This window comes from Mus caroli, chromosome 7 (assembly GCF_900094665.2).
Source record: "Mus caroli chromosome 7, CAROLI_EIJ_v1.1, whole genome shotgun sequence".
NCBI classification, from domain to species: domain Eukaryota; kingdom Metazoa; phylum Chordata; class Mammalia; order Rodentia; family Muridae; genus Mus; species Mus caroli.
The window spans coordinates 147,062,458-147,124,743 of record NC_034576.1 but is presented as its reverse complement, the minus strand read 5'-3'; the positions used below and the strand labels follow the sequence as shown (position 1 = coordinate 147,124,743).

At 50.2% G+C, this 62,286-nt stretch overlaps 3 protein-coding genes across 9 annotated transcripts; 1 reads left to right on the top strand and 2 right to left on the bottom strand.

Moving 5' to 3' along the window:
* Positions 1-7,102: 7,102 nt before the first annotated feature.
* Ccnd1 (cyclin D1) lies at positions 7,103-17,166 on the top strand. 2 transcript variants are annotated; one of them, XM_021167264.2, is made up of 5 exons: positions 7,103-7,532; positions 8,916-9,131; positions 9,569-9,728; positions 12,915-13,063; positions 14,316-17,166. In XM_021167264.2, exons 1-5 carry the CDS (start codon positions 7,335-7,337, stop codon positions 14,478-14,480), a joined length of 888 nt encoding a protein of 295 aa, XP_021022923.1. In that variant the 5' UTR covers positions 7,103-7,334; the 3' UTR covers positions 14,481-17,166. The 2 variants fall into 2 exon arrangements, with proteins under 2 accessions (XP_021022923.1, XP_021022922.1); XM_021167263.2 differs by lacking the exon at positions 14,316-17,166 and having other exon boundaries at positions 12,915-13,288.
* On the bottom strand, positions 16,410-32,789 carry Lto1 (LTO1 maturation factor of ABCE1). 6 transcript variants are annotated; one of them, XR_003837172.1, is made up of 6 exons: positions 32,557-32,743; positions 31,354-31,459; positions 30,205-30,275; positions 28,566-28,683; positions 28,178-28,297; positions 26,888-26,924 (listed from the first exon to the last, which is right to left on the bottom strand). XR_003837172.1 is itself a non-coding variant. In XM_021167265.2 (5 exons), the coding sequence occupies exons 1-5, from the start codon at positions 32,646-32,648 to the stop codon at positions 28,229-28,231; spliced, it is 456 nt and encodes a 151-aa protein (XP_021022924.1). In that variant the 5' UTR covers positions 32,649-32,743; the 3' UTR covers positions 28,162-28,228. The 6 variants fall into 6 exon arrangements, 4 of the variants coding, with proteins under 4 accessions (XP_021022926.1, XP_021022924.1, XP_021022925.1 ...); XR_003837171.1 differs by having other exon boundaries at positions 26,901-27,696; XM_021167265.2 differs by lacking the exon at positions 26,888-26,924 and having other exon boundaries at positions 28,162-28,297.
* Positions 32,790-46,977: 14,188 nt separating this feature from the next.
* Positions 46,978-51,380, bottom strand: Fgf19 (fibroblast growth factor 19). The gene is made up of 3 exons (XM_021169139.1): positions 50,980-51,380; positions 50,692-50,795; positions 46,978-48,275 (listed from the first exon to the last, which is right to left on the bottom strand). Exons 1-3 carry the CDS (start codon positions 51,230-51,232, stop codon positions 47,976-47,978), a joined length of 657 nt encoding a protein of 218 aa, XP_021024798.1. The 5' UTR covers positions 51,233-51,380; the 3' UTR covers positions 46,978-47,975.
* Between the last annotated feature and the right edge of the window lie 10,906 nt (positions 51,381-62,286).

The following is a 62,286-nucleotide window of genomic DNA, read 5'->3' as shown; positions in this document are numbered from 1 at the left end:
TGTGTGTGTGTGTGTGTGTGTGTGTGTGTGTGTTTGGGGTGCTAACCTGTGTCTGTGCATGCATGCACAGTGTCTGAGAAAGAGGGTCCAAGATGCTGGCCACTGTAGGCCATGTTATTGTTCGCATGGGACAGGCCTAGAAGAAGAGCTGCAAAAGAGCCTTGTACCCACCTCCTCCAGTGAGACCCACCCCAGTCTGCTCTCACAGTTAATCTCTTCCTCTCTCACCTTGAAGCCTGTCTGGAAATTTGCTGTTGGGTAGATTGTAGGCTTGGCCTCAGCTGGTCCACTAAAAGCAGGAGGTGAGGGCCCAGGCGTGAGGAAGCATTGGGGAGGCAGATCCCAGGCCTAAGTTTGTTGGAGACACATTCTCCAGGACACAAATAGCTGACATGCTGTTACCAGATTGTCACCCCAGTACCTGCAAAGTGGGAGAACCAGAATCAGGTGTTCAAGGCCAGCCTCTCAAAAAACAAAACTGAAGTAAGTACATCAACTCTACTCTGCCTTTTAAGAGTTAAAAGGGGCCTGGAGAGGTGACTCAGCAGTTAAGAGCACTGGCTGTTCATCCAGAAGAACCTAGGCTCAATTCCCAGCACCCATAAGGCAGCTCACAACTGTTCATGACTTCAGTTCCATAATTCCAGGGGATTTGGCATGTTCACACAAACATACATGTAGGCAAAACAGCAATGCACATAAAAAATAAATAAATCATAAAACAAACAACAAAGAGTTAAAAGGACAGGAACAAGAGAAGGTTCATGTGGCTTTTTTCAGGTTTTCTTTTCCCCAATTTAAAAGTTTCTTCTGTGGTTTACATCTCACACCCATAAAGAGCTCAGAAGTCAACAAAGCGAGGAGGCTTGATTCATCATGAAGTCATTTCAAAATTTCTTTCTGAATATAAATCAAAATAGTTAATTAATTCCACATACCACAGGAAGTACACTACAGCCTTCAAATTCACTCTGCTTAACAGCAAACTCGTGAACGAATGCACAGAACAGACCCCAGTCACCCACCAGCACTGTGCTAAATGTCCTATGCACATTACCTGAATTATTCCTGGCCATGGCCTGGTAGAGGAAAGCATCTCACTGCCCAGCAGAAATGGGGGCAGCTTTGCCCACAGCCTCTCCAACGCCAGAGAGCACAGCTCTGTACGTTGCTTCCTGTAGTTAGAGAAATGTTTTCCAACTTCCTGGCATCCTGAAAAGAAGTGGCTTGCCTTAAAGTGACTTTTCTTTTTCCTTTTCACAGACAGTGCAGGCTAGCCTCCTGTGCCAGTGCCCTTAGTCCTAGGATGACAGGAATGTGCTACCTCATCTAGTTCTGGTAGTACATGGATTTTCTCTGTGTGTGTATGTGTGTGTGAGAGAGAGAGAGCGTGTGTGTTTGTGTACCTGTTCTTTCTTGTGTATGTGTGTACCTGCTCTTTCTTGTGTGCACATATGTGCACCTGTTCTTTCCTCTGTGTGTATGTACCTGCTCTTTCTTGGGTGTGTGTGTGTATGTCCCCCTGCTTCTGCCTTACAAGGGCTAGTATCTCAAGCAATGAGTTGGTGGAGTTACAGATGCCTGTGTCCAGCTCTCTATGGATTGTCAAGCTGCTAACCTACTCCTCAGCACACCGGTTTCCTGCCCTGTCAAATGCCTGCGATGACAGCATCCACCTGGTAAGCTGGAAGGTGGGAACCTGCTCCTCCATCTCACCTGAGAGGGAATGATTTCCTTAGATAGGCTGCAGCTGGAACTCACCTGATCTAGAAGTACACTGGGGGCACACAGGAGCCACGGAGCCCCTAAGGTCCACCAGCAGCTTCTGCCCTATCCCTGCTGGCAAAGGGGCCATCTGTCAAAGGAGGGGTTGAAAGATGGCCCAAAAGAGGTCTCCTCAAATCTCTGACCCCTACAGGACTCTGATGTTAAAAATAGATTCTCAGTAGGCCTGTCCTGGCTTCATTTCTTCTGCTGTGATAAAATGTCATGGCAAAAAAAAAAAAAAAAAAAAAAAAAGCAGCTTAGGGAGAAAGGGCTTATTCTGACTCGGAACTCCAGGTTTCCAGTCCATTACTACATGAAAGGCAGTGTGGCAGGAACTTGAAGCACATGGTCACATCATATCCTCCCAGAGCAGTGAGATATGAATCCAGGGGTGGGGGGACTGGAATGATGGCTCAGTGGTTAAGAGCACTGGCTACTCTTCCAGAGGATGCTGATTAAAACTGTAACTCCAGTTCCAGGGGATCTGACACCCTCACACAGACATACTTTAAATAGACATATACGTGGGCAAACACCAATGTACATAAAATAAAAATAAATAAATTATAATAAATAAATAGGTGCTCAGTTACTTTTCCCACCCTTAATCAGTCCAAGACCCAAGCCTAGGCAATGTGCCACCCACTCCCACACTGGGTCCTCCCACATCAGCTAAGACAGCCAAGACACTACCCATAGCTGTACCCATAGGGCTTCTTGAGACTCTCTAGCTACGTGAATTGAAGTTGTGTCAAGTTGACAACTGAAACTAACTATTACAGTGCTTAACTACTCCCTGATGAACAGGATGTGGCAGAGGCAGGCATCCCATTGGTTAATGCCAGAAGTGGACTGGCATCCCTCTATGGACTGAATTTTTACCTTTAATTTATATTTATTTGCTTGTTTGTTTATTAGTATTTGTATCTATGTGCATGTGTGAGTGCGGCTTCCCTCAGAGTCCAGAAGAATGTGTAGAATCCCTCTGGAGCTGGAGTTGGGGGCTGCCCAGTATGGGTGGTGGAAATCAAACCCGGCCCTCTGGAAAATCAGCAAGTACTCTGACCCGTTAAATCATCTACCTAACCTCACCCTTGCTCATGTTTTAAAAATAGTTATAGTGGCCGGGCGGTGGTGGTGCACGCCTTTGACCCCAGCACTTGGGAGGCAGAGGCAGGAGGATTTCTGAGTTCGAGGTCAGCCTGGTCTACAAAGTAAGTTCCAGGACAGCCAGCAGGGCTATACAGAGAAACCCTGTCTCGAAAAACCAAAAATAAATAAAATAATTATAGTGGGTTTTTGGACATTTCTCTGTATGCTAAGCACCCTCCCTGAGGTCTTCCAGGATGGTCTTCCTGACAAGAGGACCGTGGCCTGACCCACACTGATTTGAAATAATGATGAAAATTCAACTTTCAGAAGCAAAGGCTGTGGTTCCTCTCTGGCTTCTACCACAGTCAGTAACCAGTCTAGTTCCTTATAGAGTCAATCAGTCACCTTAGTACACATTCCAGCGGAGCCAAGACAGTATAATGCTCCTTATAAACATGGAAGGGCAGTTCCTATCCAGCAAGTCACTACGGGCTCGGCGCCTCTACTGAAGCGCATGCTCAACCACAGCTCACCTCGGGGAGCGTCCTCAGGCTCTTGCGAGCTACTGCTGCGCGTCGCGTCCAAGGTTTACGGTAAGCGCGGCGCGCAGGACGACCACGTGGCGGCGAAACACCGGCCGGCGGGAATGCGCGGAATGCGCGGTGCGGCCTCGCGCGCTCCCCCTGCCGTGACCCCGGAGTTCCGGGCGCGCGTTTGTGGGACCGCGGAGGCTAGAGCCATGGGTCCGCCCGCGCGTCCAAGCCACCAAGCACCATAGGGAGCAGGGACCCCATGGAGGGCTCAGCACGTGAGGCTAGACGACCTTTTCCAGAACCTGGGGCTAGGTTTGCCTTCCCTGTTTGGGCCCCGTCACAGCGGTGTCCAGAGATCTGGAACCCGCTTAGTCCCCATTCTAAAGCCCCCACTGATCTGGATTAAGAATGGAGATGCCTGGTTTTGCAGGGAAGCAGGTCAAAAGGGGCTCTGCGCCCTGACCGCCCTTCGGAGTGCTGAGGGACCAGTGCCAGGGGCTAAAAGCCCCCAGTTCCCGCAGCTGCGCCCTGGGATCGCAGGAGGGTTCGCTCACCACGATTGAGCCACGTGGTCCTGCCTAGCCACGGGTGGCTCACTTTGGCCCGAGTGCCCGCTCCCCACCATTTAGTCTGGGAAGGGCCGAGGGCCAGAGGCCAAAAGTCCATAAATCCCAAAAGGACTCTAGGGTTCTTCAGGGCACCTGTGATGCGTTCAGAAAGCTGGAGACCGACCAGACATCCCTCCCTCAAATTGCATCTCTACCCTTGGGGGGTCCCTGGAGCCAGGCTTGCCGCTCCAGAGCTCATTCCACGGCGCGCGTCTATTTGCTCTGGGTGGTGGGAATTAGGGAGTGAAACTTATTTGGGACTGAAACTTATTTCCACGCTTGGGAAGATAGGATGCGATTGTCCCAGGTGTGTACAGGGGATGAGCTGAGCATGTACACACCTTAGCCGAAAGGTGCCTGGTATCCGCTCAGGGTAACCGAGGCGGAGCAGCCGTGTAGCACGTGGGCTGCCACGCGCGCCCCAAAACGCCTTCTGGGTGAGGAGAGGGAAGCCGTAATGCCTCCGGAACCTTGGGGCCCATATTCGGAAGTGTTTTCTCTGGGCGACTTGAAGGCTAAATTAACAATGGCTAACTGGAGCAGAAACAGCCAAGTCCTTTCAAGTTGCCGCCAGGTATGCGGTTGCAGGTGACCCCACCTAGGTGCGTCCGCTCCTCTCCAGGAGGGGCTACAGCCAGAGGCTCAGTATTGCCGCCCAGCCCCGCACCCCTAACCCGAGCCCCGCGCTTAGTCGCGAGGGTTCCTCAATGAACGCGCTCCCTCCCACCTCTCAATGAAGTTTTCACAGCCAGGGATAGTGGCAAACGCAAGACTAAATCTCCGCTCTCTTTGGAACCTTGGCTCGAGTCAGGTGGGGGTAGGGGTAGGGTTCGAGGAGGCAGGAAATCCGAAAGGGGATTAAAGTTACTTTGAGATTTTCTTTCCAAATAACGTGGTTCCCTCTCGGTTGGGCAAGTGGCCTTTTGTCTCCAAAAGGTCACTGACAAATAAGCGCAGAACACTTTAAGTAAGCCCAGAGCGGACAGTTCCTGCCACGAGATTTTTTTTTTTTAAAGCCAATGTAAAGTTAAAATTGCAAAAGAAAGTGAGTGTTTGTGTTTAAGTTACTATTCGCTGGAAAATAAAAATCCAAGCTCTTTCTCTGAGATTCCTAAAGCAGTTGTCTCGGAAAGAACTCAGAATTGCAGCCCACCTCCCGGGCTCGGGATTCGGACAAGCAGGGTTTCCAGGATGGGGGATGGGCGCTCCCCGCCCGGTCCCAAATTCCTGCGCCTCCCCCACGGGTTCCTGGACGGCTCTACACGCTCGCCAACCGGACTTGCACTTTTGCTCCTGTCCCTGAGCGCAGAGCTCAACGAAGTTCCTCGTGGAGATCTGCCCGGTCCGCCTAGTAACAGCGCTGAGTCCGGATTGGCTCATGCTAATTTCAGTTTTCTGGTCTTTCCCGCGGTGGCGGTGGTGGGGGGTGGCTGCGGGTCGCTAGCTCGTGCTGCAGGGTGGGCGAGCCCCTTTATGCCCCGCTGCCCTTGGTGGCGCACCCTGGCTAGGCTAGCCTGCTCAGCTCGCAGGCACTCAGCCGCGGGTGATAGCGCGCAGCCCCATAAATCATGCTTACTGCCGCCCGGTAGGGATTTTATGAATGAAAAGGCAGCCTGGCCGCCCTCGTGCTTAGGCTAAGGCTCCCAGGCTTGGCGGGCCCTGTGGCCAGAGCAAGTGTGGGCGCTCTGCCCGGGCCACCCACCACCTTCGGAGCTACAGTGGAATCACTGTCCCGAAGGGTCCGGACTTTAGGGACCCCGATGTCGGGGGAGGGGGAGCGGAAGGAATGAGCTCGGAAGGTGAGGGGTTTGCGTCTTGCGTGCCGCCTAGACGCCGTGCGCTCCTTTACCAGTTTCTTCTGGGACACGAAGAAAAGTATTCTGGGGGAAATATGTGTGAATAGTTCGCCTAGCTTGAAGTCGGGTATTGTGAAAACGTTTCCAAAACTAGGGAACTAAATAATGTTCGAAGGTGGTGGAACCGCTTTATTCTAAAAATATTTTATTTGAATATAAATTATAAACTTAGGAGTCCATTCAGTTAACCGCGACCATCTATAGATTCTCTTTAAATATCACCTTATCGGCTCACAAATTTATCTTGATTCTCACCAGCCGCACCCCCCCACACACACACTCAAGACTGCAATTCTAAAGGTGGAGAAACGCCACCACCTACCACCCCACCCCACCCCCCAACAAAGCAAATCAAGAAGCTTCCGGTGGTCTGGTTCCTGGAAGGGCGACTAATAACTTACAGCGATTTACTTTTCTTAATTAAAAAATAAATTAGGAAGGAGCCTATCGAATCTCAACCTTTTCTTCAAAGGTTTATTTTTCTTGGGCAAACCGCCTGCAGTGGAGGAGGGGGATACTGGGGGACCCTGGCTAGGATAAACCGGTCACTGTATGAAGACAAATCTCAGATCCCACCCCACCCCCCAGCGAGGAGGAATAGATGAAGGAAATAATGGCCACCATCTTGAGCTGTTGCTGGAATTTTCGGGATTTTATTTTATTTTTGAGCGAGCGCATGCTAGGCTGGGGATCCTTTAAAGTTCAGATACCCCTCTGGCCCTTTGCAACTACCCCAGTGCGCCAGGATGAAGCCTGCACGAGAGCTTAGGGCTTGTCTGGCATCTTCGGGTGTTACCCAGTTCCTGAATTTTACACGTGTTGATGAAATTGAAAGACGGGGACGCTGGGATTTCTAAGCAATGGGTCCGCCTGTGGGTGCCCTCGTGGCGTCCTCGGAAACGCACCCATTCTCCCGGCTTAAGAACAGGGTGTCCTTGCACCCCCAGGCTCCCCTTCCATACATTCTTCCTTGGCTTGCGTGTGGCCTGGCCTCCCTCCTTGCTGTCCTCCTGTCCAGAGCCGCCACTACCCCACCTCCACAGGTCTCGGAGGACCCTCTTAGGGAAAGAAGCCCCCCTCCCCCTTGCCCTTGCCCCGCTCTTTCCCAGTTTGGAGAGAAGCAGTCCGAGCGATTTGCATATCTACGAAGGCTGAGGGGGAAGGGTTTGGGCTTGTACCCCCTCCCCCCTGCTCACTGCTCCGGAGCCCCGTCCCCCTGCGCCCGCCTCGGCCCACCCCCTCCCCCTTTTCTCTGCCCGGCTTTGATCTCTGCTTAACAACAGTAACGTCACACGGACTACAGGGGAGTTTTGTTGAAGTTGCAAAGTCCTGCAGCCTCCAGAGGGCTGTCGGCGCAGTAGCAGAGAGCTACAGACTCCGCGCGCTCCAGAGACCGGCAGTACAGCGCGAGGCAGCGCGCGTCAGCAGCAGCCACCGGAGCCCAACCGAGACCACAGCCCTCCCCAGACGGCCGCGCCATGGAACACCAGCTCTTGTGCTGCGAAGTGGATACCATCCGCCGCGCGTACCCTGACACCAATCTCCTCAACGACCGGGTGCTTCGAGCCATGCTCAAGACGGAGGAGACCTGTGCGCCCTCCGTATCTTACTTCAAGTGCGTGCAGAAGGAGATTGTGCCATCCATGCGGAAAATCGTGGCCACCTGGATGCTGGAGGTGAGAGACTTTACAGGCTGCTAGCTTGGGACCCCCTGGCAACTTGTTGCTATCACCGACATCTTCTCTTCCCTTCCGTCACGGAGTTTTCCCGGTGCGTTGCTAGGACTCGGGATTCACAAAATAAATAGATACTTCGGGTCTTTTTGAACGAGGAAGGTTTGGGAGTTGGGAAGATGGGAATTCCTTTTCCTGGTGGGGGGCAGTCGGGGAGGGGTGCCTTCGAGGGAGGACGGTGTCAGCGACACCACAGAGGGTGCAGGCTGAGCTTCTGTGGCCCTCGCTTGTGCCCCATTCCTGCAGCGCCTCGGCGGGGGCCGCCCCTGCGCGTTTCGCCAGCTAAGGGGGGGAGGGGGCATAAATTTGATTTTTAAATTAATATCCATGGACACGTATGCAAGGGCCGCTCGTGCCAATATTATGCGCCATCTTTGCTCCTTTATTGCAAAGCAAAAGTGTTTATTAATAATTGGGGGCAGGGCGGGGAGCAGCAGTAGGGGCGCTGGGACAGGCACGAGGGGCCTCGTGGCGGCCGGTAATCACTAAATAGGACAGTGTGAGGAATATTTGGGGTGGGGGATTCTTTGTTCAAACAGCGAACCTGGGTACCCCGCACACGCTGCCTGGCCCAGAGAAAACGCCAGGCTGCAAGGTCGCGTGGACCCCTAGTCAATGAGACTGACTGTTGTCCGTGCGGTTCTGGATTTGGAGGAACCTGTCTAGGTTAAACGGGGGGCGGAGGGGGACAAAAGCACATTTTCAGATGTTTAGCAGGAGACTCAGGGGTCCCAAAATATTTTAAAATAGTTTTTAAAGTGAGGCATAATGCCCTTGCAGAGGCAAACAGCGCCTGCACCCAGCAAAAGGGGGGGCCCCCGGAGTTTGAGTTGCTGGAGCTCACCCCCCAATGTCTACTGAGCTCCTGACCCTTGGCTTGGATCAAGGGTCGTCCGATGGTTATTTTCAGGTTGTTTTTAGGCACCTAGTTATTTTTTAAATATTTTAAAATATTTTTTGAAAAGATGACGTCTGGGAAATGCAGCGCGGCGGCCTGGGACGCCACCTTTGTGTCTCGCGTGCGCTCGAGCGGCGCCCAGCCCCCGGCGCCCCGCCAGCCCCGCCGTGGGGTTCTCTGGCTTGTGGCCTCCTAATTTCAACAGGGGACCGAGGTCTCCGTGGCCACCACTGCTTCGACCGGCCCCGCCATCTGCCCAAAAACTTTCCCTTTCAGTTTCAGGGTGGGTGGGCACTGGGAACCCGCGGAGCAGGAGCGCATCCCAGGGAGTTGGCCACCGGAATCCCTCTCTGTGCAATCTAGGAAAAGGGTATGGGGTCATATCGAGCGATGCCCCCCTCCCACGTTGACGGTCCGGGTCCCCGCAGGTCTGCGAGGAGCAGAAGTGCGAAGAGGAGGTCTTCCCGCTGGCCATGAACTACCTGGACCGATTCCTGTCCCTGGAGCCCCTGAAGAAGAGCCGCCTACAGCTGCTGGGGGCCACCTGCATGTTCGTGGCCTCTAAGATGAAGGAGACCATTCCCCTGACTGCCGAGAAGTTGTGCATCTACACTGACAACTCTATCCGGCCCGAGGAGCTGCTGGTAACCACATAACCCACCACCCGCAATCCCTCTTTAGCTGCTCCACCCCTGGGTGGTGGGAGCTGCAAATGGCAGGAGATTCAGCCATCCATGGACAGATCTCCTGCCCCACGAAAGGCACCCGCACCGAACAACGCCGAAGTGGCAGTGAGCAGAATGCCAACCCATTCTACCTCTGTGCCCTCCCTCTTTCCATGCTGGACTCCCCACCATGTCTGCGGTAAAACCACTCTGAAATGTGGGCGGTGTGCGCCCCCTAGCGACGCGCAGGCCACGGCGCTGGCGGTGGGAGATTCTTTTTGTCTGCAGCTGTCCCCTTAGTATTTCTACAGGCATATTTTGTTGTTTACCTGTATGGGGTCCCGGGTTGGCCCCACTCTTTAGACCTTCTCGAATCAGCCTGCCTTCCTTTTGACCGTGTTCCTCATTCTCTGCAGCAAATGGAACTGCTGCTGGTGAACAAGCTCAAGTGGAACCTGGCCGCCATGACTCCCCACGATTTCATCGAACACTTCCTCTCCAAAATGCCAGAGGCGGATGAGAACAAGCAGACCATCCGCAAGCATGCACAGACCTTTGTGGCCCTCTGTGCCACAGGTAAGGCTCCACCCCCATTCTTCCCAGGAAGATTGGGCTCCTTGCCACCACCACCCTGGGCTTAAGGCCTCTTTCCTTGCTATCTATTCTGAGCCCAGGGTGCAGATAGCTTGTTGGAGAGATAGATGATACTGGGTGGCACCTTCTCTTGGCTAGTATCTTGGAGACCTAACAGAATGACACAGCTTCCCTGTGCCGACCTTTCCACTGCCAGGAAGTGGTACGGCCACGGCATGCTTTCTGAAGAGGTTTTTGCCTCTTCTCCTAGGCTTCCTGCCTTGCCTGTGTTCTCAAGGAGCCCGAGCTATAGAGCGCACACACACACACACACACACACACACACACACACCAGCTTCTCCCAGGCTGAGCCACCTGCTAGGGGTTCCTACACAGATGGGACAAATGGTCCAGCCTCAGCCCCACGAGCTACATACAGTACAGCCCCAGAGCAGGAACTTAAAGAGGCCCCACCAGGGGTACTGCAGGCCAGTACCTTTTGGCTGAGTCCTGGGAGGGCTGGCTGGAAACAGAGAAACAAGAACCTCCCTATGACTACTCCAAGGGACCCTCCCTGGCCCCAGACCCCAGGTAGATAGGCTAACATAAGTCACGGTAGACAGCCATGCAGGAACCCACACACATAGACAATCCTGCTACTTCTGAGTGGTTTCAGTACTACTTCTGACAGCTGCTCCTCACCTCTAACTGAGAACCCTGTCCAGGAGGCTTAGCAATATTGAGGGGGTCTGGTGTACTCCCACCTGTTGAGGAACCCTTCCTCTGTGGCCCTGATCAGACCTTAGTTGTTATAGCTATTTAGCCTGTGATGTCAGAGGGGCCTTGTAGAGTATCTCCCCCCCAACCTCCACCTCACCCCTGCTGTCTCAGTGACATCTTCTCATGTCTGACAGCCCCATAGCTGGTGTCTCTAAGCTGCTGGTGTGAGAATTTGGGGGTTCTAGCTTGCTAACTACCTGCCGAGAATGCTGGGCCCGCCCCAGGGGTACCAAACAAGGGGGTGGCAGATGGGAGTAGCAAGGCCATCGGTAGGCTGGAAGGATCTAAGGGGTGGGGGTGGCCCTGCTGGCAGTCAGGGAGGCAGCTGGCTGGGGTTCCTCTGAGGAGAGCGGAGCCTTTGGAAGCTCCAGGCAGCCTTTTATGGAGCTGAAAGTGCCTTCAGAGAGGCAGCAGAGTTTCCTAGAGATAACTTGGGGATGGAGAGGCACAACCTCCCCCAGGATAGTTCTGGCAGTAGTGTGCCCCTCCCGGGACCCCTAGATGCCAGCAGAGTAATCAGTAAGTACTATATCTGGGTACGGCTGGACTCAGCGCTTCCAGCTCTCCTTACAGCCTTTGTCTATGATGGGGTTCAGTAAGAGCCTCTGGAATACAGGTGGGGGTAAAGAACAGCTTGGTGACCTGCGGTAGGCCACTGTTCTATGGTCTGGAGCATTTGTTTCTCTGTAGGAGCAACCAGCTCCTTTATCACACAGGAACCACTTTGGGAAGAGGCCAGTGTGACATCACGGTGAATGGAAAGATGCTGACATCAAGGCCAGGAGATCTGTCATCTGTGTGGCAGGGGTTCCCCCTATAGGAGATGGGAAGGCATAACTTCCCTTCCGCACCCCACCCCCACCCCCCAGGCCTGGATTCCTGACTGTGGGCAATGTGCTAGCTAGGGTTGGGGTTGTTAACACAGGTGGCCAGAGCGCTGTGTGAATGGATACAGACAGTGGGAAACTGAACTTAATGAAGTATGTAGGTGTCAGACATGCCACTGAGACAGGGTACACCTATGCTATCAGCAACCAGTGTGAAGACACAGGTGTTAGTAGCTAGGGATCCTTATAGGACATAACGGATCTTGCTACTGCCCGTGGGAGGCTCTGGAAGGGGGTGGGGATTCCCAGTCCAACTGCTGGCTGGAGTCTCACTCCCTGTAAAAGGGCTGTTTGTGATTTGAACTTGACTCCATAGCAAGGTTTTGGTTCACTGGACTCACTAGCATGAACTGTCCTTGGTGCCACCTGGAGGTATTGTTCGTCTGCTGGGTCCCTTTAACAGCCAAAGCTGTATGTTCTCTCAGGGTGGTCCCCAGAGGGCCACCTCGCTACAGCAACTCTCTGCCTTCCTGATTCCCATTCCTTCCAGCCTCCTTGATCCCAGGCTGTGGGTGACACACAAAATGGTTGATGGGAGCTGACATCTGTTCATTCTTGTGTCCTCCTCTGGTCTAGAAGCCCTGATTTGCAGGCCAAGTGACCAGCTGTCCCTGTCACTATTTCTTTGTTGGACGTGACAGGGAAGCAGTTTTCGGACTCATCTTTGGTGGGGTTATGCGGAGAGGCATTCCATCGGTGTGACACACAACTGCAGGATGCTTAGTTCAGTGGACCTGAGAGGCGTGGAGTTGGTGACCCCAGATGAAGTCCTAAAATGACATCCTACTTCCCAGTTGGGACATGTGCATATGAGAGTCCCTAAGACTCCAGGGCCCCTCATGAGGGACCCTGGCCTGGAGATCTGAGGTGGCTATTCCCAGCTCCCTCTGAGGCTATTCCTACTGGGTTTTCCTGGACTGAGGATACATGTCTTCTCCAACCTGGATCAGTGAACCAGTAAGGGGAACTCCCTCCTGTGGAGTCTAGCCTGGCCTCTGAGGAACCTGTCATCTCTACAGCTTTCTCCTGTGTCTGAGATGTGTCTCTAGTCCTTGGGGTGCTGCCAGGCCGACTCTGGAAGAGACAGAGATCTTCCTTGCCTCCCACCTCAGCCGCTCAAATACTGGGATGCAGATGTGAAAGCACCACACCTTCATAGGTTCCATCCTCTTAGGGCGACATAGCCGACCCCTCCTTGATGTTTGCTGGAAGTGCTGGGGATTGAACCCGGTGTGTATGCCAGGCGGGCTCAGCCACTCAGCTTTTTAAAGTTTGAGCCAAGGCCTCATTAACAGGTAGCGTCAAGGCTCTGGCCTGGACACCCTAATCCTCCGATGTGCTGGGGTCTAGAGATGCAGCACTGTGTGCACCTAGCACCACTTAGGTGTCTCCAAGGGAGCTAGAGTTGATGCGGGCGTCCATCGGAAGGGCTAGAGGACTGGCCCTGAGGCTGTGGGTGGGAGCTGAATCATAGGCCTGTCTCTGTACCTGTTCACAGCCACCTCTGTCCCTCTCGCTGCAGATGTGAAGTTCATTTCCAACCCACCCTCCATGGTAGCTGCTGGGAGCGTGGTGGCTGCGATGCAAGGCCTGAACCTGGGCAGCCCCAACAACTTCCTCTCCTGCTACCGCACAACGCACTTTCTTTCCAGAGTCATCAAGTGTGACCCGGTGAGTAAGTCTCATCAAAGGAGACTACAGCTGGCAAGGGCCTGGGAACCTTGGTGGGCAGTGCCAAGGCACTGTGTGACTGGGCTGGAGCTGAGAGGTGCCAAATCTGGGTCCCCACGAGCCTCTTCCCAGAGTCATGGGTCCCAAAGGCATAGAGGGCTGTGGTGTTGTGACAGTGCCCCTGCAATGTGTATGGGTAGTGGCATGTGAAGCCCGGTCTGGCCCAGCCAGCATAGGACCATATCTCCCTCAGTGCAGACGTTGGGGATTGAATCCACAAAGGACTCCGGTATAGACCTACACATTCTAGAACTTTCTTTGTGTGAGGGACGGGTTTGCATCAGGCAGACTGTGCTACGTCTAAGTAACTGTACCTTTCTGCCGAGGAGTACGGCTGATCATGCTTGGGGCTCTGGCCGTGAATGTTTCCTCAAGGGCATCGCAAGTTGGCATAGACAGGCAAAAGTCCAGTTCTGGCTTGAACTTCAGTTGGGGGTTCACAATGGAGGTCAGAGTCACTGGCATGTGGAAGGCTTCCGGGTGTGACAGCTGTTCTGCCCTGCCTGGCATCAGCCACAGGGACACCCCGAGCCACATTCCTACATATCTCAATTGTAGAACATGCAGCCCCCTTCCCCTAAGTGTCTGGGGCTCCTGAGAACTGAGAATAGGGTGTGTGCCCACAGGTTGGAGCCCACAGGCTTCAGAGAGGGAAGGGTGTCTGGGTCCATACCAGGCTACCTGAGCCTCGCTTTCTCCATCTGTGAAATGGGGCCATTGCCCTGCCACCCTCTAGCCATGGTGTTCATCAAACAAAAGGGGAACAATACACAAGTTCTGAATGTGGGGGCTTCCCAGGTGTTCCCCAGGAATCCTCCTGGCTTCAGGAATATAGACAGTGCCCTAGCTTCAGCCTGCCTAGGCAGGGCTTCAGTTCATGAGTCTCATTCCTGGGCAAATGCTTTCCAGACCCTACCTGTGCTGGAGCTGGCCTCTCTCAGAGGCCACCCAAGGCAAAAAGTTATGAGAGAGATAGATGCTCCTTGTGGGGAAGTTCAGGGTACAGCCTGGGAGGAGGAACCTAGAGAGTAGCAGTACCTTTCTAGTCTCTGGCAGCTCTCACTGGATTTGGGGGTGGCTTGGGGAGTTTCCTCAAGCCTTGCCCTTAGCAAAGCCTGCCTCGCAGGTCAAGGCCCTGGCCACCGGCCTCTGGCTAAACAAGGACCCCCTCCATCTCCGCCCGCCTCTCCAGGACTGCCTCCGTGCCTGCCAGGAACAGATTGAAGCCCTTCTGGAGTCAAGCCTGCGCCAGGCCCAGCAGAACGTCGACCCCAAGGCCACTGAGGAGGAGGGGGAAGTGGAGGAAGAGGCTGGTCTGGCCTGCACACCCACCGACGTGCGAGATGTGGACATCTGAGGGCCACCGGGCAGGCGGGAGCCACCAAATAGTGGCACCCGCGAAGAGGAAGGAGCCAGCCCGGGTGCTCCTGACGACGTCCCCCTTGGGGACGTGTTGTTACCAGAAGGGGAAGTTTTGTTCTCTTTGTTGGTTGTTTTTCCTTAATCTTTCTCCTTTCTATCTGATTTAAGCAAAAGAGAAAAAAATATCTGAAAGCTGTCTTAAAGAGAGAGAGAGAGAGAGATAGAATCTGCATCACCCTGAGAGTAGGGAGACAGGGGGTGCTACAAAAATAGAATTCTGTACCCCAGTAATCAACTAGTTTTCTATTAATGTGCTTGTCTGTTCTAAGAGTAGGATTAACACAGGGGAAGTCTTGAGAAGGAGTTTTGATTCTTTTATGTGTTTAAAAAAAAAGCTTAAGAAACATTGCTTTAAAAAGGAAGGAAAAAATACAGCAAACCATTGTTAAAGTAGAAGAGTTTTTAGGTAGAGAAATGTACTCTGCTTTGCTGAAAAGGCACAGCTTAGGCCCTCAGCCTCACTCCCTGGCTTGCTCGGTGCCTACAGCCCTGTTACCTGATACCTGTGCTTTATCCCAGGGGTGGGCAGACCTCTTAACCTTATTGATGGTCAGTGCGACCTCTAGTGGTCTCATGGTGTGTGGCACACCCCCCCCCCTCCCCAGGGCTCAGCTTAATGTGCCCTCTCCCCCCAACAACCTGCAGGTTCACAGCGCCAGCCACACAGCGGTAGGGATGAAATAGTGACATAATATATTCTATTTTTGTAACCTTCCTATTTTGTAGCTCTGTTTAGAGAGATGCTGGTTTTTGCCTGAAGGCCCTGCAGCCCGCTCACATCAGGTTAAACCCACAGCTTTTCTTTTGTGTGTGGTTTGTTTTGTTGTGTTTTCTTTCTCCATGTTCCAAAACCATTCCATTTCAAAGCACTTTTGGTCAGCTAGCTGGAGGCAGTGTTGCTGGTGTGTGTGTTGGGGGGAGGGATTCTAATGGAATGGTTGGGGGATGTCCACACACGCATTCAGATGGCTGTACAACAGGTGTGTAGGGCTGGTAGTATGAGGTGCTTGGGAAGTTTTGTTGGGTCAAGAAGAGAGAACTCTGTTCTTGCACCACCGGGATCTGTCCTGCAAAATTGAAGGGATCCTTTGGTGCCAGCTGGTGTTTGGAAGTAGGAACCATGATGGCATTACCTGGACAAGGAGATTGGGGATGACTCTTAAGTCTCACACAGGAGGCTTTTAAACACTAAAATGTCTAATTTATACTTAAGGCTACAGAAGAGTATTTATGGGAAAGGCTGCCCATGACCAGTGTGACTCAAAGCAATGTGATCTCCCTCGATTCAAACACACACCTCTGCCCTGCTGGCGAAGGTTTAGAGCCATGTCTGAGAGATTGGTCTTTTATTGGGCAATGGGGGGGAGGGGGAGTCCTCAAAAAAAAAAAAACCCCACAAAGACAGAGATTTGGTCTGCTTGACTTTCCCAACCCAATTGGCCCCATTGGAGAGCCATCCAAACTGAGGAAAATTAGGGGACTCCAAAAGAGTTTCGTTCTGGCCCATTCTTGCCGTTGCCCCCAAGTTAACAACAGTAGGTAATTTGCACACCTCTGGCTCTGTGCCTTTCTATTAGGACTTTTTGATGGAAGGTGGAGAGCGGGAGGCTTAAGAGGGGATGTGAGGGGAGAGGTGAGGGTGGGACCACATGGGACAGGCCACGGCTCCTCTCATGGCGCTGCTACCGATGACTCCCAGGATCCCAGGCATTCAGAACCAGATTCTCATTGCTTTGTATCTTTCACGTTGTTTTCGCTGCTATTGGAGGGTCAGTTTTGTTTTGTTTTTTTACAATGTCATAGACTGCCATGTTCAAGTTTTAATTTCCTCATAGAGTGTATTTACAGATGCCCTTTTTTGTACTTTTTTTTTTAATTGTGATCAATTTTGGCTTAATGTGATTACCGCTGTATTCCAAAAAAAAAAAACAGGTTCCTGTTCACAATACCTCATGTATCACCTAGCCATGCACGAGCCTGGCAGGCAGGTGGGCGGTCTGCCTCCAGGGATCCTGGGACCCTGATGGCGATCATCCTGTCATGCTGGGCCCTTCATTTGATCTGAGACATAGCATCACAGCAGTCAGGGCACCTGGATTGTTCTGTTATCGATATTGTTACTTGTAGCGGCCTGTTGTGCATGCCACCATGCTGCTGGCCCGGAGGGATTTGCCCTGAGTCTCCGGTGCATCATTTAATCTGTTAGGTTCTAGTGTTCCGTCTTGTTTTGTGTTAATTACAGCATTGTGCTAATGTAAAGACTCTGCCTTTGCGAAGCCAGCTGCAGTGCTGTAGGCCCCCAAGTTCCCTAGCAAGCTGCCAAACCAAAACGGGCACCACCAGCTCAGCTGAGGCATCCCAGCCAGGCAGGACCCTTGAGGGCCGCTGTGTCCATGGTGATGGGGTGAGGTTTTGGCCAAAAGGCCAAAGGCTGGTGGTGAGTCCACGGAGTCTGCCCTGTGACATTGAAAGGCTTTGAGGGGCTCTGGCTGGTGGCCAGGTTGGCTTTTTGTATTTCTGGTTGACACACCATGGCGCTTCCCAGCACAGACATGTGACCAGCATGGTCCAGGAAAAAAAAAGACAAAAAAAATCTAGAAAATAAAATTGGTAAAATCTCAGCTCACTGTTGTCTGTGTTTTCTGGGAACAGGAGTGGGGTAATGCCACAGCCATGTTGGGTGGCATCTCTGCCCTGGCACCAACCCGGGATTCCCAAGGGGAAGGGTGTGTGCAAGTGGCAGCCAAGAGCAGAGTGGGAGCCTCTGGCGTCAGGGAGGCCAGCGGCGGCCACTGATCAGAAGCCGCTCTGGACCCATCGCTGCCAGCTCACCCTCCTGCTTATTTGCAGATGGAAGATCAACAGAACCCGCGTTCACTGCCCCTTGTCTGGCGCAAATGGGTGTTTGCTCTGGGTAAATCACTGTTTCTTAGGTGCTGCCAAGCGCCCAGAGAGCCATGCTTAGTGTTAGGGCCAAGAACCAAGGTGGCCTTTCACACAGTTCTGCAGACCTGAGTGGCCTAGCAAGACTCCTGTGATGTCTTCTGGGTGGCAGTTACTCATGACTAGTATTGTTTCCAAACCCTGTGGGGACAGGTGGCTTTAGACATCATTTTCTACAAGGTGGCTTTTGGGTCTCAGCTTGGCTGTTTTGGTGCCTGGTGGGCCCCTGCCCTTCTAGAAGGTTGAGGGTGTAGATGACGCCTGGTCTGAGTGGTGCCACCCAATAATGAAAGCAGAAAGAGATGGACGGAGGGAAGCCCACAGTGACCTCGCTAGGCGACCTACTCAATGAGAGTGTATGGGAACACCAGAGCCAGAGGTGGCTTATGAAGACACAGTCCTCATCTTGTACCAAATTGTCTGATGGCAGGATCCAGAAGGTATTTTGTCAGCCCAGCTCCATATAAGCATCCGAGCCGGGTCCACAGTCACATGGCATCCAGGAGAATGGGCATGGGGCCGTCAGCATTCCAGGAAATGGCCAAAGGGCATTGGGGTGGAAGAGTGCTTTCCCTCTTGGTTCTTAGAAGCCCTAGGGAGCGAGCTTATCGTGTCCATGTAGGCTGACTTGAGGAAATCCGCTGGGGTGCAGCAGCCGGGCAGCAAGTGCAGGAGAGTGGTGCTAGGAATGCAGACACAAATAGCAAGGGGCTGAGCATCCACTCATGAAGGCTGCTGCTGATGCTGCAGCTGCTGCTTTCCACCACTGCCTATCAAGCGTGCTCGTGGAAGGACGCCCAGCTGGAATGGGCAAGAATCACCATCAACTGCACAGGGCTCACACATGGTGCCGTCTCTTAACGGTGCAATTGGCTTGGCTTGTCATCCAGTGGTCTGTGATGCCCAGCTGTTGCTGATATCCAAGCCTCTTTTCTTGGTTTTAGCAGTGAAACCCCAGATACCACTGGCCACTCCAGGCTCCAACCCTCAAGTTTAACTGGTAACACTGGAGGCTAGATCCTCTGCTGGGGTGTATAGATACTCCTGTTCTTAGGGTGATGGTAAAATAGCTTTTTGAGGGCCCTCAGAGATAAGGACTCAGGGAGCCAGCACACCCAACTGTCTCCTCTCAGAAGCTCAATGGCTGGTTCTCTCTCTGCCTCTACCAGCTCCATGGTCCCCTGCCCTGTGTCCTGGCCAGGCTCTCCTTTTGCAGGCGGCTCCCATCCTGCTGAGCCATCCCACCTCTCTCAGCCAAGCCAAGCTGTTGAACCTGCCTGGCCTCTCTGAGCCTCAGCTCCCTGAACTGGAAAGATTGCCCCTGGCTCCCCATTCTGTGTGCCCCACTGCCTGGACCTGCTCCAGCCTTCCTGTTTATCCTACAGGACTCACAGTGAATGTGGCCCCTGTGGAGCATGTGGAGCATGACATTGCATGGGTGACTCTGTGTGGCCTCTCCCCTCCTGACTCCACATCCTAGAACTAAGTGTGAGGAAGTTAGCCTGTTGTCCACGGGTCAGCTCAACTGCTGCACTTTGTCCCAGAAAGCAGGCCAACTTCACCAACCCTACAGAAGATCTGGGCCCACAAAATGCCAGCAGTGGGAGCTGAGGACTCCAAGGGGTGGGACAGAGGCAGAAGAGTAGGACTGTGTGTTCTCCCTGCAGTGCCCCAGAGCCCTGGCCACAACGTCCCAGGAGACAGTCAATGTGGGTTGGGCTGGAGGACTGGACCTAGCCTCTGTGTTTGGTGGCAAGGCTATGCAGGCCACATAAGGCCAGTGCTGGGAGCTGGCACTGCCAGGTGTGCTTGCCAGGTAAACCTGTACTTGAGCTGATAAAGCAGTCTGTTGAGTGTGTGGGGTGGGGTGCATAGGTAACATGAGGCGGGCATGTTGTATAGAAGAGCCCCACGTAGGCACAGCACAGTGCTGGTGGGATGCAGTACCCCTAGCTCTGAGCTGATCTGGCCTCTCTTACTCAGGGATGTCATCCCAGAAATGTCTTTGATCAAACAGTTGTGCAAGAAGACAAAGCAAGCACAGGACCTCCAATCCTTTCCCAGCCCCTTGGCTTGCAGGCTCTACAGCCTAGCCCCACACCACAGGGCCAGCAGACAATAGCCTGGGGTGGTGGGGGTGGTGGGCAGGCAGCTCAGGGATGCAAGCCTTGAGGCCCACATCTGGGGACACTGTTACTCAGGGGACACAAGGAAGGTAGAGAGAATACAGAATGCTCTACTGAAGAGGCTTCACCGGGACTAGAGTGTGGCATCCATTTAGCCTTTGAATTGTCCCCAAGAGACAACTGAAGCAGCCTATATCAGCTGGGAGCCACTTTAAAACTGTGATGCCCCACTCTTGGGGCCATCTGTGTGTGTGGCCAGTTCAAGGCTCAGGGCATCCTTACTATACTTGTTCTGTTCTAAGTGGCTAGGCCAAGTTCCTAAGACCCGGGCCTTTTTGGACGCCTGCCTTAGTGCCTTTCCCTCTCACTGGGATAAATTCTAGACAAATGTAATTTAAGCGGGGAAAGGAGTATCTGGTTCCCAGGTGAAGGTCCATCATAAGGGAAGGCATGGCAACACGAGCCTGAGGCGGCAGCTCACACTGCATCCACATGGGAGAGAGACAAGCACCAATGCTCAGCTCGCTCTCTCCTTTTTATATAGCCCGGGCCCCCAGACCATGGGATGATGCCGCACACACTTAGATATTCCCATCTCAATTAACCTAGGCAAGGTAATCCTTTAGGGGGCTGAAGGCTAGCTCCATAGTTAAGAGCATTGTGTGCCCTTCCAGAAGACCCAGGTTTGGTTCCCAGCAGCCACCTGGCAGCTCACAACCATCTTTAACACCAGGCCAGGGAATCTGACACCTTCTTCAAAGCTTTATAGGTATATGCACAGTACACAGACATATATGCAGGTAAAACATGTGTAGTGGCTATTCCTGGTTGTCAACTTGACTATATCTGGAATGAACTATAATCCAGAATTGGAAGGCTCACCAGTGATCCTAATCTGGAAGCTGGAAGATACAAGTTTCTGACCTGGATCTTGGCATGGAGATCTTGAGGCATAGTGGCTATGGATTCCAGAAGATTAAGACAAGGAGATCTCAGAGTTCAAGGTCATCCGGGATTAAAGATGTGTGGCACACACCTTTAATCTGGGCTACTACACCTTCTGTTGGAGACCTACATAAGGACATTGGAAGAAGGAAGCATCTCTCTCTCTCTCTCTCTCTCTCTCTCTCTCTCTCTCTCTCCTTTGCCTGTCTGCAGTGTGGGACTAAGTAACTGCTAGATCCTTGGACTTCCATTCACAGCTGCTACTGATCATTGCTGGGAATTAGACTGTAGACTGTAAGTCATCAATAAATTCCTTTACTATATAGAGACTACCCATAAATTCTGTGACTCTAGAGAACCCTGACTAATACAACATGCATACACATAAAATTAAAATGTGCCAGACAGTGGTGGCACATGCCTTTAATCCCAGCACTTGGGAGGAAGAGGCAGGTGGATTTCTGAGTTTGAGGCCAGCCTGGTCAACAGAGTGAGTTCCAGGACAGCCAGGGCTACACAGAGAAACCCTGTCTTGAAAAACCAAAAAAATAAAAATTAAAAAAAAATAAGTAAGTAAATAAAATTAAATTAAAATGTTTAAAAAGAAGAAATCTTGGCTGAATATTCTACAGTTTTTTAAGAGTTTGTCAAACATGTTGATGTTACAATGGCCAATGATGACAGTAGCCCCTCACATAAATACATAGTACAGAGGGCAAAAGTATGCACAGGGCCAGTTCAGAAATTGCTGGAAAATTCTGTCCTGACCCTAAGACAAGTTTCACTGAACAATTTTTTTATGAAAATGGTCAATTTTTAAAATCAGACATTCTAATATAATACAAACCATAGCTATACTAATTTGACACCTGTTGAGGCCTGTGAGCACAACACATAAAGACTTGGCTTGCCATAAGGAACCCATCATGCCTCTGTGAGAGCAGAGAGCTGTGTATAAGATGGATGGACGCTGTACTTCTTACAATGCTGGTCTGGTTTGAGGGGGTTTCATTCGGGTGCTGTGTGTTGGTGCACATGGAATGACCTCATGCAGTACAGAGCACAGAACCGAGACTGCACTGAAGTCTTGGGATACAATATGGGTGAGTGTCTAGAAGCACCCTTAGATTTGATTACGCATTTAATGTACTTCATTTTCAGACAGGACCTCACTATGTAGCTTTGGGTGGCCTGGCTGAGTAGACCAGGCTGGCCTGAAATTCCAGAGGATGCATCTGCCTCTGCCTCCTGGGTGCTTGGAATCAAGGTATGCGTGCCACCAGGCCCAGTAAATTTAATTTTTTCAAATTAATTTTTTCTCATGTTTAGAAATCTTTTCCTGGGTTTTGTTGTTGTTTGTTTGTTTGTTTGTGACTCCTACATTGGGTTTTTGTGACTCCCAGAATTGGGATCCACAGTTTAAGAAACTGGGCACTAAATTACCCCTGCCTTATGCAAAGCCCACAAGGACAATCTGGAGAGACTGCTTATGTGAGCCAGTTTGCTCTTCCAGGGCACACTGTGTGTATCCCAGAGCTGCAAATGACCACAGCAACCTGAAGAGACTGCTGGACCATCAGCTCTTCCCAGTAGCAGGCAAGGTTGGTCAGCCCATACAAAGACTGATGCAGAGGAAGTGTGGGCAGGTCTCTAGCAGATCCCTCCTGGTCATTCCTGTACAGTCATGATAGCTAAGTCAGCCTCGTGGTCTCTAAAGTGACACTCCTGTCACCTCCAGCAGAGGCATTGGAGACTAAGGAAGCCATGGTTAGACCCTCAAGGAACAACCTGTAGTGCCTGGCTGGGTCTGGATTGTGTGTCTAGCTCCTTTACTCTGCAAATGGAGGACTGACAACTCTTGACAAGAAGAAGAAGCTGGTGTCAGTATCCTGGGACAGCCCTGATAAATGATAAGGACACAGTTTAAACAGCAGGAGCTGACTCTGTTCAGGGAGCTAAAGGGTAAAACTGTGTATGCTGGGCCACTTCATTTCTGGGGGTTCCTGGCAAGCCTTAATGTTACTCATCTGGGCCTCCCTCTATTTGCAGGCTGTCTTGGGTCTGTACGTTGTAGCTTCTCATGACCTCCTCCTCAGGGTCCACTACTACTCACCTTAAACAATGCCAGTTCCAGCCTTTCAAGCTGAAACCAAGTGTAAAAGGCCCAGCCATGCTTGAGCAGGCCTTCCCTACACAAGTTCAACCACAAGCAAACTTCTGAGTAAACTGGGTGGCTAGGACCCTTCCAGAGCAGACGTAGCAGCAGGCCTCTGAGCTTGAGAGCAGGTTCCAAAGCTCTTGGTATCAAGGGTCCGCACCCACTGGCAACAGTAAGGAACCTTCTGGGAGAATGGACAAGCACTTCAAGTCTTCAATCCTGCAGACACTTGGTCTTTAGGCACTGATGCACCCTCTCCAATAGAGGATTAAAGGACCCATCATCCATGAAGCATGGGGACGGGCACTCCAGCCCTGCAACCCAAGAGTGGCCAGGGTCTTGTGGAAAGCGCCTCTGGGAAGCTGACCACAGAAAGGCAAGGAGTGACTTCCCTTCTTAGAATATTAACCTGAGGAAATGTGACTAACTAACTTCTAGGAAATGTGAGCAAAGCCCTATTTACCCCAGATGGGGCTCCAGTGACAGACCAAAGTATACTTCTGCTACAGCCCAATTTGGTGAACCAATGAGTTTCTAAGTGGTTAGTTAGTTATAGGAGTGTGGGAGACACCCCAAACAGCTACAGATAATGATCTTGTGGGAGTTAAAAAAAGGGTCCCCACCTCCAGTATACTCCTGAATCCCCTAAGATCTCTGCTGCTGGGGACAACCAGGTGAAGTAGTGGCTGGACTCCCAGGGTCCTCCCTGCCTTCTCCCGATCTATCACCCCCCTTACCATGACCATACATGTGGTTATCTCTGTGACTAGTTGCCACAGCAACCCACCCTACATCATCGTAAGATGGTGGTAGAGTGAACTGAACTTCAACACAGAGCCACAGGATGCTGACCTTTGAGACAGGTTCCTGGTTGCCAGGGCTCTGGGGTCCCATGCCTCATTTTCTCTGTCAGCCCTGTGACTTCAGTTTCCTGAGATACACAGCAATTTCCAGCTCTGCTCATAAAGCTGGGAGCCACTAAGGTCAGTGGGGCAATCTTTCTAGTCAGCACACTTTGGTTATCTCCAAGTGGAACCTCAAAGCAAACATGGGAGTCTCCCTCCCAGAAAGTCTCCCTGCCACCTCCTCAGGTAACTGAGTGCTCCCCTACCTCTGGGCTCCCAGAAGGTGGCAGCCATTATCAGAGAGCCCACACGGGGTCTGGAGCATCTGATAGCCCTTCAACACTGCTCCTTCTCTATACTATAAATCCATGCTTTCCTGGACCTGCTAGATTCAAGACATGCCATAGGTTCAAATGAGCAAGAAACCAGGCTGGAGCAGCAGGCACAACTCTCACCTCCCTGTGCTTTGTCCCGACTGGAATTGGCCCTTTACTGTGACCTCCTGCAGTCTCTCCAACAGCCCACGTTGCTGACTACAGTCTGGTACATGTAGACTTAGTGGTATGGGGAAGTCAGGGCTTAGCAAACAGAACTGCGGCCCCTTCTTCCAGTTTCTTCATCTCACTACCATGCAGAGGAAGAAAAGATTTGGGGTAAATACAAAATAAGGAGGGAGTCAGAGTTTCTGGGTGTTTGGTCTCACTCGTCTCAACACAACTATCCTACAAACATCACCACCAGCAGGGCTGGGAGATGGAGAGGTGGTAAAGAGTGCTTGATGATGCTCTTGAAGAGGACCCAGCTTCAGTCCTGACCACCATATGACAGCTCACAAGCACATGGAACTCCAGTTCTAAGGGATCTGATGCCCTCTTCAGACCTCTGAAGCCCCGTGAGGTAGAAGCGAAAAACCTCATATGCATAAAATACAATTATATTAACAGATACAATTATATTAACAGGCTCGGGTATCCTGGAACTCAAGACCAGGCAGACCTTGAACTCAAGAGATCCACCTGCCTCTGCCTCCCAAGTGCTGGGATTAAAGGTGTGTACCACCACTTGGCAATTATCTTTATATTTTAAAAACTCCTTACTAAGCGGTGGTGGCGCATGCCTTTAATCCCAGCACTTGAGAGGCAGAGGCAGGCGAATTTCTGAGTTCAAGGCCAGCCTGGTCTACAGAGTGAGTTCCAGGACAGCCAGGGCTACCCAGACAAACCCTGTCTCGAAAAACCAACAAAACAAAACTCCTCACTAACACTAGCTTTATACAGAACTTCAATCTGTATTTAGCTCCAGGCTACAATTGGTCCCGAAGTCACAGTTAGGGATTACATAGTGTCTCTTCAGGCCTGAAGTCCTCTCTCTGTGTTTAGTTACTTTTCTGTGTGACAAAAAAAAAAAAAAAGAAAGAAAAGAAAAGAAAAGAAAAGAAAAGAAAAGAAAAGAAAAGAAAAGAAAAGAAAAGAAAAGAAAAGAAAAAAGGCAATTTGTGGGATGAAGGGGTTTATTCTGTCCAGTTTATAGGGTGGCAATCATTATGGTGGGAGGCACGACAGAAGGAGCCTGAAACAGATGCTCACATCGCATCCACGGCCGGTGAATACTGTTGCTCAGCTCACTTTCTCCTTTCTCTTCAGTCCAGGATCCCACTTCATGGGACACAGCACATTCAAGGTGGGTCTTCCCTTCTCAGTTAAGCCTCCCTGAGAAGACCCTCCCAGGCACACCCAGAAGTATCTACAAGGTGATTCTAAATCGTCTCAAGGTGACTATCAAGCAGGCAGCAAGCTGAGCAGAAAGACTTGGGGAAAGCCAGCCCAGAAACCTCTGCCTCAGACCTCCAGCATGTGACAAGTGATTGCTCATAAGGGATGACATCTAAGCTAGAGTCACAGGAAGGTCACTCTGCCAGCCAGAACAGGGTGGGATGAGTGATAGAAAACAGACCAGTAGTGGAGACACATAGCCTACAAGACATGGTCTGAGAAGGCAGGGGATTGGCCAGCAGCTCAGTGATTATCAAGGACACAGGTTCCACTGGTACCTGACTCTGCCACCCTCAGCGACAGCTTGGCCACAACTCCCACAGTTGTCTATGGCAGTCCAAGTAACACCTTCATGGGACAGCATCCAAAAGCACAGCATTCTTCTGACGACCTATGCCCTCCCCTTCACAGCAGGTGTGACCGTCTCAGTGGTGGGAGGAGGGGCATGCCCACGTGGCAGAATGGTACTGCAGTCTGTCTAAACTGTGATCCAGAAGGCCTTTTGGGGTGACCAAAGCATTCTGGGGACTTGATGGGGACTTTGAGAAAGGGTCAAGTGGGCAGAGGTCAAGGCTTGTAAAGGAACATGGAAGGTTATCAGGCTGTGGTGATGCTGATGGGTGGGAGATCTGACACCTGATGTACACAAGGTGAGGGGATAGGAGGTAAAGATGAAGGGAGAAGAGAGGGGAAGAGACAAGAGAGGAACTAGCAACTGATTGATACCTGTAGTGAATGTGACAGGCACAGTAGACCCATATCTGTGAACCTACATCTTGACACGCACCATCTTGGCACTGAAGGACTGCCGCAGCTGTCAGTAGAAATGATCCCAGACAGACTATTGCTTTAAAATACACTATTTATTCATTTTTCCGAATATAATAGGAAAGAAAAATATGGTGGTAACAGCAGCTCAGTTCTCACACTGAAGAGTCCCTGATCCTGGGAGCATCTGGGAGAGTGGTGCTGAATACCTGAGAGGTAGCCGCCAGGCTCAGGAGGCCAGGTGCATGGTGCCCCAAGCCTCAGGCTCGAGCCCTAGCCCTCCCACTGGCTTGGCTGGGCTGATGGAAGGAGGGAACAGCTCCAGCTGCACAAAGGTCCCCCTGCTCTACCAAGATGCTGTAAAATGATGTTAAAAATGGTGTCCTAGGGCCACAGGCCTAAGATCCCAGCACTTGGGAGACTGAAGCAGGAGGATCACCCTTTGTAGACAAGTTAGACTATATAGTGACTGTCTGTAAAAGAAAATTAAAATCAAAAAGGACCCAAAACTCCAAGTGGCATGCATCCATGGTGATCCTGTCATGGAACTGAAATACAGACATCCAGGGTACAATGGGGTCACCCAAAGGAGGGCTTATCAACACATGCTGTCATGTGTGCCATACCTGTGACATGTGTACAAGGTAGGCCCAGCTCTTCCTTCCAGCCTTATGCTGCCAAAAAGAAGACTCAGAGCCAGGTGTGGTTGCACACGCCTTTAATCCTAGCACTCAGGAATCAGAAGCAGGCGGATTTCTGAGTTGGAGGCCAGCATGGTCTACAGAGTGAGTTCCAGGACAGCCAGGGCTATACAGAGAAACCCTGTCTCGAAAAACCAAAAAAAAAAGATTCAGACTCAAAACATATTTACAAATCCTTTGGACATACAGCTAGGCTCTGTTCTGACTAGATTATAACTGAAGATAACCCATTTATTTTAACCTGCATTCTGCCAGCTGGCTGGTTACCTGTGCTCAGGTACCATGTGTCCATCTCCTCACATCCTCCCTGGTAGATCTCCCACCTGGCTCTATCCCAGAATGCTTTCTCTCTCCTAGATGTTCTGCCTATTTCCTGCCTAAGCCATAGGCCATAGGCTTTTTAATTCACAGGTGAGGCATCCATACAACACAAAGATATTCTCTCTACGAAATGCCTGAGAGTACTGCGCCCACTCCTGCCAGCTCATCTTATACCTGCCTGTAAATACCATGTCAGACACACAAGCTGTTGCTAAAGGAAGTACAGTGTCACCAGGCAAGCCCTACACATTCACAGTGGCGGCCACCACTTAGTCCTGCTTTGGTTTCCAATAGTTCCCCTAATGCCACTTTTTGTTTGTTTGGTTTTGAATTCACTCTGTAGACTAGGCTGACCTCAAACTCAGAGATCTGCCTACCATCTCTTGAGCACTGGGATTAAAGGCGTGCACCAGCAGCACCCAGCTCCATTGCCACTCCTTAATGTATAGAGCTCACCCCACACCTGTTAGGAGCAGCATGAAGGCCCTGCTTCAGCTTCCTCCCTTGTCTCGTCACCCTTGTCTTCTCAGCTGGGCATCCAGAGGCAAACCAAGTCCAGTGGAGCCTGAGTCCTGGGCAGATAGCAGGAATCAGGTCCTCCAGTGGTGTTGGCAATGACAGCACATGCTGGAGGTAGAGGCACCATGTGGTACTTCAGGGCATGGACCTGGGGTGGGGGCCAGCTCTGCCACCAGGCCCTTAGACTTAGATGGGTCTATTTCATCACTTCTAAGCCAGAAGGTATCCACATCTGGGGCTGCCAGAGGGATGGAGTGAAACAAGGAGGCCCAAGCATGGCCAGCAGAGGCTCAGCAGGCAGCAAAGACCCTGTCGAGGCTTCCCATGACCCATTTCACATCAGCCTGCCTCTGTGAGTCCCACCCTCAGGGTAACCCTAACCAGGGCCACTCACTCTGGCCAGTGACAAGCGGTCTTTTGAGTGTGTTGCCCCTGTGCAGAAGGCAGGGTGGTCAGGTAAGCCACCTAGGCAGAGACTCAGGGAAGAGGCCAAGCTGGTCCTCCCACAGAACAATGGATTCCTCTCAGGCTTGCCTTTAATCACTGTGACACTTAATGTGCAGACATCTGCTCTTCTGTGGGTCCTCAAAACGCAAGTCCAGAGCCTCCCGGAGTCACCTTGAAGTCCGGCTGCACGTTGAGCAGTGAGCACAGCTGAAAGTACCCAAGAGCCCGTGCCTTACACCTCCTGCACTTCTGCTCAGCTTTCCCTATCCCAGCACAAGCCCAAAGACTATGTCGCCTTAATGTCCCCAACCCACTTTCAGTCATTCTACAAGGGGCAGGGAAACAAGTTCCTCTGGGTCTATACCTGGGCTCACATTGCCCAACACAACCATCACATGAACCCTAGGGTCCGTGCCAACCTGGCCTTCAAAGCCCCCTCAAGCATACCCCATAGACAGAGGCTAAAGACACAAACCTGCCTGAACTTCCCTCTGATTCTGTCCAGGTCTTCATGGAGCTTCTCATAAGTGGGATCATCATAGGGAAAATCCTGCAGCAGCGCAATCAGAGCCTCCACCACCTTCATCTTCCTGCTGAGATGCATGGGGGCAGGGCTGTCACCCAGGAGACTCAAGGCCCCACACCACTGCATCTTCAGGGCATCAGGCAGACCAAGCACATCTCCCTGTTCTAGGCAGGGCTAGCCACCACCTGCTGCAGAGCAACCCTCACTAATGGCTCTTCCTCCACCTAGGGGGAGCTCTACAGAAAGGATGGCAGCCAGGCCCAGCTGTGACTGCCACCCAGTGGTAGCATGAACAGCTAACATGAATCTTGGGGTCCAGGCTGCCCAATCACTCTTAAGGTACCCAAGTTAAGTTCCCTTGCCTGTTAGCTGCTCACACTAAAGAAACCAGAGAGCCAGGCATGAAGGTACACGCCTTTAATCCCAGTGCTTGGGAGACAGGGACAGGAGGATCTCTTTAAATCTGAGGCCAGTCTGGTCTACAGAATGAGTTCCAGGACATCCAGGATTGGTGTGAGGGTCATGCAGGGAGGAAACCCCAGAACCCACAGCTGATCACAAACACCTTGCTTTTACTTTTGAATATGGCATGGGTCCCAGACACTGTAAGAGTGTCAAATAAGAGGGTGAGTCCCAGGGCAGGGAGCTGCCATCCTCCCAGCCTGGTGTGCTAGCACCCTTCTCCATGCCCTCCTGTGCCAGGCCAGCCCAGCAGGGGTAGGAAAACTGCACCATGCCAGCCTAACCACCCTAAGCCTGTGCATACAAGAACAATACACCTTTCACCTCAGGGGCTCTCCCAGCCTCAGGAAGCAGGCATACGGGGCAGCTCACAGGGCCAGGGTAGGCAGAGCACAGTAAGGCAAGGTACCAAAGGCAACACCTCTCAAAGAGTAGTAATACTCCCTAGGGGCTGAGTGTGCCAAAAAGGACACTTCTGATTGAAGTGTGCCTGCCTGTGGTAGTGTATGTCTGTAAGCCCAAAACACAGGAGTGGCTCTGAGTTAGAGGCCAGTCTGAGCCACAGTGTGAGCCCATCTCAAAAAAAAAAAAAAAAAAGACTACATTCTAGTTGATATACCACAGACAAAGTCAGCATTTCTTTGTTTTTCTTTTTCTTTTTTTTTTTTCCCTGCTGTTCTGGAACTGGCCATGTAGACCAGGCTATCCTTGAACTCAGAGATCTGCCTCTCTCTGCTATGATTAAAGACATGCAGCACCAACCACCCTTGGCAAAGCCAGCATTTCTGAGGCCTCATTCCACTGACACTATTGCAGTCTGTGTATCAGAAGCCCAGGTGAGAAAAATAGCAAGGTAGGATCACTCTGACACTACCTGAGGTGTGACATCATCCAGTGCTCATCGAGTACCTATGAGGTGCCTGGCACATTTTGTTTATTATTCTTTGAATAACAACCGTCCATGTGGCCATTATAACTTTCTGTGTGTCACAGCTGAGATTTAGAACTGATAATGCACGATAACTGTGCACACATGAGGACACTCAAGAGTTCCTCCTGGCCATTGCACAGACAGTTTGCTGATGAAAGGCTGAGAGGAAAGAGAGATAGGGAGCCCCAGCCTTACCTGTCTTTTTCACCAGTGCCACTGTGTAGGAGACACTTCCATGCAAGAGCAAAACCCCGGTAGCATCCAATCTGTGAATTGAAAAGCAGCCCAGAGTGAAGGCGGTAAGCACTCAGCCACACAACACCAACTGCCAAGATCTCAAAGCACAGGGCTTGGCAGAGGGCTACCACACTGCTCCTTCAGCCATTCTGGAAGCTGTATGTTTAGGGCAATGGAAACTGTATGCAGAAAGCCCCAGTAGGGCAGCCAGGCACCATGCTAACATCGGGAATGCCTCCTCTATATACATACTGTAGCTGGCGCCCAGTCCTCGTCCAGGGTCTGTGTATAAACTACAGAGGAAAGCAGAGTGCTCAGCTTCTCAGTCTAGTTTCTGAGACTGGCTAGAAAAAGCAATGCCACTGTGCCTTGCTCTCACAGGCTACTTGCTTTGCAGTGTCATGAGGACACCTGAGCAGAGGATATCAATTAGATGGTGTGCTATCTTAGGGATAGATCCCTGGCCCAGCCAGACCTTCGGATTAGACTGGAGCCCTTCTGACACATGGCTTCTTACCTGCTGACCCTAGGTACTGTGTGACATAACCAAAGATTGTTGCTTCAGAGACCCATAGATCTGTAGGGACCTGCTTTGTGGCATCAGGTATCTGACACTATCATGACCTCCTCTGCCAGTCAGGGTCAGGGATCTGGAAGAGGGAGCTAAGCAAGGACAAAGACAAGGGAAGAAAAACTGTGGAGCCTATGGGATGTCACTGTGAACATGGCACACATCTGGGTGAGGCCTGAACTGGCTAAAGACATGAGACAGCGCTGTGCTACTCCATAACCAACTTTGGTGACTCTGTGCTAAGGATTTTCTGTCTGGGCAATGAATCCACACCAAAGGCCTTGTAATGGGGAAGAGGCGAGATGTTGTGAGGAAAAGGTTCAATGCCTTTGCTCTTCTCCTCAAGGCACTGTTTCAAAGCCACGGCCTTATGCATGCTGGTGCATGCTCTGCTGTTGAGCCACTTCCCCAGCCTGGTTTTTGGAGACAGGATCTCACTATCTAGCTGAGGCTTGCCTAGAGTTCCCTGTTGGGATGACAGGTAAGGGCCACCACATTCATCTATGAAGTCATTTCTAGGCGGCCCTCTCACTTACCTCAGACCCAATCTTGGCTCCATGTACCATGCCATACTGCTTTCCTTCAACGATCCCCAAGCTACTGCCTTCTTCATAGCCTTCCTGATATCCCTCCCCATGGAATCTGTAATAAAGAAACACATGTCATCAGGCAAGATACCTCTTCCTGCCTTGTATTATCCAGATCCCACTGGACCCTGCAGTCTGGGTAGTAGGAAAAGCTTAAAACTCAAGTGACAGAATACAGCTTCTAGGTCTAGCTCTTCTACGCCCTGGCCCATTATTGTGCCCATTACTCACGTTTTTTGAGGCAGGACCTCACTGTGCAGTCAAGGCTGACCTCCAATTCAAGCAGCCCTGCCTCCAGCTCTTGAATGCTGAGATTACAGGTGTGTGCCACCATCTCCAAGAGAAGCCCTGATACATATGGGCTGCATTCTGTGGCAAACACTCTACTAACTGAACTACAGCCCCAACCCCTAAAAGGCAGGTTATCATCTGTAACTGTAGGTAGGCTACACGGATGACTACCAAACCCAGCCGAGCACCAGAACCCACAAGGAAAATGTACAGATACAAACTCAAGCAAGCTTGGAACACACTAGGAATCTACTTTTGAAAATGTAGGTGAGAGCGTAGGTGCAGCTGAGCCTACATGCCATCATAACTCATCCTGTTTGTTTCCAAAACACTCCAAGCACCCAGGACTCCTCACACCTCTGTAGAGGTACAGAAAATGTCCCCAAGATCCAGACAGTATGCCACCACTGGGATGCTCTGGGTAGGTGGGTATTATTGTGTCTAAGAGTTCAACCCTCAAACTGGCAATAAATTGCTGCCGGCGCTGTTGAAGGAATGTTCTGGAAGCCCCCATGTGAGTCAGTGAACAGCTCCCCATTTGGGGGCGTGGGCATCTGCCAGGACCCTACTCCCTAAACCGAGCCTGAGCAATAACCGGGGAGGTACCCAACCCACAATGAGCAGCCGGCCTGGAGAGGCCAAGATGACCTGGGCCACCGTCCCGCCCAGGCGTTCCCTGGGGACTTTTCAGGATCCAAAGGGGCCTGCCCGACATATTCATCAGCAGACCCATGAATACCGCCGTATGTGCGGCAATTAAAGGACAAGAAAAAGTGGCAGCTCGCAGATGGCGAAGGCGGGTATCCCCGAGGACTGCCCAGCAGCTGTCGGGGCGGGGCGGAGCCGGGTCTCTCTGCCCACCTCTCATCCGCCATCACGACGGCGTCAAATATGTCCTGCTCCACGGCCATGGCGGTGTCTCGGCTCTCCCCCGGCCCTCGCATTCCTTTCATTCTGTGTAGTAATCGCCAACAGGCGAGACGCGACCACAAACACCCGGATTGTCAGAATGAAGAAGCCACTTCCGTGTATGCCGCGCGGAGCAGGGCGGGTAAGGACGGCAAGCTAAAGAAGCCAAAAAAAAAAAAAAAAAATCCCACTACGCATGCGTAGATGCTACATGGGCGGGGCTAGCCCGAGGGAAGCCTTGCTCCTCCTCCTTGGTACCTCTCGCTCCGTGGTGGATGGGGCGGGTCCCGTCGCTTGGGGCACGTCGTCTGGGTCGCGCGCGGTGTCCAGACGAACCCTGCTTTTATTTTCAAAATCCAAACAGATGGGACCGAATTCACAAACGTAGGTCTTAAAGAAATGAGAAAAGTTACCAAAGATCTGGCACAGGGGCGTTCCCAGGAAATGGAGGAAGGGCCCTAGGGGCAGGCTTCAAGGAGGAGGGAGGAGTATCCGGCATCCTCTGCTGTCACCCGACTGTCAATCACCGCATCTGTACACTGTACCGGACCCTCCCTGAGGGCTGGAAACGATTTGATACTGCGATATCCTAAAGGGCAGATAATAAATATTGCCCCCAGACATGAAAAATGTCCTTGGGGGGGCGGGAATGAAAAAGGTTGTGTGTGCCAGTTACCTTGTTTTTTTTTGGTCTTTTTGTTATTTTGTCTTTTTTTTTTTTTTTTTTTTTTTTTTTTTTTTTTTTTTTTTTTTTCCAGAGCGGAGGACCGAACCCAGGGCCTTGCGCTTGCTAGGCAAGCGCTCTACCACTGAGCTAAATCCCCAACCCCGAACGTTAGCTCTTGCTGCCAGTATTTAAAGCAAAACTGAAGTATTTCATACACAGTCAAGTATCAGGTGGTACCGAAGGGCTGGCCGGCAGGAGGAGCCACTTTGTCCAAGCGCTCCAATCTCACAGGCACCCACTCTTCAAACAGCGGAAATTGAAGTTAGTTTTCTCATCATTTCCATCAGAGATACCTTCCAAAGTATAGTTTTAAAGAGTATTCCAAAGTACAGTAAGTTCCTTAGGCGACAATTGCTAACAAGTTAATCAGCTCCTGTATAAAAGAGACCAGAGATACAACAATATAATTGATGGAGGGCTGAATAAGTGAACACACCATGCGAACACACACACACAAAACAACTCCATAACTCCATGGGATTCTACCTCCACTTCGGAATTTTATCTGTGCAAATGAATCCTTAACTATAACAAAATGCTTTTTGAAAATGAGAACTAATGTGTCAGACAGAAGAGAGAAGTTTGAGTCTTGTGATGAACATGATGGCATGTTGACTGGAGAAGAGATAAGCCTGGGGAACAGCCTATAATGTCTCGTAGGTGTAAAACTTCCGTGATAAAAATAAAATCACAAACTTCAGGGAGGATAGAGCAGTGAGCACTCGCTATGATGGGCAAGTATGGTTTCTCAGGAAAATAAAGTGAGTCCCTCACACGCTGCTCACGCTGCTCACACTGCTCATCAGAAGAGTCCACACTAAGTAAAGAGTTAACCACAAAAGAAAAAGGAGGCCAGGTGCGGTGGCAGAGGTCTTCTTTTAATCCCAGCACTTCAGAGGCAGAGGCAGGCAGATTTCTGAGTTCAAGGCCAGCCTAGTTTACAGAGTAAGTTCCAGGACAGCCAGGGCTACACAGAGAAAGCCTGTCTCAAAAAACAAAAAGAAAAAAAAATGTGGGTACAAAACAGATTCATCCTGGAAGCAGGGACAGTGGCCCCCACTTGTCAGCCCCATGTGGGAAGCTGAGGGAAAAGAACTGCCATGAATCTGAGGCCAACCTGGGCTACAGAGTGCATTCCAGACTGGTCTGGGCTGAAGGGTGAGACCATATCTCAAAACATAAAATAAAATTGTTTAGAAATAGATGAATGAGTGAAAGAATGAATGAATGAACTCATCCTAACAGGAGAAAAAGAGCAAGCTAATGGGCCTTTTGTATGTCACAGAACTGAGCAGCAGGTGTCTGGCCTTTAAATTGGGTAGAGTCCCAGGAGGAACAGACGGAGTCCTGGGAAAGAGCAGTCAGAAGCAGCATCTGCCTTCTGAGATGGTTAAAGGCCCTGAGCCCTCTGTTTGGTGGAATTAAAGGGAACTTTCATTGTTCACCAATGTATGAATTTGAGCTGACTTTTGGTCAGATGGTTCAAAAGGATAAGAAGGTCATTTGAAAGTCTGTCCCCTTTGACCTGGTTGTTTAATTTTGTTTGATTTTTGTCTGTAGGAAGTAGCCAGAGAACTGTGGAGATTTGACACCCTATAATGAGCACTGTGGTGAGACTTGTAAAACCTAGCTGGATCTGGTGACAGCCACGGAGAGCAAAGCTGTCAGGCACTAGGAGACTCGCTTAAGTTCACACTAGAAAGATGACAAATGATAACGGTGGCAACCTCAGGATTCAGCAATCCCATGACCTTTGGACTTCTTCCCATGTTTATTCAATGCACATCAGTTACTTCTGGGTGTTAAACCCCCCCCAAAGACATGTATATTTTAAAGGTGAAATGAGGTCTGTCCTGTGCTATTCCTAAATGTCTTTTATATTTTTACTTTTTTTTCCTGACTAAATAAAGTCACAAAACACTTGTAATACAGAGAATGAGAAAAACAAGCACTCAGAATAATGTATTTCTTCAGCCCTCTAATCACCTCTTTCTTTTTGTTAATATTGTTATGTTTCCACCCTGCTTTCCCCCCATAAATTTATATCCCCCTCGCAAAATATACCCAGCCTTATGCTTTCAACATGCCCCCAGGACAATTCACTTATTATGTGTTTAAAATACAATCCTGAGGATAAAAGTTATTAGCTGAAATAAAATAAAATGTAGCTTTTGCAATAAGAAAATAGTTATTGTTGAGGAGAAAGAAGGGAAGACCACTTATAGATAAAGCCTGTGTCTACAATGTAAATTTTGGGGGGTGGGTTCAAGACAGGGTTTCTCTGTGTAGTCCTGGCTGTCCTGGAACTTGATCTATAGACCAGGCTGGCCTTGAACTCACAGAGATCTGCCTGCCTCTACCTCCTGAATGTAGGGATCAAAGCCATGTCTCATCACCATTGCTGGGTAGAATAATGTAACTTTGTGTGTGTATGTGTGCACGCGTGAGTTTGCAAGCACAAAGTATAGGGAAAAAACATATATATCACAAAAATCCAAACTATTGTTTCTGACTCTTGGTTCAGGACATGGCTTTGGTGAAACTCACCCTGCCCAGCTTGGTTTCTGTCCTAAATATGTTCAGAATCCAGCTTGTCTCAACAACAGGAGCAAAGAGACCCTTTAGACAGACTTGAATCTTCAATGTCATGCTTGTAGATTGCTTTATTCTCAACAAGGTCCAGACTTTAAAAATGGGACCTTAAAAGCAGGAGGGGGGGCATGGGGGCATGGCTCAGTGGCAGAGCACTTACCTAGCATTCAAGAGGCCCTGGGTTCAATGTCCAGCCCACTCAAAGGAGCGTCAAAAGAGCCAAATTAATACGTTTTACGATACAAATATTATTGATCTCTAAATTCTTACATAATTTTCAAACTCGATGCTCATTTTAGCAACTGAACACATTAGAACTGGGTGAGAAATATCTGAAACACTCTTGCTGATGTCAAGTTTTGGAGGAACCCTTGTGAGAGCCACTTCTGTAACACCGGAGAATCACAGCCCAAATGTTAGATAACACTGGACAGGACAGGTGACATGAGAATGACTGGGGAGGGCCAATGGCAGAACTCCTAAGCATGTCCTCAGGTGTCTGAGAGCTCTGTGTGTTCTATTTAGGCCAGTGGTTTCAAGACACTTTCATTGGACTGAGGCTATGGCTCAGTGGCAAAGAACTTGCCCAGCACATGGAAGGCTCCCGGTTCAATCCCCAGTATTACAGCGTGGAATTATTAATTTTCCATTCTTGACCAAATCAGCTTCCAGAAATCCGCCATCCCTCATATTTTCTTTCAGATGCAGAGAAAAGTGAAGACGACCCAAGTCGAAAGCAAATCCCTCCAAGTTCAACATTGAAATGTGCTCACTACAGTAATTGATTTTTATTATTGTTTTGTTTATTTGTTTGCTTGCTTTGTTGGAGGCAAGGTCTTTACAGCCTAGGCTGGCCTCAAACTCAGGGCAATTCTCCTGCCTCAGCTTCTGGAATTCTGAGGTTATAGGTGTGAGAAATCACTGCCTGATTTAGAAGTTAATTTCTTTTTTTTTTTTTTTTTTTTTTTTTTTTTTTTTTTTTTTTTTTTTTTTTTTTTTTTTTTTTTTNCAGGGTTTCTCTGTATAGTCCCAGCTGTCCTGGAACTCACTTTGTAGACCAGGCTGGCCTCAAACTCAGAAATATGCCTGCCTCTGCCTCCCGAGATTAAAGGTATGCACCACTACGCCCGGCTTGACTTCTTTTTTCAATGTTATATCTGCATCAAAAATAGTAGGCTAGCAGCAATCCAAACCTGGCCAAGAGGACCACTCGCTCTACAGTGATTAGCCTGGATCCACACATTGTGTTAGAAGGAAGGACAGCAAGCTAAAATGAAGGCAGGTCATTTGCTCTGATTTTGGTTCAAGAAGAGACCCTAAAAGTATAAATAGGTTTCAGACCGGCATTAAGCGGTCGGGCTCCTGGGATCACAGGACAGCCCCGGGTGATAGAATGTTTTTCCTTGTGTGCCCTGGATCTTATCACTGGAAAATGTGCTCTTTACCTTTGTGAGCCTTGGGTAAGCCTTCCATACTCAGTGGAGGAAAACACAAAAACAAATTCTTAACAGGAAGCCATTAAATAACCGTTCACTTTAAATGAATGCTTCACAGAGAAGTGACGACATAATTGGGAAGAAGTAACTGGGAGAGGAACTAAGATTCCCTGAGCCATTTGGGCTTTCTCCATAAGCCCTCTTCCTGAAAATTGCCAAAGGAAGTCCCAAGAAGCCTGTCAGGAAGTCCTATTTTCTCCATGCCTGCTAGGGAACCCCTTACAAGCCACAGCACAGGGTGTAAACGGGTGCATTGCTGAACCGCTTCCCGGCTGAAGAAGAGTCCTGACTAGAAAGGGCTGCAAATAGCCTGGGCAGAGTGGCGTTGACTAGGATTGAGAGTGTCAACTGTGCTCTGCTGAACTGGGGCTGGGCTCTGAACACTCCAAAAGGGGGGGGGGGGGGAAGAAGTTGAGCCTTCTCCAGGAGTAACCTCTGTGAGCCTAGACTGTTCTTGGGGAGGTCCTGCTCCGCTTACATAGAAGCAGAGGGACTTGGGGAGCCAGGACCTGCTGTGCACCCACGGGACATCATGACTAAGGTAGGAAGGGTTAATTTGGCTCCTGCTATATAGGAGAGTGCAGTCTACCTTGGTGGGTAACCCCTGAGGGTTGGGCCGGGCTGTGGTGGCACACGCCTTTAGTCCCAGCACTTGGGAGGCAGAGACAGGCAGATTTCTGAGTTCGAGGCCAGCCTGGTCTACAAAGTGAGTTTCAGGACAGCCAAGGCTACACAGAGAAACCCTGTCTCGAAAAACAACAACAACAAAGACCTGAGGGTTGGAAGAGCCGAGTCAGTCACTGGAAGCAGGAGCTTGTAGTAGTTTCTCACATCTTGGGGATCAGGAAACAGAAAGCCGGACCCAGAACCCATACCGTTCAAGGCCTGCCTCTAGGACCCTCATCCCTAAAGTCAAACTTTGTAAGACAGCCCTACCAAATGGGGAAGTATTCCAACCTGAGAGCTTGTGGAGTACACTTCACCATCAAGCTGGGATGAAGGTTCTGAAGTAGTACACCCAGTGGGATGTCAGTGTGGACCCGGAGATTCTACTTCTCCACCAGGGACAAAGGTGCCACCGTGAGGCAAGCGGCAGAACAGACCTGAGACATGAGGATGGGGGGGGGGGGGGGGGGAGACAGAGAGAGCATCTGCTCACAGCCTACTGGCCAGAGTTGATCACATGCTTCACCTCAAACAGCAAGGAAGCTTGGGAAATGGAGTTCGGGATAGTGGATCAGCGTGTTCTTATTATTGTAGCTCTTCCCTTGAGAAGCAGTGCTTGGCTTCTCAAGTTTAAGAAGGCAAGAGCGGTCTGTTGTTTTGTGATCCCAGCACTAGGCAGGTGCAAGCAGGATTGTCAGGAGCTAGCGGTCATGGTTAAGGATTGCCTGGACTATGTGAGACCCCGTCTCAGAAGAACAAAAACCGGGAGGGAGGAAGGAGGAAAGTGAGGGACTGCTTAGCTGTTGTGATAAGAGGGGTGTCTTAGCCAAATTAAACAAAACACCACAGGGATCTGTCTATTAGATTTCTCCAAAGTTGCCAGTTTAGCCGGGCGTGGTGGCGCACGCCTTTAATCCCAGCACTCCGGAGGCTGAGGCAGGCATATTTCTGAGTTCGAGGCCAGCCTGGTCTACAAAGTGAGTTCCAGGACAGCCAGGGCTGTACAGAGAAACCCTGTCTCAAAAAACAAAAACAGCCGGGCATGGTGGCACACGCCTTTAGTCCCAGCACTTGGGAGGCAGAGGCAGGTGGATTTATGAGTTCGAGGCCAGCCTGGTCTACAGAGTGAGTTCCAGGACAGCCAGGGCTACAGAGAGAAACCCTGTCTCGAAAAAAAACAAAACAACAAAACAAAAAAACAAAACAAAACAAAACAAAAAAAAACAAAGTTGCCACTTTGATAGAGTAAAGAAAGAATGACTGAACATTGACACGGCACCACGGAGCTGAGCCTCTAGACTGAGAACCACCAGTCTCAACCTTCCTAATGCTGCTGCCCTTTAAAACAGTTCCTATGTTGTGGTTACCCAAACCATTAACATTATTTTCTTTGTTACTTCATAAGTGTGATTTTGCTAATGTTATGAATCTTAATGAAAATATCTGTGCTTTCAGGTGATCCTTTAAAAGAGTAGTTCGACCCCCAAAGGGGTCGCAGCCCACATGTTGAGAACGACTAAATTCCCAAGTACCCTTGGTGCTTCTCTTTTCCACCTCTAGAGGGAAGGCTAGCCAAGGTGACCGCCTTTGAGATTTTTTTTGTATTGCTGACTGGGCGCCTGGTGTGCGAGAAATGATGTCAGCATCTGTATTTATCCCTGCCTTATCTCTGGTTGTACGAATAAATACTCTAAATAGTAAATACATTTTACTTTGGGTTTTTGTTTGTTTTCTTTTGGGGGAGGGAATATTTTGTCAGTTTGGGTTTTTTCCTTGTTTGCTTATTTTAATTCTTTTTACATTTATGGGGGGAGGGGGGAATGTCATTCCATGGCATGTATGTAGAAGTCAGAGCACAACTTGCAGGATTGTGCTAACACACTCCACCATGTGAGGATCATGAATTCAACTCACAACATCGGGGTTAGTGGCTAGTGTCTTAACATTGCTGTGCTGTCTCCTCCAAGACCCTTTTTTGCTTGCCCTTTAAGACAGGGTTTTATGTAGCATAGGCTAGCCTCAAACTCACGATGTAGTCAAGGCTGTCCTTGAACTCTTAATGATCTCAAGTCGATCTCCTGAGTGCAGTGGTGACAGGTGAGCCACCACCACAGCAAATTCTCGATGCATAGCACCTTGGGGTTGTGGGAAGGGACTAAACACTCTTTAGCTGCCTGTGGGCTCCCTTCCCTCCCTCCCTGGGCATTGTCTGCAGCTATAGGAGAGTAGAAGCAGTCGCCACCCTCAGATCAAACTGCACTAAGGGCCCAGCGTGTCTTGCACCTATTGGATCCGCATCGTGTCACCTCTCAGCTTGCAGGTTCTGAGCCCACTGGACACTTTTGGTTCCGCACGGGACACTTTTGGAAGCGCAAGCATCCTCGCGCGGCGAGTTCGGTGAGGGACCACCAGGAGGCGCGCTTGCGCTTCGGACGCTCTGAGGCGCCGCCGATCGCGGTTTCCCCGCAAAAATCTTCAGGTCTCATTTCTTTCTTTCTGCCCCTAGCCACGATTATAAGGGTCGTGGAAGAGTCGAGCTTTACTTTTAGAACTAGGGAGGGATTTGGCTGGTGTCACTCAGGACACACCCTGAGATTCCTGGCCCGCCACAGCTGGACACTCAGCCAGCAGACACACTGGGATCTCCTCAGCTCAGGGCATGTCAGTATACCCAAGATGTCCAGACTGGCCCATGCTGGTCACTGCAGGCTGTGCTGCCCACCTCCTCACCCAGCCTCCAGATGTGACACCATACAACAGGAGGCACACAAACCCCTTGGCCTCTTTAGGCCTCCACCTTCCTGAACCGGTTAAATGAGAGGTCAGATGAGTATACATGCTTATTAATGTCTGCTAGGACTGCCAGAACAAAAATCTTATGAAGGGGTAGGTCAGGTGGCAGTGTCAGCCCTTGAGGTCAAGATGGGCAGGCCTGGCCACTGAAGCCTGTGTCCTCACAGACCTATGCAGAAACCCTGTGTCATCTTAGTTATCTCTTTAATTTTTGGTTTGTTTGTTTTTGGTTTTTGAGTCAGGGCTTCACTATGTAGTCCTAGCTATCCTGAAACTCACTGAGTTGACCAGACAGGCCTAGAAGTCACAGACATCCTCCTGCCTCTCTATCTGCATCCCTGGTACTGGAATTGAAGCCATATGCCACCACACCAGGATTTTTTTCTTTTTTTTTTTTTCTTTTTTCTTTTCTTTTTTTTTTTTTGACAGTCTCTATATAGATCAGAACAGGCTAATTTCAAACTTATCTCCACCTACCTCTGCCTCCTGAGTGCTGGAATTGAAGGAATTTTTATATTTAAGTGTGTGTGTGTGTGTGTATGTGTGTGTGTGTACATGTGGATATGAAGACCTGAGGCTGGTGTCAGGAACCTCCAACAGTCTTCCACTTAATTCTTTGAGGCAGTGTCTCACTTACACCCAGAGCTCACCTATATGCACAGCTTCTCTAGCTGGCTTGTTCTGGGAGCCTCTGTCTATGCCTTCAGAGGCTGGAGATACAGGCAGGCGCCACACTTACCCAGTGACAGTGGTACTGAGATCCAGTCTTCATGACCTGGACAAATGCTTTAACCCCTCCCCTTTTTCTCCAGGTCACATGAATTCTATTTCTGGTTTCCTCCTGCTCCTTTAAGATCTCTTCCTCTCCTCTCATGACCTCCTGTCTGTCTATGACACACTGACATATACACGCATATAAATAAACATTTTTTTTCTTATTTAAAAAATGTAGCCGGGTGGTGGTGGCACACTCCTTTAATCCCAGCACTTGGGAGGCAGAGGCAAGCAGATTTCTGAGTTCGAGGCCAGCCTGATCTACAAAGTGAGTTCCAGGACAGCCAGGGCTACACAGAGAAACCCTGTCTCAAAAAACAACAACAACAAAAAAAATGTAATTGTGCATGTGGCTGTTTTGCCTGCATGTTTGTATGTGCACGACATGCATGCAGTGCCAGAGGAGGCCAGTAGAGGCTCTAATTCCCCTAGAACTGGAGTTACAGTTATAAGTTGTCAGGTAGGTGCTGGGAACCGAACCTGGGTCCTCTTCCAGAGCAGCCAGTGATCTTTAGTGCTGAGCATCCTCTCCCCACTCCACATACACAGATTTAAATCTGGGTTTTGTGTATGAGAGAGAACACACACTGTTTGCCTTTCTGAGTCTGGTTTCGTTTTTCATAATTTTATTTATTTTGTGTACGTACACATATATGGAAGTCAGAGGACAACTCTCAGGAGTCAGTTCTCTTTTTACCCTGAGTTTCCAGGGATAGAACTCAGGCATCTGGCTTGGTGGCAAGCCACTTTATTCAATGAGCCCTCTTGTTGGCCAGAGTCTGTCTTATTTCATTAACATGATGATTTCCAGTTTAGTCCTTTCCCTGCAACATCCCCCTCCCCAGCTCCTTTTAAAGGGTTTTTGGAAGAAAAGAAAAAAAGACGGTTATAGAAAAAGAGTTCTTCCACCTCTCTTATCCTGAGGCAACTACTTCCTGTTGTTCTCTCTCTCTCTCTCTCTCTCTCTCTCTCTCTCTCTCTCTCTCTCTCTCTCTCTCTTCCTCCCTCCTTCTCCCTCCCCACCTTCCTTTTTTCTTTTAAGATGTTCTGGTGGAACCCAGAGCCTTTTGCTTGCTCCGCTGTGGTCCACCTCTGAGCCCCATCCCTGACAACTCTGCATCTTATGCCTTCTTTTGGCAATGGTCTTTGCACTGCGAGGCATATATGACACATGTGTTTGTACCCATTCTTTCATGTACAGCTGATCTGATCTTCCTGCTTGTGACACTGTGGTACTATAGCCACGAGGCTTGGCAGCCATCATGAGAGGCCAGCCTTGAACCTCTGTGAGTTCACAAGGAGGTGAGGTTTTCCTCCCAGCCATCCACACTTCCTGGATCAACTACAAGTCTCCAGGGTCTGCTCTACATGATGTCATACAAGAAATCAGGAGTGGGCAGCAGACACAGGGCAGCCAGCACTGCAATATTCTCCGGGAGGCAGGCATAGAGAGGGCAAGCCTGGGACAGGAGCTGAAACTCACAGCTCAGTGATGAGCATGTATAGGCTTGAGAAGCTCTGAGTCCTATTTCCAGCCCAAACAATAGCATTAAAACCCTACACATTGCCAGACATGGTGGCACATGTCAATAATCCTAGCATTCAGGAGGCAGAGACAGGAGGATCTCTGTGAGTTCAAGGCCAGCCTGGTCTACACAAGTAAGTTCCAGGACAGTCAGAGCTGCACAGTGAAACCCTGTCTCCAAACAAAAACAGCCCACACCTCTGTGTCTGTGTTGGTTTTTGTTTTGTTTTGTTTTTCAGTTATTTGTAGACAGACTTGTACATGTGGATACTGAGTGTTACCCTTCAGGCCTTTGACAGAGATGAGACTACTCTCTGCTCCTGCTTACAGCCTAAATACTTACTTATCTGTGTATTGCCGACAGATATGGATTTGCTCTGTTGAGCAGACACCGTAGCTATTGCCTATTATTGTGTATGAGGTCCTGGTGTGAGGGTTGATTCTACAATACTACCACAAAATTATTTACTTATTAGATTTGATTTTTATAAATTACATGCATGTATGTGTAATACAAGGGTGCATGCACAAGTGTGCAGGAGGCGTTCGAGGAGGCCAGAGGTCCTCTAGAGCTGGAGTTCCAGGCTGTTTGACCTGCTATGTGGGTAGTGGGAATGGAACCTGGGTCCTCTGCAAGAGCAACCAGTGCTCTTAACTGATGAGCCATCTCTGCAGCCCTGAGATTTTGTTTTTAATTTGTAGACATAAAGCATTACCTCCTCACCAAACTAACATCATCATACAGTATCCAGCACACGTCCATAAAACTCATTCTCTCTCCACAGCACATTTCCTGAAGCTGGGCAGAGACACTTCTCGCTGTCATTCCAGTGCTTGGGTTGAAGCAGAAGGTCAGAGAGTTGGAGGCCAGCCTGAGGCAGACCCTGTCTGAAAAGAATCCCAGCCATTTCCCAAGACCCTGGGTCTCATCACTAGCATCAACTTTAAAAGTCCATAAACTGAAGACATGATTTGATGGTTAAGAACACTTGCTGCTCTTGCAGGGGACCCAAGTTCAATTCCCAGTGTCCCCAGGATGGCTCTCAACCATCTGTAACTCTGGGGGACCTGATGCCCTCTTCTGGCTTCCAAGGGCATGATGTGCATGCGATCTGTTGCAGGCAAAACACCCATATACATAAAATAAAAGTAAAGGAATCGTCTTTTCCTTTGGGGGGGGGACACACTCTAAATCTAGACATGATGTCTCAGATAATCCCAGTTTGGGAGAATGAGGCAGGAGAATTGCAGCCAGTTCTCAGCTACACAGCAAGTTCCAGATCGGCTTGGGTTACAGAGTAAGACCATATGTTAATCTCCATCCCACTCCCTCAAAAAACAAACAAACTTTAAAACTATTTTTTCACTGCTATTTTATCAAGATGGACAGCAAACCCAACCCATGTATCACTCTCTGCAGACCCTGTCCTGTGGTCCATACTGTCTTCAGTGGGAGCATTGTGGGAAGGCTGGGGCCGAAAGCAAGCGTGAAGTGTAGAGGTCCCTGGGAGGGAGAGAGGAAATGATACAAAATTCCCCGTTGGCACACAATGGTCATCCTAGGAGACTGAGGCAGAAGACCACGTCTCAGAAAAACAGTAAACATGAAATCACAAGGCAAGACGTATGAACATTTGCAGCAGGAATCCTTGATCAGCAACGATGAAATCCCTTAAAACAAATGGACATGAGGAAAACCTCTGTGAAGAACCGGCCATAAAAAAAAAAAAAAAGCGCATCAAACTGCCGGGGAAGTGGCGGGGCACATCTTTAACCCTAGCACTTGGGAGACAGAGGCAGGCAGATCTCTGTGATTTTGAAGCCAGCCTCGTCTACAGAGCAAGTTCCAGCAGAAATCCTGTCTCAAAAAACAAAATAGTATCAAGACACTGCACGTGATGCGATTACTAACACCAATGGCAGAGCACCGCCCCCAGCCACATCCCTGTCAACGTGGTCTTCACTGTGGGGGAGAGGAGTCCTAGAATGAGAAAACATGTATCCTCAGTTTTCCATACTGTCTGTTTACAGTGCAGATCCCTTCCATGGTCTCTCACCTCTACCAGGTAACTGCAACAGGAGCGCCCTCCTCAACACAAGTTCTGCCACACTTGCCAGGGGGGCAGCAGCAACAGACCTTGCTGGTGTGACTCCCCTCCCCCAACTCAGTATTCCTCCTATGCTTTGGTCCCGCTGACTACAAGTTCAGGTGCCCACCTAAAACCCCTCTTCCTGGGTTTCCACTATATTATATATTATGTAAATATATAATATATTAACCACAGACTGGTGTTTTGTTTTGTTCTGTTTTTGAAACAGGGTCTCAATTCATTTCTCTGGATGTTCTGGAACTCACTACCTGCCTCCCAAGGGCTGGGATTAGACTCACGCTCAGACTGTAAAGGGCCCAGAAGGGCAGATGCAGGAAATCAGGGTGTAGAGAAGGCTCTGTTTCCCAGATCTCCTGAGTGCTACCTGAGCTGTAAGTTCAGAGGCTTCCAGAAACTTTTCTGAGGCAGGAGCTAATGGAAACTTCGTGGAATAGGTATGGTGGGTCAGACCGACAGCTTTGGCGTTTTAGACAAGGCCAACATCAGTTCTTCCAGCGGGGTGGGTGTCCGCTCACGCTCACAGAGAGTGAGGGATTCCAGCTCAGCGAGACCATTAGCATACCAAAAAGATACATCTTCTCTGAGACTCCCAGGGTGTCCGAAGCTGTCTGGCAGGAAATCCGGACCAGGACAAAATACATACCTCAGCCGTGTCACAGGCCAGGCCCATTTCCATCTCTGGCACCAATTCCCACTCAGCTCTTAATCGCCCCACCCTCACTCTCTTTCTCCTTTCTGGTCTTTGGAAGCTTTTTCCAGAGTCAGTTCCTAATCCAACAGAGGTAAAAGGCTAACTGCCTTCAGGCTCTTTGTTTCCTGTGGGGAAGACACACACCTCTGATCCTCTCACAGTGACTAGGAGCCACAGATGGCAAAGACCCTCAGTTGCCCCCTCAGAGCCACCCTGCTCCTGCCCCTCCTCTAGCAATCAGAAGACTGGGTCAGCCAATGTTCTTGAACCCACCAGCTGAGACACATGGACCTGTCACCATTACCCAACACTACTTCCAGTGTCAGTCACACTTGCTTTCTCAGCCTGCCTTGCAGCTAGGGGTTGGGTGGGGGCAGTGGATAACTAGTCCCGTGGTAAATTCCTGGTTGCTAGATGGCAGAGGAATTTGCCAAAAAGTTTAAGCAAGCTTTGACTTTCCCAATGAGACAGCCTGGACAGACAGACACCAGGACACATGCATGAAGCTAGATTCCCCTTTGCACTTGATGCTGGACGAAGAGACTGTCTTTAAGCGACACCCAGGTCTGGTGATTCATGCTGTTAATCCCAGCACTAAGGAGTCAAAGGCAGACAGATCTCTGAGTTCAAGGCCAGCTTGGTCTACATAAGGTTCCAGGACATCCAGAGCTGTATAATAGAGAAGCTTTGTCCCGGTAAGACCCAAAGAAGGGTGAGTATGTATGTGTGTGTGTGTGTGAATTTCCAATAAGCCCTTCTGCACCCACACTCCCATCAGCTAGCATGTCCCAAACTGGCAAAAGCCAGTGGGGCTTTCTGACTTAAGCTATGGTATCCTCCTAGCCTCATTTGGAGGTTGGGTATGAGGGGTCCTAGCAGTCAGAAAGGGAGCCACCCATAGTCAACAAAGGCACCAGGCCCCCCTGTAAGCCCCTAACAGTCATGTGAATCCCCCACCTGTGCCTCCTCTGAACCCCACTTGGGATAGAACAAATAACTTTTGATACAAACCAACTCCTTTTTAATGTAGAAAACAAGTCATGTACATAAATATGATCTGGGGCATAAATAAAGTAAGAAAATAGAAGACGCACACACAATAAATTACTTATAAATATCACGCTGCCACGTAAGTGCCGGGGAAAGGACTCCACAGTTCCCCGGCTGCCACTGGAGAATTTGGGACTTCCTAATCTTGTTGCTTGTTTGTAAATGAGGGGTCCAGGTTGACATAGGCAGCAGACACGTTGATTCATAATGTTTGGTGACCAGGACTGAGAGCCAGGAGCTGGGGACACAACTGGATGGCTCATAAGCTACCTGCTCTGAGGTTGGAGAGCCCAGGTGAACTCTGGGAAAGGTCAGAGGAGCAGATCCAGGCCCTGGAAATCTGGGGTCACGGGACTGAGACAAGCTCCTGGGGCACAAGTGGCAGCTAGGCTATGCACTCAGCTAAGGGTCACTTCCATCTGACATTTATAAGTGGAGAAAGGGGAAGCTACGTGGTCAGCTGGAATTCGTAATCCTAAGACCATCCTTCAAGGCTCCCAAGGCTTTGTTCCAAGTTTGTAACCCCAGTTAGTTCTGGCCAGGAGACATTTGGGGGGCAAGCTAAGATCCCATGAGATCCATATAGGGAATATATATTTTAGAGCCCGCTTTCTATACATGAATTTTATCATTTGACTTCATACCTTCTGGCTTCCTTGCTAAAACCATCCAAGTCACAGATTTGGCTCAAAACTAAGAATGTTTCACAGGAGTGAGTTCCCTATTAGTGGAGGTATTCAAACAGAACTGGAGTAACCTAAGCACATATCAGCAGCCTCCAAAGTCAGTGGGGCTCCGATGGCAGCCAGGCAGGTTGTCAACTTAGGTTCATGATCAAGTCTAGCCACTAACACGACAGGGTCCATGTGAGACTTAGAATATTTACAGCTTCCTAAGGGGGAAGTTCACGGGACCTTGGGGTTTTCTCCATCCTGTCGGAATCCTGTCATTTCTGGAAGCTGGGACTCTTCACTAGGTGGTCTACATCCTCCACCATCCTGAACGGATCCATGCTGTCACTCTCCAGGGGCAGGGAGAACATTTTAGACCTCAGCTGGTCCCCGGTTTCAAAGAAGGAGCGGTGAAACACGGGGATAAAGTTTGAGGGTTTCTGGTCCTGGAGCTGCTCTCTGGGCTTGGCCTGGATGAAGATGATATGGAGATGGTGCTTCATGGATCTGTACTGGTTGTAGCCTAAACAGTCCATTTCCTCCCTGAAGGTACAGTCTTCCTCCGAGTAGCGAATCTTTGGAGAAAGAGACAAGAGGGTGTGCGCATGAGCAAGCACCACCGTGGCCCGTCCCAGCGGTAACCACGAGCGTGCTTCTTCTATCAACCCCCTTTAAGCACACAGAAATCAAGGCATGGCTGAGCTTGACTACCATCCCACTCCTCGAGAGGTGGAGGCAAGAAATCCAGAGTTGAAGAGCAGCCGGGGCTACATGAGATAGTCTGTTGGCTCATCCCAGAAGTATCCAGCAACTTTCTCTTGAGACAGATTCTTACCATATGTAGCCCTGGCTGGCCTAGAACTCAAAGATCCACCTGCCTCTGTCACCCAGTGCAGGGATTAAAGGCATCTATAATCATGTTAGGCCTGGATTTTCATTTTGAAACAAATACCTCCGGGACCATGTTGACTTTGAACTCCTGATCCTTCTGCCTCCACTTCCCAAGAACTGGGATGACAAGGAGCCCCATTGAGCTGGGTTTATGCAGTGCTCAGTTGAACCCAGGGCTTTGAGCGTGCTAGGCAAACCACTCCACCAGCTCAGTTTCCCAGCCCTGTCATGTTTTTTGAGACAGGCTCTGACTCTGAGGCCTTTACCTCTCAGCACTCCTCCTGCCTTCGATTCCAGAAGGTTGGAATTTGCCAATTATCCACCCCAACTGGATATCCACACAGAAGCTGGCAGTGTGCAAATCTTCTTGGCTTTTAACTAGTGACGTTGAAATCTGATCATTATCAACTTTCCAAAACTCTGCTCCTGGTTAGATTACATTTTCTGGGTAGTAACTGCAGCCTCGCCTGGGACCAGGAATAAAGGGATCCTTTCTGTCTAGACCTGCAGCTCAGGAAGCTTTTCTAATGCTGAGGTGGTTGTGTCTCCTACCATTGTGAGAAGAGAAGCCCCCTCGGAGGCAGCTGTCCAGGATCTGCTAATCCGCAACTCCTCCCGCCCACCGTGCCCCGAACCAAGCCCACACCCTGTGGGTGGCCGGAAATGAATGCAGTGGGAAGCTGTCCCTGATCCAGAGTACCAGAATATTCCTAGTCCCCAGGCTTGAGGTACCAGTGGCAGTCTCCCAGACTGGTGCCACATTCCCTTGGGGAGCCTGCATGGCTCAATAAGCACAGGCTGTGTCTGCCTAAGCATGCAGAGGTCATTGAACTGCAGGTAGAAGACAGTTGGCAGATAAGGCTCTGATAACAGGCTAATTCCAAGAACCAATTGCTCCTGCCCTGGCTGATGGCACTGAAACAGAGCCACCAGGCAGTAGGGGCCATGTACCCTGAAAAAAATGTGAGCTATAGATAAACACAGGATGTATTTCTCCTGGAGAATTCATAAGGACAACTGGTCACTCCTTTTTTTTTTTTCCATATAGAAACAATGGATTATGGGGCTTCTATTTTTAAAAAGGAGAGTTTGTAATGAATTATGCCCACCAGATCCAGGGTGGCACTAAAATTGGGGGGGGTCAAAGCTCCCATGGGGCCTTCCTACACTATTTACATTAGTGCAGAATGGGGGGTCGGACCCCCTGCCCAGCACAAATAAAGACTTCAGGAAGACACAGGCAGGAGATTTGCTTGGGCCTGGGGTGTCAGCTTTCAGCCAGGCAGGGGACCCCCTCCTCTGCAGCCCCTTCCTTTCTCTGCAGACCTCTTTCTTTCTTTCCTTTCTCTGTGGTCTTTTCATGTAGATAAATCAACTTCAGAGCCACAGACAATTTTGGGACTCTTAAAGAAACAAAACAACAAAAACGTTAAGTCCGGTAGCCATCCTTCCCCATAGGGGGACCTCACACTGGTACTGCCAGAGGTAGGGCTGAAGGCTTCTTTGAACCCAGCCTCTATTCCTACAGAGCACTAGCCTACATATTTCATGACTACCGATTTTAGGGGTTATGTGAACCTAGTTATCTCGCCTCACTCCAGTTCCCCCAGGTCACAAGCAGATGGGCATCTTGGGGACTTTTCTAAAGTATCTAATTTTTGCATCACACCGTGGACCTAAGACATAAAATTTGATCGAAAAGGCCCTTTCCTTTTTTTTTTTTTTTTTTTTTTTTTTTTTTTTGGGGGGGGGGGGGGCTGGAAATCGAGGACCACGAACACGCAAAGCCAGGAGAGGAAAGGGCAGAGGTAGGTTTTCCTGTTCAGTATCAAAGGGGCCGAAAGCTGAATGGGACTCAGCAGTTAGCCCAGTCTTTGGGAAGATTAGACAGCTTCGCTGGTCTCTCTGCTCCCCCGCTACAGCCTGGGGCCATCACTTTACGCAGGGCGGGCAAGAGCAATATTAGCCCCACTATCATTGGAACCTTGCCCCCGAAGTTCCTTTTGGACCTGAGCAGGAGGTGAAAAGACAAACAAACAAACAAAACAAATTCGGACCCAGCGCGGCCGCGAGCATCCCGCCGCGTGGAGGAACACTCACCAGCCCGTATATCTTGCCGTCCGCACTCATGCAGAGGTACCGCACGCTGCTGACGTCCTTGATGGCAATGGTCTTCAAAGCGACCGCGCGGAATTCCAACAAATCTGCAAGCAAGAGAAAGATGTTGCCGGGCCCCAGCAACACGTGGGTACAGCGGGGCCACACTGCATCGCCCTTCCCCAGCTCCAGTCTGGAAGTCAGAGGTGGGAAGATGTTAAGGCCACGGCGACACACCCACGTGCTTCTGGGTCCTAAGGGAGCGGAGGGGACGGGCTAAATGATACTCACTTCGTTCGTTTTGGTCCTCCTCGCAGTCCACAGAGCCGTCGCTCCGGATTCGGAGGAAGCAGTTGGAGACATAGGGACCAGCGGAGTACAGGTACTGAAGGCGGGTAATCTTGCCCCAGCCATAGAGAAAGAGTGGATCTTCATCTGACACAGACTGGGATTGCTGGGCCAGGGGACGCCCAGACACAGCCAGCCACAGAGTGGCCAGGACCAGGGCTCGGGCCACCGCACGCCCGTTCCACTTTCTCGCCATGACACCTCGGGGTCGTGAAGGCCGTTACAAAGGTGGCGCGGAGACTGCGAAGCGGCGGGGATTCAAGTTGCAGGCGCAGGGCAGGCACAGCCCACAAAGTAACTGGGCGCTTGTGGCGTGGGGCGCACAGCGCTACTGCTCCGACAGTGGGGTGGCTCCGGGCACGCAGCCTTATATACGTTTCGTCCCGCGGGCCCCGCGGGTAGGTGACCCGGGCATCAGAGCATTTCTCCACCTAATTGCATCAAGTCTCCGCCCCCCGCACACACCCATTCAAGCCCCAACCCAGTGACCCCGCCCAGGCCGGTCAGATCTAGCAGAGGAGGAGCCCCCCTTTGCGACCGCAGCCTGGAGAGCGAGTGTTCAATGCACAGTATCTTGGTGGTTATTGAATAGGCTATTTTAATTTTACTATTAATTACTGAGGTCTTTGGGCCCTGGGCTTTCAGAGGGATGCGCGTGGGACAGTCACAGAGACCAGAAGGCACGCAGAGCTCTGCCTCCGTAGCCCCTTGTTTGAGTCTTGAATCTCTCCTTTAGCACGCTATCGCAGATCCTACCCTCCCTCATTCTCCCGGCCTCAGACCTAGGCTCCCTTTTCATGGATATTTGCCCTACAAGGTGGAGACCTCGTGGGAACGTGTCGCACGCACTAGGTGGCGCTTCAGCCCCAGTTTCCGTCTCCACTGTGCTGCCAGTCGCTGTCTGCACGTCCTCTGCCTGCCTTGCGCGTGGACTCCACAAGTGGAACGTCACTGGGGCAGCGACTTTTGAGAAGAGTGGACTGACCAGCGCGCAGAAGCACGGCAGGCCGCGGGGTCCCCTCTTGGGTCGATGATCAGGCCCTTGAGTCTGTGCGCGGGGGACAGCTGCATACCGGAGAGAAGGGGGCCAGCTAGGAGCAACGGTGGACGCTGCTGGCGGCGTGTCAGGTGGGAGGAGAATGGGGGCCTCTCCTAGAGCCGCTCTTGCAAAGAAAAGGAGGCAGCCTGCAGAGAATTCCCCTGCCTGAAAGAAAGGGTCCTCGCAGGGGGCTTTGGCTCAGCGCTTATCCTTTCTCATTATGCCTCCAACCCCCCAACTCCTGTATGTGGGGCCCCAGGAGGCTGGTTTGGGTAAAAAGGTACTGGCCTAGCTCCGTGGTGATGGGAGGTCTGTCTGCCGGGGCGGGACAGCAGAGAAATGGCAGATCTGATGAATCTCAATGAGGAACACGCCACTTTCAGACGCCATCAGTGACTGGCATTAATGACGGAGCTCTGGGAGAATGTCACCAGGAAAGCCTTTACAAAAAGACATCACCGAAGGCTCTCAGGACCGGGGACTCCCATGCTGTGAGGCTTGTTTTAGAGAGCAATGTCTCCTGTAAAATCTAATTACTTCTCCCTTGTGATTCTCAATCGACAGCGCAGGCTATTAATCTTAATTGCCTTCTCCTGCCGCTTTTGTTTTAATGTCCGTGATAAATGTAGGGTACCAGAGAGGTTGGCAGAGGCTTTACTGAGAAGTCCCCCCAAATTGGGCTGGAGGGTGGCATGCGGGTGGCAGCACCCCATCCCCACTGTGCTCCCTTCCCAGGGACTCCCAGAAGAGTTAGAGATGTTGGTAATAGAGTGATCTGAGAAAAGTCTGTTGGGTCACTGGGGGCCGCCATAAGAACATTCTTCTCTAGGGCGGGTTTTACTTCTACCTCTGAACAAGGTAGAAAATGGGACTCTGGAAAGTGAAAGAGCGCCCCCAAGGATGCACATCGTAAGAGGTGAAGATGGAGCCTTGTTTGTGACAAAGGCAGGATGGCCTGTCTCAGAGCACAGGAGTGACAGTGGATCCACAGATGGCTACTCCCTGGGCACATGGTGAACTCTGTGCCAGTTACATTAGCCTGCTTTTGGGCTTGACTTGTGTTGTTTGGAAGAGTAGACATAGGAGTCCTAAGATCTCTCTGTTCGTGTATAGAACAAGAGCCTGTGCTGTTCACACGGAGAGCGAGAGTCTATTATAAGTGGCTTTTTATAATTACAGAAATGTGGGAATGAATCACAGGGTGTGAGGTGGGTGTGCCCAGGAGATTCTGATCAACACTCCTAGGGTTTGGGGATATCCCCCCCTCCCCGGGAGAAAATTGAAGGAAAAAAAGAAAAGAAAAGGGAAAGCGATTTTTTGCAAGCAGGGGGCGCTGTTGTTACTTTATAGACTCTCCTGATGAATGAGGAGAAGGTGTCTGCTGCTTTCTGCGGCCTCTGGATGCAGATCTAGTCCCCAGGAATCTCCAGAGCCCTGTGTAGTGCTGAGACTGGGTTTCTAATCTGTCATCTCAGGGACTGTGTGGTATGGGGGGAGCAGTGGGCAGAACTCCTGTGGCCTCTGCTGTTTTCTCGGGGCCCATGCAGGATAGATGGCAAGAACGGCTTGGTTTAGGGGCTTTTTTGCTGATTGAAAACAAACAAACAAAAACAAAAACAAAACAAAAGGCCACAAAACTTTTTATTCTTTGAAAGTTCCATACATGGGGGTGGGGGTATATGTGTGTCTATCTGTGTGTGTGGGATATGCTGATGAATGAAGACAGAGAGGCCAGAGGTGTGATGAACCTCTGGAGCTGGGTGTGAGCTGCCCGATGTGGGTGCCAGGAAATGAATTAAGGCCTGCTGGGAGAGCAGTAAACTTCTTAACTGGGGCTAGAGAGATGGCTCTGTAGTTAAAAACACTGGCTGCTCTTCCAGAGGTCCTGAGTTCAAAGCCCAGCAACCACATGATGGCTCACAACCATCTATAATGGGATCTGACGTCCTCTTCTGGTGTGTCTGAAGACAGCTACAGTGTACTCATCATATATATTTACACACATGAAATAAATCTCTTTAAAAATTAAAAACAGGCAAGCAAACTTCTTGGGATTTTTGTTTGTTTGTTTGGTTGGTTTGGTTTGGTTTGGTTTGGTTTGGTTTGGTTTGGTTTGGTTTTTGAGACAGGGTTTCTCTGTGTAGCCCTGGCTGTCCTGGAACTCACTCTGTAGACCAGGCTGGTCTCGAACTCAGAAATCTGCCTGCCTTTGCCTCCCAAGTGCTGGGGTTAAAGGAGAGCACCATCACTGCCCGGTGCAAACAAACTTCTTAACTGCTGAGAACTGCTCCCTCCTCCCTCCCCGCCCCCCTTTCCTTCTCATGTCCTGATTTTGGTTTTTGGTTTCTATTTTGCTTGGTGCTGGTTGTTGTTCTGGAAGTCACCATGAGACCCAAGCTGGCTGTGATCTCAAGGCAATCCTCCTTCCTGCCTCCGCTTATCATGTGCTGGGATGACAGGTCTGAGCCATCAGTGTCAAACTTAGGAAAAGAGTCAGAAGGCCAGGCCACAGCCAAAGGGGAAAGATGGACCACTGACGGGGAAGAGTGTGGCTATAGGTACCAGAATGTCCCATATCATGAGTGTGGGAGTAACATTTGTTAACGCTCTGAGAGGGTTGGCAAGATGACTTAGCTTGATGAAGACAGAGCTCACTCCCCAAGGAATGGGCGGAAAGAACTGACCCACACAGGTTCTCTTCTGACCTCTGAATATGCACTACGGCATGGGCATACAGGCACATAAGTAACTGTGCCCTTCAAATTAGGTTGGGGGTGGAATTTGTGTAATTTCTAAATTTTACAGAGCGAGCCGTGTTCGAATTTTAAAGATGTATTAATTTAGAACCTGCTATATATGTGTATTTTTTTCTTTTTCTTTTTCTTTTCTTTTTTCCCATTGTCGAGACACACTACATAGAATGTGCCCAGCAAACTGTTTTCCGGGTGTTTCAGGGCCACCATACTCATGTCATGGTGGAAGTATGTGTCACCCAGTGTCTCCAGGACTCTTCAAATGGAAACTTGTAAGAGGGTATATTTTATTTTAAATCATACCTACAAAAATCGGTTGGGAAGATCCCTTGGGTGTCGTGGAAATGACCTTTGACCCAGTGTCTCCATCTAGAAAATGCAAGAAGACATTGCTGCAGAGTTTCTCTGAGAATGTGGTGTCTTGCCCTCGATTGGAGGAGGCTGGGTCCACAGAGAATGAAGGCAAGCTAACCACAGGCAACCCCAGGTCTGTGAAAACTCACAGCCAGTTATCCCTGAGTTCACCACTAAGGGCTCCCATCCCCACGGTGATGTGCTCTGCTGATGGGCTCAGTTCATGCTGGCTTCCCAAGGGTTCACCAAGGGCAGGCCAGGGTGTGAGAGCCAATGCCCAGTCGAGGTCGTTCAAGGCGCCATCCCACGGCCATGAGAAAGGTCAGGAGGAGAAATGAGGATCCACTAGCCGGATGGACAAAGGGCTTTGCCTCCTCTGCTCCTTATCCTGTGTCTCTTTAGGCTGCTTTCCTCTGAGCTGTGCTGGCTGTCAGTCATTTAGATGGAGACTCTGGAGTGCAGTGCTAGCCAGAGCTCAGAGGTTACCTTCCTGAAGGCCAGTGTTTAGGATGCCAGTGAGCTAGGGCCTGTGAGGCCTAACTTACATGACTCAGTCTCCTGCTGTCTGCCTGCAGAACTGGTGCTGGTGATGTTGCTAGGAGCCCAACAAGGTAGGTGGAGTCACTAGGGTAGAAATGTATCCCTGTGGGCAGAGCAATCTCCCCATTTCCAGTGCCTGATTCCCACGCCTTCTGTTTGTTTTAAGAGATCCTTCTGGAAGTTTCCTCACAAGCCACTTAGAATCACAGTCTCTGTTCCTCTTGAACTAGGGCCTGGTGGCTCTACGTGTGTTTATATGACATCCCTGGGGATACAGTGCTGAAGTTTGACTCATGTTCTTGCCCTGATGATATAAGTAACTATGGCCAGAGACACACTTGGCACAATCTGAAGACCCTCCTGAAGGGCAGCATGGTGTTTTTCCTATTCCAGAACCACCCCCCATACCTCCTAAGCAATGCTCAGCCTCTGTGAGAATGGCTACAGCCATTTATGGACACTGCCTATCTTCTATTGATGCTTATGCCAAGCAGGAGGGGACAATTTTCCCCACACTGGCCACTGGCAAGCAGCAGGGCTAGAATCTCAACACAGGGCCACTGGCCTCTGTATGGATGCCTTCAAGAGTGGAGAACAGATGACCATTGACCAACAATGACTTCCATAGATACTGACTCCTCAGAGCACCCAAGGCAGGAAGCCAGGGCTCAAGACATGAACAAGAGTGAGATGTGATGGTGCACACCTGTCATTCCAGCACACTAGAGGTAGGGCAGGAGGACCGGGAGTTCAATGCCTCTTTAGGCTAGATAGAAAGTTCAAAGCTGGGCAGTGCTGGTGCACACCTTTAATCCCAGCCCTTTGGAGACAGAGGCAGGCAGATCTCTGTGAGTTCAAGGGCCAGCCTGGCCTACAGAGTGAGTTCTAGGACAGCCAGGGCTATGCAAAGAAATACTGGCTTGAAAAACAAAACAAGCTGGGCAGTGGTGACACACACCTTTAATCCCAGCACTTGGGAGGCATAGGCAGGTGGATTTCTGAGTTCGAGGCCTGCCTGATCTACAGAGTGAGTTCCAGGACAGCTACACAAAGAAACCCTGTGGGGGGGGGGCAGAGAGAGAGGCTGGAGAGATGGCTCAGCAGTTAAGAGCACCAACTGCTCTTCCAAAGGTCCTGAGTTCAATTCCCTGCAATCATATGGTGGCTTACAACCATCTGTAATGAGGTCTGGTGCCCTCTTCTGGTGAGTTTGAAGAGAGCAATGGTGATGTACTCATATATATAAAATAAATGAATAAATCCTTAAAAAAAGAAAAACAAAACAAAGAAACAAATAAAAAACAACAGAAATATTAATAATAACAAGTGGGATGGGGACTAGAGAGATGGCTCAGCAGCTAAGAGCACCGGCTGCTCTTCTAGAGGAACTGGGTTTAAAATAAAATAAAGAATAGATCCAGGCAGGATTACTTGTTTCCAGGTTCTGGAGCCTGTTCCTCAGTTTCTCTGGCTCCTGATGGTCCAAGTCCCCTTCAGTTCAGGGAAGGATCACTTGGCCTTGGCCTTTATCTCCAAGTGTTCGCTGCCTATTTGCTTCCTTCCAGGCTCTCCCTGTGGTACTCTTGGCTGTACGTCTTTGAGCTTAGCCTCACCCTCCACAAGGATGCTGCCAGTGTGTGTGTGTGTGTGTGTGTGTGTGTGTGTGTGTGTGTGTGTTTCTCCTCCTTCTCTTCCTCATTTTCCTCTTCCTCCTTCTTCTGAGACAAGATCTCACTTCATACTTCTGGCTGGCCTCAAACTCACAGAGATCCACCTGCCTCTGTTTCCCAAGTGCATTAAAGGTACATGCCACCTCACCCAGCCTATCTTGACGTTTGTTGTTTCATTCCCTGCAGAAAGCTCTTTTGAATGTGGACATTCACTTATGGGGCTGGAAGAATGCATCTTGGGGACCACCATTCAGCCCGGCATAAGTGTTTCTCCCCACCTGCCAGGTGCCTCCCTCATTGCCCTGAGGGAGATGTGGTGGGTAGTAGTCTCTAAAGTGTGGACATACATCATCAGGGAATTCCCTGTGTGCAGTATGAAGGTGCTATAGTCAGGAGCAACTTGGAGGGGGCTGACAGAGTCCAGGAGGCTGGACCCCTTCATGTAGTTCCTATCTTCTGCAAAGCCATTGGCCCCTCCCCAAGAACACCTAGAAAGCCTCTTGCACCTGAGAACCAAGTAGGTCCCCTCATGATTGGCACAGCTAGAGCAGAAGGGCAAGGCTCCCTCTTACCCCTCAGTTGGCCTGGCAGGTGAGAGTGGAGACCATGGCAGCAGGGCTGTCCTGTCCTACCATTCCCATCCCAACCTCCTGTGCTGAGAGTCCATCTCCAGTTCCCACCAGGACCAAGATGAAACCAACAAAAGCCTGAGAGCCTTACCCATCTGGAAAGAGAAGAGCCCAGAACTGAAGGCCCTGGGCGGTGGGTGAGGCGGGTAAGCTGAAGGCTGTGCCCAAGGTTTTCAGGTGCTCACACCCAAAGACAGAAATGGCCATAACGTCTCAAAATAATTTTTTTAAATGTGCAACCATATTCATTGGAACCCAGTTCAGAGCAGGTGGCAAACTTCCTTCTGTAAAGGGATGAGTATTTGGGCTCTAAGTGGGTGAAGGTCTACGCTATGCTGGGGGGAGAGGGAGGCTGGTTCGTTCTTGTCTTGCCTCCCATCTTTCCCTCACATTCCCCATCGTGAACAGACTGTTCTCCTGTCACAGCTCAGAAGCTGTGAAACCTACAAATGATATTCTCAAAGTGACCCAGGGCCACAGACAAAGGAGTCCGTAATGTGGTTGAGTGACTCCATCAGTCAGCACTGAGTAGCCACATTTGGGGGACGTCAGTGAAGCTCCAGTGGTCAAAGGCACACGGACAGCTTCGTCTCACACGTCCCTGAATGTCACCTTCCTCCTAAACAAAGCCCTAGGTCTCTGCACAATGGCCTTCCAGTCAGGCTTCTCCGGCCGGAACCTTCCTGGTATTTTCCTTCGAGGGTCAGAGGCGCTGCCCTGGGGTGGAACCTGAGCCTTAGTTGGCTCCGCCGCTGCCTCGGCAGCCCGGGCTGTGACCTCCTGAGCCATTTTCGGGCTACTTTGTGCCTGCTGAGGAGGAGACTTTTAACTTTTCGCAGCTCCAGCCCGCCGTCTCCAAAGGGCTCATGAGATTCTCAGGGACCCGGCAAACCTGGCAAGTCCCCAAGGCTTTGATTCACAGAACAGATGTTTGCCAGGTGACACTTGCAGGGCTGAGGGAGGCGGAATTACATAAGAATGGGGGTGTCAGCTCCCAAAGCTGTCGGAGCTAGGCTCCCAGGTCGGGCTGTTAATGGGTGGGGAACAAATTGGGGCTACCACCTGTGGTCCAGCTGCTGAGAGACTGACAGGGGATCGACAGGACACACAGCAGCAGGTCAGCTGGCCAGGTCCTCCTCAGACTCAGAAGTTTCCTGGGTCTCCTCTGGGCCTCAGTTTCTCCAGACTGCTCTCCACTCTGGAGAACATTTCTAGGAATGATGCAGATTTTTTTTTTTTTTTTTTGAGACAGGGTTTCTCTGTGTAGTCCTGGAACTCACTCTGCAGACCAGGCTGGCCTCGAACTCAGAAATCCACCTGCCTCTGCCTCCCGAGTACTGGGATTAAAGGTGTGCGCCACCACGCCCGGCGATCCAGATGTTCTTACCTCACCCCAGACCCCTCTTTTGACTCAGTGTCATACTGTGTAGCCCTGGCTGGCTTGAAACTCAGTGACTAGACCAAGTTGGCCTCAAACTCCCCGAGATCCACCTGCCTCTGATTCCTCAGAGCTGGGACTAAAGGTGTTCATGCCAGACTGTTGTGCCTTAGATGCACGCCCTAGCCAGCAAGGAGAGGGCCCAGAAAAGGCCAAGTACTACCTTTCCCTGCTACATTGAGGGCAGTAAAGAAAGAAATTTCTTTCTTTATTATTTGTTTGTTTATTTCTCGAGACAGAGTTCCAAGCTATCCTGGAACTCTCTCTGTAGACCAGGCTGGCCTCAATCGCAGAGTTTCACCTGCTTCTGTCTTCTGAGTGCTGAGGTTAAAGGCATATGCAACCACTCCCCGACTGGCTTCTTTTATTATTAATTCTAAAAAATCATAAATTTTAAATTACATTTCTGTGGAGAGGGTGTGAGCACATTGGTGCAGTATCCACAGAGGCCAGTAGAGGATGTCAGAGCCCCTGGAGCTGGAGTTGCAAGAACTCAGACCATTAGAACTAGGAGCAGAGATTGGGTCCTCTCTAAGCAGCAAGGACTTTTTAACCACCGAGCTTTCTCCACTCAGCTGGCTGATTTTACCAAGGGGGTTACAAGGAAGCCTAGACTGCAAAGATAAACTGGCCCAGGGTTGCACAGAAGCTCTGCCTTAAGACAGGGTTTGTAGGAAAGGCACAGTGAGCCAAAGAACTTCACTGTTGATTGACAGATGGTGGGTGGGGAAGCATGGTGGTCATGCCTGGGTAGCTGGAGGCTCCTCGGAGGCTTGGGTGTGGTGAGACCAGAGTGCCAGCTTGCAACCCCACCGCGGAGCAGCATGACCTTTAGTTTGTGTGTTTATTTTCTCCTTATAGTTGCCTTTTGTACCTGTCCCCTCACAGGGCAGGCAGTGACCTCTTCCCCACACCATCAAATTCATCGGCTCTCCAGTCCCTAGCTGGGTGCTCAGGCATTGCAGGTGTTCAATAAGCATTCATGGCACAAAGGAAGTCAGGCTGTGGTGGACAGCCGAGGGGAAGAAAGCTCCGTCAGCAGTGTGGAGAGAAAGTGAGCCAACCGGCCTAGAATGGGAGGCCTGCGGATAAGTGTGCAGGCTACCTGTTAGCCCAGCACTCCAAAGCAGGATTGGTGCTACCTTGAGGCCAGCCTGAATTACACAGCAAGAAAACAGACAGCAGGTTGGTGTTATCCAGACACCCTGAGCCAGGTTACAGCAGCGGGGAAGACCACAGGCCCCTCACAGAGGCTGAAGCACGTTCGTGGCATACTTGCAAAGTGGGACAAGGCACACACACCCGTGGCACTAGCTATTGGTTTATAAGAAACACGTTCCTCTCACCACAGCTTTTTGTAGCCCACTGCCACCAGGGTTTGGTGACAGTTGTGTCTCTCAGTGGCTATCCTCTGGGGAGGGCTCACAGAGGAATCCTGTTTTAATCTGTGCATACGCAAATTTGTCCTTTCTTTTTCTTTATTATTTATGTTTGCTTCTGTGAGAGCAGTTTTCTCTCCATAGTCCTGCTTGTCCTAGAACTCACTCTGTAGACCAGGCTGGCTTTGAACTCAGAGATCCGCTTGCGAGTATATAGGTAGGTAGAAGTCAGAGAAAGACTCTGGGTGGTGTTCTCAGGAATGCTGCCAACTTCCTTTGAGATGGGGTCTTTCACTGACCCAATGCCAGGCTACCTAACAGAGAGCCCTAGGCATCCCCTGACTGTGTGTGTGTGCCACCACACCTGGCCTTTCCGGGTGGGCTCTGATGTTGAGCTTAGGTTCTCATACTTGCCTTATAATTTCTTTACCTGCTGAGCCACGTCCTGGGCCTAATTTTACTTTCAAAGATATTCATGCAGTTATGAGGGATGGATGGGGAAGTCTGCTTAAAATCAACATTTGGCATTGTGAGGTACAGATAGAGGTCTATTAGCTCAGACTAACACCACAGACATTTTCCTCACAACTGAGGAATCCCAAGTTTTGACATCACTGTGACCCCAAATGGGTTTTTCAAGAAGGCAAAGAGGAATAGACAACAGCAGTGTGGAATATTACACAACAAAGAACATGAATAGTTCTTATACCCATAGGAGTGACTCTGAGAGAAGTGATGAAGGAGGAAAGGCCAAAATATGCACACACAGACACACAGACAGACATATGCACAGACACACAGATATACAAACATGCAAACACACATAGAGAAACACAGACACAGGTAGACAAACACAGTCACACAGAAATACATACACAGAGACACACAGAAATAGAGACATACTCACACACACACATCACACATAGAAATACATAAACACACATACACACCACATAGACACAAACACAGAAACATACAAACACAGATATACACCACACCCACCCAGATACACACACATACCACACAGAGACACAGACGCACACATATACCACACACACAGACACATACACATACAGAGACACAGACACACACATATACCACACACATACACATACAGACACCCAGACACAGACACACATACATACCACACACAGAGACACAGACACACCACACACACACGCACACACACACACACACACACACACACAGAGGGTGAGCATAAAGATGAAAGGCTCTCTAGAGAGGTGTGTTTGGGTTGTTAAACTACAAAGCAAGCAGTAGTGAAAGGGGTAGAGGAAGGCTCCCTGGGGAAAGCTGGGGTCAGGAAGGGCACAGGGTGGGGGGTTCTGGGGTGACCAGGCCCTTCCTGGTGTTGGATGCTGTTGTCCTGTGGGCATCTGCTTTAAGATGACTCCCAGAGTCCCCCTCTGTGCTGTCACTCTGTGCTT

What these genes read in the sequence shown, in the direction of transcription:
- Lto1 (XM_029479625.1), bottom strand. Translation starts at nt 32,648, where the DNA reads ATGAAAGGAATGCGAGGGCCGGGGGAGAGCCGAGACACCGCCATGGCC. An exon ending in GAGCCAAGATTGGGTCTGAG is followed by an intron (nt 30,276 to 31,353) that starts GTAAGTGAGAGG and finishes TTCAATTCACAG; the next exon opens with ATTGGATGCTACCGGGGTTT. An exon ending in GGCACTGGTGAAAAAGACAG is followed by an intron (nt 28,684 to 30,204) that starts GTAAGGCTGGGG and finishes CATGCATCTCAG; the next exon opens with CAGGAAGATGAAGGTGGTGG.
- Ccnd1 (XM_021167263.2), top strand. Translation starts at nt 7,335, where the DNA reads ATGGAACACCAGCTCTTGTGCTGCGAAGTGGATACCATCCGCCGCGCG. An exon ending in TCCGGCCCGAGGAGCTGCTG is followed by an intron (nt 9,132 to 9,568) that starts GTAACCACATAA and finishes CATTCTCTGCAG; the next exon opens with CAAATGGAACTGCTGCTGGT. An exon ending in TGTGGCCCTCTGTGCCACAG is followed by an intron (nt 9,729 to 12,914) that starts GTAAGGCTCCAC and finishes CTCTCGCTGCAG; the next exon opens with ATGTGAAGTTCATTTCCAAC.
- Fgf19 (XM_021169139.1), bottom strand. Translation starts at nt 51,232, where the DNA reads ATGGCGAGAAAGTGGAACGGGCGTGCGGTGGCCCGAGCCCTGGTCCTG. An exon ending in GGAGGACCAAAACGAACGAA is followed by an intron (nt 50,796 to 50,979) that starts GTGAGTATCATT and finishes TCTTGCTTGCAG; the next exon opens with ATTTGTTGGAATTCCGCGCG. An exon ending in ACGGCAAGATATACGGGCTG is followed by an intron (nt 48,276 to 50,691) that starts GTGAGTGTTCCT and finishes CTTTCTCCAAAG; the next exon opens with ATTCGCTACTCGGAGGAAGA.